Below are 72089 nucleotides of genomic sequence, written 5' to 3'. Positions count from 1 at the left end.
ACACTAACATATGTGAGAGATGCAATTATACAGCCAAACTAGAGGCTAAGGTCTCTCCACCCAAGACTGTAACAGACAGTCATGAGGAGAAGGTTAACACTTGCACCACACCTCCAGCCTTACGTAGACCTACTAAACCAGCACTGGCAAAAAATACACATAAATACACAAAAGCATACTCATAGGCTCTAAATAAAAACCTGCAAACGCATCAGAGAGCTCCAAAGTAGACACCCACAAAACCTGCACCTCCCGTCACAAACCAGACAGCACATAAAACACAAAAGCAATGTGCCGCACAATCACAGCCCTTAAGGCGAAATAACATACCTAACGCTCTAGTAATAGGTGACTCAATAGTCAGGCACACTGACGCCCCACTCACTAGGCTAGACAAGGAGAAGGTTACTGTTAGCTGCCTATCGGGAGCCAGAATCTGCCACATAACACAAGCACTCAGGTCACTCCAGAACAAGTACAAATATGACTCTGTCATTGTTCATGTTGGTGTGAATGACCTGAGATGTACCGCTCTGGACTACATGAAAAGAGACATGGAAGAACTCTCTGATCATGTAGCCCAGGTGGGTATGACCCTGACCCTGAGTAGCATCCTGCTATCACCAAGAATGATACCTCAGTATAAAGAAAAAATGATCAATTTCAATAATTGGCTAAGCTTCTGGTGTCATTCAAAGGGGATCCAGAGTCTGTCAGCCTGGGAAGACATGCTCGACAAGCCGCTTTGCTTCACAAGAGATGGCTTGCACCTGTCACCCCTTGGCTTTTGAATACTGGCCAAGGCTCTTGCTGCCCCCCATAGTGCGTTTTTTAAGCAAGGCTCAAAATTCAAACCTACCACCGTAAACAGCACAAGTAAAAAAATGAGGGTTATGCTACTCAACGCCAGGAGTTTGAATCTCAAAATGCATGCACTCGAAGCACTCCTAAGTATGGAGAACGTTGACATCTGTGCAGTAACTGAAACCTGGTTCAAGGCTTCAGAGGGCACTCTAGCACTATTGGGCTACAACTCATACCACACATTTCAGCCACAGAACACGGACCGAAACACAAAAGGAGGGGGTGTATCCATATTCATCAAGGATACTCACACCTCCAGGTTAGTGGCGCAGCATGATACCTCTGAGATCATCCATATGCAACTAACATCGGGCAAGTATGCAATGCAAATTGTGGCCTGCTACAGATCACCCTCCATGACTCAGGACCACCACTCTGCCTTTCTGGAGACACTGGTAAACATGAAGGTCCTACCGAACACTCTGATATTGAGCGATTTCAACTACCCTACCATTAACTGGGAAAACGACTTGACTACAAACTCCCAGGCTCAGCGCTTCCTGGAATTTATCAACTCAAATGCCCTGGATCAGCTGGTAAACTCCCCTACCAGAGGCCGCAACATATTGGACCTGGTCATCACCAACATGGGCGACAGGTGTTCCATACCGGAGGTCAAGCCGTCACTGGTTAGATCAGACCATCGACTAATCACCCTGGATGTCCACACCCCACCACCACCCCCAACCAAGGAAACCACAGTGAAAAACTTTTCTAAAGCAAACTTCACCTTATTTATGGCAGAGGTGGTAAGTTTCACAGCCCCACGCTAAAGGATAACACTGCCCAAGATGCAGAATCCTTTACAATTACACTCTATGAGCACCTACAAGGATGCATGGATCGTGCCATCACTAGCAAGACCAAGACTCACTCCCTTAAGAGAAGGAAACCAGTCTGCTGGACCCCTGCCATAAACAAACCCCAAAAAGGAAAAACATCCCTGATCAGTATCAGTAAGAAACTAAGGTCCCTCATAAAATCTTCCAAGGCTAACTTCGAAAGAAAAATAGCCAAGGATTCGAAAGATAACCACAAAGCCTTCTTTAGCTATGTCAAGAATCTAAGTGGCAACTCCCAGATATGCTCTGAGCTAGTGCAAAATAGCACAAAATATACTGAACCTACTGATATTGCCAACATCCTGGCAGATAGATACAGTGCAAACTTCTCCTGTCTCTCACCTTCAAAAGGGCCCACAACAATACCGGAAAAGTGTAGTGTCCCAGAAATCACAGAAGCACAAGTGAAAACAGCCCTTTCAAAAGCCAAAAACACAGCATCAATGGGGCCAGATGGTGTCCCAGGCTTTGTCTTGCACAAACTACAGTAAGAACTAAACCCCCATCTAAACACACTGTTCAACCTCAGCCTCTCCACAGGCTATGTGCCCATAGCAATGGTTATTCCGCTTCACAACTGACCCTGCTAACTATTGCCCCATAACCCTGACTAGCTTGGTCTGCAAGGCTATGGAGCGCATCATCACGGAACTCATTAACAAAGACATTGGGAACCTCCAAACACTTGAACTGGCTCAGTTCGACTTTGTTAAGGGCAGATCATGCCTACTAAACCTGGTTGACTTCTTCGAGACAGTCACCAAGGCCGTAGATGAGGGAAAGGTGGTTCACACAGCCTACCTTGATCTCCCCAAGGCATTCAATACCATTCCTCACTCGGATATTATAGAAAAACTCACCAGCCTGAACATAAACCCCTACGTCACAAGATGGGTTACCAACTGGCTTACAGACAGAACTCACACGGTAAGAATAGCGGGCTCCAGATCTGACTCTAAACCATTCACAAGTGGTGTCCCGCAAGGCTCGGTTCTGGGACCCCTACTGTTTGGCATATATTTCTCAGAAGTACAGGCAAACACAGGAGGGCTATGGCTAACCAAGTTCGCCGATGACTGCAAACTGGGAGCCATAATTGACTCTCCGGCTGACATGGACATCCTTCAAAAAGGCCTTACTGAGACAGACACCTGGTGTCAAAGTCATGGCCTCAAGTTAAATGCCAAAAAATACATCGTCATCCCGTATGGAAAAAACAAAACACCCACGAATTACCACATAGACAGCAGCCCCCTTAATACAGAAGAGGTAATAAGAGATCTGGGGACCCAGTTAGACTGTAATCTCTCCTTTGACAATCATATTGCCAAAGTAGTAAGAAAATCCTTCTATGTGGCCCATCTAATTACTAAGGGGTTCGAATCTAGAAATAAAGAGGTTATAGTGCCCCTCTACTTTTCACTCATCAGACCCATCATATCATAGAGTACAATGCCCCATTTGGGATGTACCAAACAAGACACTTCCAACAGCTGAAAAGACAACAAAAGCACCTCACCAAGAGGATTACTGGCCTCAAACATATGTCCTATGCAGCCCGACTGAAAAAACTCTGGCTGTACTCAGTGGCATATCGCTTACTCAGAGGTGATCTCTGCCTGACTTACAAAGCCATGTCCAACTCAGAATTGATGGACATGCTCCACCTAAAGAAATCCAAGTCACTGCGAGCCACGCGCTCTAGTGAGCGAAACCTTGCCACAACAATAAATAGAACATGCTGGAGGGATAGATTCCTGTCACAGAGACTCCCCATGCTTTGGAACAAAATTCCTAACTACATTAGCCGGAGCCACTCACTAACACTCTTCAAGAGAAGCCTTGACGAGTGGATGTGTAACAGAAAATACACCCCTGGGATCTCTTCATTGGCTCTGCTTGACAGAGGCTCAGTTAATTAATCAATGGGGCAGCGAAAGCTGACACACTCTGGCTAGGCTTAAAAATGCCCTCAGGCAGATAGTTAGTATCTACTTATGAACCTATATATCCCCCTGTTAATATGGTTCCTTGGTGTAGGGAGGATACTGTACACCACAGTTGGTCTGTACAACTTTTCCTCCAATAGGCTCGATCGAGATTCTTTGCTGCTTCCCACAACTCCATTTCAGGATGAATTTGAGGTAGAAACACTCAACTTGTGTTTGGAAGGAACCACACAGAAACATAGGGAGATCATGCAAACATCATTCTGACGTTGATTGAATGTCAGAATCTAACCTTGTGCCCTGTGTATGGGAGGCAAAGACCTTAACTACTATGGCAACTAGTCTCTTAAGAATACATTTTTGTTTTTAAGTGGTGTGCTTTCTCATTATCATCATCTTCTTTCAGCTGTTCCCATTAGGGGTTGCCACAGCAGATCATCTGTTTCCATTTCTTCCTGTCCTCTGCATCTTGCTCTGTCACACCAACCGCCTTCATGTCCTCTCTCACCACATCCATAAACCTCATCTTAGGCTTTCCACTTTTCCTCTTACCTGGCAGCTCCATCCTTAGCATCCTTTTCCCAATATACCCAGCATCCCTCCTCAGCACATGTCCAAACCAACACAATCTCGCCTCTCTTGCTTTGTCTCCAAACTGTCCAATCTGAGCTGACCCTCTAATATACTTATTCCTAATCCTGTCCATCCTAGTCACACCCAGTGCAAATCTTAACATCTTTAACTCTGCCACATCCAGCTCTGGCTCCTGCCTTTTCATCAATGCTACCGTCTCCAGCCCATATAACATAGCTGGTCTCACTACCCTCTTGTAGACCTTCCCTTTCACTCCTACTGGTACCCGTCTGTCACAAATCACTCCTGACACTCTTCTCCACCCATTCCACCCTTGTCTACCAAATGTGACACACACACACACACACACACACACACACACACACACACACACACACACACACACACACAAACACACAATATAAACAAACACAGAGAGACTTGGGTGAGTGTGAGGTCATTTTCATGTCATTGAACAGATTAAGTAAGAAGAAAAACAAATCATTAGACAAGACTCAAGGACATTTCTAACTGAAGAAAACAAACAGAGATATACTTTTATTATACCTGAACTGAGAATGGATATTAGAAGGGCTAGAAAACTGAGAATTAAAGGTAGCTAAGCATACTTCAGAAGACACTTCACAAAGACTTCAAAAGACTGTAGCAAAAGACTAGATTCAGACCTAATAAATCTAGCTTTGCTTATATAACTTGAGCACTAATCCAGGCCATCTTTTTCTGGAGAAGGTTCCCCTGCACCCTAGTGGCAGGAGTGTGCAGTTAGAACTTGTCTGATCAAAGACTGCTGGAACTGGGCTCAGGTTTTAGCTTTTTATTGGTTTAATTGGTTAATTTGTTTAAATCACCTTGCTCATTTGCTAGTGTTATATAAAAAAGAAATACACTTTATGCATCGCCACTAAGCTAGGGTTAGAATATTCCCGGCACCATAATGTCTGCTCTTTAAATTTTCCCTTAGAACTAGCCATTTTTTTTAGTTTTAGCACTCAAATCTCTTTCTTTTAGCTCAGCACTTGTTCAGAACTCATTGTAAGCACTAAATAATCTACAAATTACTACAGCACTCAATTTTCTTCACTTGTCTAGAGGAAAACAGTTTTTAGTACTTAATAAATAAGCACCTATCCAGGCTTGTCTATGGGTCAGCAGCAGTTGCTTCATGTACACCGAGAACCCTCTCCTCCTACCACCCAACACTACAACTTGTGAGAGATGCACTTATAAAGCCAAACTGGAAGCAAAGCTGTCTTCACCCAAGACTGGTCTAGACAGTCAAGAGGAGAGGGTAAACACCTGCACCACACTGCACTCATCACATAATCCGTCAAAACCTACACCACCAAAACACACACATAGAAACACAAAACACACACTTACATTCATGGAGACTCTCAATAAAAATCTTCCCAAGCAGCAGAGACCTCCAAAGCAGAAATACAAGCAACTTCCACCCTGCAACACAACCCAAAGGACACATAACCCACAAACTCAGTGTGCCACCCAACCACAGCCCATAAGGCATAACCATAACAACATACCCAACACTCTAGTCATAGGTGACTCTATAGTCAGGCCCACTGATGTTCCATTCACCAGGCTAAACAAGGAGAAAGTTACTGTCAGCTGCCTGTCGGGTGCCAGGATCTGCCACATAATGCATGAACTCAGGGCTCACCACAACAAGTACAAATATGACTCTGTCATTGTTCATGTTGGTGTGAATGACCTGAGACATACCACCCTGGATTACCTGAAAAGAGACACTGAGGAGCTCTCCAATCTTGTAGCATAGGCAGGTATGACCCTAGCCCTGAGAAGCATCCTGCCATCACCTAGAATGATACCACAGTACAAGGACAAAATGATTGACTTCAACAATTGTTTAAGCTTCTGGTATCATTCTAAGGGGATCCAGTATCTGTCTCCCTGGGATGACATGATCGACAGACCATGATGCTTTGCCAGAGATGGCCTGCACCTGTCACCCTTGGGATTCTGGATACTGGCTTGCCACCCCTATAGTGCCTTTTTAGACAATGTTCAAATGACAAATTTACCACTGTAACAAATACAAGCAAGCAAAATTTGAGGATAATGCTACTCATTGCTAGAAGTCTAAACCTCAAAATGCACTCACTTGAGGCACTCCTTAAAATGGAGAACACTGACATCTGTGCAGTGACAGAGACCTGGTTCAAGGATCCAAAGAGCACCCATGCATTACCAGGCTATAATTCATACCACACCTTTCGGCCACCTAACCTGGACTGAAACACTAAAGGCAGAGGTGTGTCCATATTCATTAAGGATATCTACACCTCCAGGCTAGTTGCTCAGCATAATGCATCTGAGATTATCCAGTGCAACTAACTCTGGGCAAGACCACAATCCATATTGTAGTTTGCTACAGATCCCCCACTATGCCCCAGGATTCCCACTCATTTCTTGATACACTGGAAAATATTAGGGTACAACCAAACACCCTAATAATGGGTGATTTCAACTACTCCACCATTAACTGGGAAAACTACTCATGTACCAACTCTTTTGCTGAACGTTTTCTGGAATTCATAAATTTCAACGCCTTGGATCAACTTATCCACACCCCCACCAGGGGCAGCAATATCCTAGATCTGGTCATTGCCAACATGGGCGACTGGTGTTCCACACCGGAGGCCAATTACTTGTTGGTCAGATCCGACCAGAAGATAATCACCCTTGACATCCATATCCCGCCCCCACCCCTCATTAGGGAAGCCACCGTAAAAAATTTCTCCAAAGCCAACTTCATGCTTCTTAAGACAGAAGTGGCAAACTTCTCGATACCCATGCAGATGGACAATAGAGGTACAACTGCTGAATTTTACACAAATGCACTTTATAACCACTTACACAAATGCATGGATTGTGCTATCCCTAACAGAACTGAGATGTTATCCTCCAAAAAAAGGAAGCCAATCTGGTGGTCCCCTGCCATAAACAAACTCTACAAAAGAAGAAATAAACTGCTGCAAAATAGTGTAAAATCCCATGATTGGAGGAACTCCCTGGTCAGCCTCAGTAAGAAGCTGAGATCCCTCATAAACTCCTCCAAAGTTAGTTACGAAAAAAACAAAATTTCCTCTGTTTCTAAAGACAACCACAAAGCATTCTATAGCTATGTCAAGAATCTCAATGGCAACACTCAGATTTGCTCTGAGTTACAGCACAATGGCACTAAATATACAGAACCAACTGATATTGCCAACATCCTGGCAGATAGATTCAGTGCTAACTTTACCTCCCTCTCACCCCCTAAAGGGCCCATCTCTATACCGGAAGAATGCAAAGTTCCTGTAATCACAGCTGCACAGGTAAAAAACACACTCTCCAAAGCCAAGAACCCAGTATCCATGGGACCTGACAACATCCCTGGCTGCATTCTACGCGAAGTACAGAATGATCTGGCACCCCACCTAAGTACCATGTTCAATCATAGCTTCACCTCAGGCTTTGTGCCCACTGAATGGTGCACAGTGACAGTTATCCCACTCCACAAATGGGGATCCACCACGGACCCTGGGAACTACTGCCCCATTAGCCTGGTGAGCCTGGTCTGTAACAAACTTATAAACAAAGACATTGGTAATCTCCAAACTCTGGACTCCACCCAGTTCAGGTTTGTAAAGGGCAGATCATGTCTCCTAAACCTGATAGACTTCTTTGAATCAGTCAAAGCCTTAGATGAGGGTAAGGTGGTTCACACAGCCTATCTAGATCTCGCCAAGGCTTTCAACACCATCCCCCACTCTGGAATTATAGATAAACTCACTAAACTAGGTAAAAATCCCAATGTCACAAGATGGGTTGCCAACTGGCTCACTGACAGAACCCACACTGTGAAAGTAGCAGACTCCAAATCCGACTTCAGACCAGTGAAAAGTGGAGTACCACAGGGTTCAGTCCTGGGTGCTCTCCTGTTTGGTATCTACTTCTCTGAAGTACAGGCTAACACAGAAGAACTTTGGCTAATGAAGTTTGCAGATGACTGCAAACTAGGAGCCATAATTGAAACTCCTAATGATGTGGACATCCTACAAAAGGGCCTCACTGAGACAGATGCCTGGTGTCAAAGCCATGGCCTCAAGCTCAATGCCAAAAAGTGCATTGTCATCCCTTTTGGTAAAAACTCTTTATCCATGAACTACCACATAGGCGGAAGTCTACTTAACACCGAAAGTGTGATGAGACCTTGGGACACAGGTGGACAGTAGTCTCTCCTTTGATAATCACATCACTACAGTAGTCAGGAAATCCTTCTACATGGCACACCTCATCACAAATGGTTTCTCATCCAGGAAAAAAGAGATCATTGTTCCCCTCTACTCATCACTCATTAGACCTATTATAGAGTACAATGCCCCTTTTGGTATGTACCTCACAAGACATTTACAACAAATGGAAAGGTCACAGAAATACCTCACAAAGAGGATTACTGGCCTCAAACAGATGCCCTATGCAGACTGTCTCAAGAAACTTCAGCTTTACTCTATCACTTATTGTCTACTCAGAGGCAATCTCTGCCTAACATACAAAGCTATGTCAAACCCAGTGCTGTTAAACATACTCCACTTAAAGAAATCCCAATCCCTCTGAGCTACTCTAGGGACCTAAACCTTGTCACCACAATAAACAGAACATGCCGGAGGGATAGATTTCTGTCCCAGAGACTTCCCATACTCTGGAATAAACTACCTATCTATATCAAACAAAGCTCCTCATTAGCACTCTTCAAGAAAAATCTTGATGATTGGATGGGAAATAGGAAACTTACCCTGGGAATCACTTCTGTGGCTCTGCTCAACAGGGGCACAGGAAAATAATTTTCTTGGGTGGCAAAAGCCAGGGTACCTTTTTGGCTAGCCTTATATAGGCCCTAGGGCCAATAGCCTAGTACCTACCTATGAACCTATGAAAAGGCTAAAATCATCTCTAACAAAAAAAAAAAAAAAAAAAAAATGAATAAACATTTTGTGGCAATCAAACCTAATTATTTTGTTACAGTGATTGTCCAACAATAACAGAAAAAAAATGTATTGCCATGGTTCTCAATGTTATTAGGGCAGATGTGGCTGCTGAAAAGGCTGGGCTTAATGCATAGCTTCTGTAACAAATATCTTATAAAGTGATACCATGTTTAACTTAATTCAACATAATTTGATATTAAGGTATGTATATGATTTATGCAGAAAACTGTTGTACCAGTCCCAAAGACAGTAAACGCCACAATATCTGAAAACTGTAGTCTCATTACTTTGAATTTTTTAATAGGGAACTTGTTTGAGAAGAAACAATTTAGCAACATTTCTTTAGACAACATCATAATATAAATCACCATGATTTTTCAGTGGTCGCTCTTCTCTGACAAACTTATTAAACTTCTATTTGAACTTGATAGTCACATTGGCGTTAGGATTATCAGGTGATAATATATATTTAGACGTCACCAAATCCTTTCACTTGGTACCTCTTAAGTTCATAGGTTCATAGGTAAGTACTAGGCTATCTGCCTGAGGGCATCTGTAAGCCTAGCCAGAATGAGTTGGCTTTTGCCGCCCCCTTAGATTAGTTCCCTGTGCCTCTGTCCAGCAGAGCCATTAGTTCTCTGTGCCTCTGTCCAGCAGAGTCACTGCAGTGATCCCTGAGGTAAATTTTCTGTTTCCCATCCACTCGTCAAGATCTCTCTTGAAGAGTGTTAGTGAGGGCCTCTGCCTAATGTAGATTGGAATCCTGTTCCAAAGCATGGGGAGTCTCTGGGACAGGAATCTATCCCTCCAGCACGTCCTATTTATCGTTGTGGTGAGGTTTAGATCCCTAGAGTGCGTGGCTCTGGGGATTTTTTTTTTTTAGGTGGAGCATGTCCATCAATTATGGGTTGGACATGGCCTTGTATGTTAGGCAGAGATCACCTCTGATTATGCAACCGAGTACAGCTGGAGTTTCTTCAGTCGGGCTGCATAGGGCATCTGTTTGAGGCCAGTAATCCTCTTGGTGAGGTACTTCTGTGGTCTTTCCAGCTGTTGCAGGTGTCTTGTAAGGTACTTCACAAATGAGGCATTGTACTCTTTGATGGGTCTGATGAGTGATGAGTAGAGGGGCACAATAACTTCTTTTGTTCAAGATGCAAACCCTTTTGTGATTAGGTGGGCTACATAGAAGGATTTTCTAACCACCTTGGCAATATGATTATCAAAGGAGAGATTACTATCTACTTGGGTCCCAAGATCCCTTATTACATTTTATGTATTTAGGGGACTACCACGAATGTGGTAGTTCACGGGTACTTTGTTTTTTCCAAAGGGGATGGCCATGCAGTTTTTGGCATTTAGCATGAGGCCATGGTTTTGACACCAGGTATCCATCTCAGTGAGACCCTGCTGGAGGATGTCTGTATCAGCTGGAGAGTCAATTATGGCCCCCAGTTTGCAGTCGTCTGCAAACTTGGTCAGCCATAGTCCTCCTGTGCTTGCCTGTACCTCTGAGACGTATATACCATTTTTTCTTTATACTGTGTCATCATTCTTTGTGAGGGAAGGATGCTACTCAGGGTCAGGGTCATATCGGACTGGGCTACGTGATCCGAGAGCTCTTCCATGTCTCTTTTCATGTAGACCAGGGAGGTACGTCTCAGGTCATTCACACCAACATGGACAATGACAGAGTCATATTTGTACTTGTTCTGGAGCGACCTAATTGCTTGTGTTATGTGGCAGATCCTGGCACCCGACAGGCAGCTAACAATAACCTTCTCCTTATTCAGCCTAGTGAGTGGGACATCAGTGTGCCTGACTATAGAGTCGCCTATTACTAGTGTGTTGGGTATGTTATTTTGCCTTAAGGGCTGTGATTGAGTGGTACACTGATTATGTGTTTCATGGTTTGTGATGGGGTATGGAGGTTGCTTGGGTGTCTGCTTTGGAGGTCTCTGTTGCTTTTGCAGATTTTTATTTAGAGCCTCCGAGTATGTTTTTTGTGTATTTACATGTGTTTTTTGCCTGTTGCTGGTTTAATGGGTCTATGTGAGACTGGTGGTGTGATGCCAGTATTTCCCTTCTCCACTTGATTGTCTGATCCAGTCTTGGGTTGAGAGGGCTTAATGTCCAGTTTGGCTCTATAATTGCATCTCTCGCATACATTAGTGTTTGGTGGTAGGAGGAGAGGGTTGTTTGTGTACATAAGGCAGTTTCAACATTGCCTCAAAATGTCCAGATTCACCAGTTGGACTGGAGAGTATACCTGAAACTGCCCTTTGGACATGCCTGAATAGGTAAAGTGAGCTGTTTTACTGATTGGCTGGTAGGGACGAATAGAGAGCCTTGTCCTTCTGGACAGTATAGGTGGGTATAGTGCTAGGGTTAATTAGTGCTTGCTATGAGTTTTGAGCAAGTGCTGGGCTGTAAAATGAATGGTTTGAGTGCTTAAGTTGAAAGTTTGTCTACTCCCAAGGGAAAAATTAAAGAGTAGACTTCGTGGAGCTGGGAATAATTTAAACCTAGCTAACCAGCGCTGCCCGGCACGCAAAACCATGCAAATGCATTTTTATAGCAGGGAAATGAAAGAGATAGAAATTAGCCCAAACTGGCCAATAAACTACTAACTTCAGGGCTGAAACCACTCCTCCAGGGACAGATAGGCTGCTCAAAGCTACCCTCTCTCACAGGTGAACAAAGAAACTTCCTTCTGTTCAAGTAAGGTATAGGCAATAGTCACTGTGTAACAATGAAGAAAATCACAGAGGAAACGCAATGCAGACTCCAAAAGCTCGTTTATTGCAGCACAAACTTCCAAGTTAATATACAAACAAGAATCTTCGATGTATGACAAGATGTTCTAAACTTTAAAAACTAAAAAGTAATATCTAGTTTAGCACTTTCACCAACAGGATGTTGGCTTCTTCAGAACTAGTTGTTCTTGTTATTCAAAGGTTTAAATAACTTTTTTGGTGCCATATTCTGACTGACGTTCTTAAAGTGATATCTACTATAATTTGTTTATAAACACTTTTTATGTGTGTTTCTTGCCTAAAACTAATTTGTATAAAATTGTGCATCTATTAACAATATCAAATGTACAATACAAAAATATGTATGTATTTAAAAAAACAATTAAAATACAATAGCATGATGTTAAAATGTGTACTAAAAATATATATCTCTATAAATGCCTATTAAATACTATAAATTCCATATCCAAATATGCAACTTTTGTTCATGTTCTAATGATGTTACATCTCTGATCTAATTATAAACATTAGCCACCATGTCTTTATTCAGTACTTCTACTGTTCTAATTTCTGAATACCCCACTACTAAGTTCTCAGTTTCTTATCATTCTTTTCAATAAAATAGGTTTTATTGATATGTTATCATTTAGTCCTGGTGTGTTGGAAGCATCTGTGAATAATTGCCACCAAACTTCCCTGTAGCTCAATATTTCTCTTCTATTACCCCCCTTAGGATTGTATTTTATGTGTTCCAAAATAGTGAATCTAAATTTGTGTTCTGCCCTGTCTTTTTAATATGTCTATATAATGCATTATTTTCATCCATTCTCTTGATACTATATAAATGATTGTATATTCTCTTCTTGAAAGGTCTTTCCGTTTTACCTATGTAGTATCCGGGGCATATGTCACATTTTGCCATATAGACAACAACATTGGTATTACAATTGCCAGGTTTGAATCTCATTTTGGTCTTATTAATATTATCCAATACTAGCTCCCCTTCCTCCATAATATATGCACACTGATTACAGTTACCACATTTTTATAGGTTCATAGGTTCATAGGTTGGTACTGGGCTATCTGCCCGAAGGCATATATTAGCCAAGCCACATTGTGCGGTATTCACCGCCCCTTTGGTAGTTCCCTAGACCCTTGTACTAGCAGCTAGTACCCTTGGCCCCTATCTAGTAGTGCTGTGATCCCCGGTGTGAACTTTCTGTTACCCATCCACTCATCAAGGTTCCTCTTGAAGAGTGATAGTGAGGGGCTCTGTCTTATGTTGATCGGGGCCCTGTTCCATAGTAAGGGAAGTCTCTGCGAAGGGAATCTATCCTTCCAGCATGTTCTATTCATTGTTGTGTTGAGGTTTATATCCCTAGATCGTGTGGCTTGAGTAGATTTGGTTTTGCTAAGATGGAGCATGTTCAACAATTCTGAGTTGGACATGGCTCTGTACGTTAGACAGAGATCGCCTCTGAGAAAGCGGTATGTAACAGAGAACAGTCTTAGCTTTTTCAATTGTGCTGCATAGGGCAACTGTTGAGGCCAGTATTCCTCTTGGTTAGGTACCTTTGTGGTTCTCTCTAGCTGCTGGAGATGTCTAGCCATGTACATTCCAATTGGTGCATTGTACTCAATAATGGGTCTGATGAGGGAAGAGTAGAGGGGCACCATTACATCCTTAAATCTTGATGCAAACCCTTTCGTGATCAGATGGGTCACATAGAAGGATTTTCTAACCACTTTGGCAACATGGTTATCAAAGGAAAGCTGACTATCTACTTGGGTCCCTGGATCCTTTATTTCGCCTTCAGATTTCAGGGGATTACCTCCTATGTTGTAGTTTGCGGGTACTCTGTTTTTTCCAAAGGGGATTACTACTCATTTTTTTGCATTTAGCTTGAGACCATGGCTTTGACACCATGCATCAGTCTCATTTAGGCTCTTCTGGAGGATCACCATGTCAGCCGGATACTCTATTATAGCACCCAGTTTGCAGTCATCTGCAAACTTAGTCAGCCACAGCCCTTCCGTGCTTGCCTGTACTTCTGAGAAGTATATGCCAAACAGGAGGGGCCCCAGGACAGAGCCCTGAGGCACACCACTCATTACTGGTCTGGATTCGGACATAGATCCCACTACTCTTACTTTATGGGATCTGTCTGAGAGCCAGTTTGCGATCCATCTTATGACGTAAGGGTTTATGCCCAGGCTGGTGAGCTTATCAATAATACCTGAATGGGGAATGGTGTCAAATGCTTTAGCAAGGTCAAGGTAAGCCGTGTGCACTTCCTTTCCCTTATCTATAGCCTGAGTAACTGTCTCAAAGAAATCCACCAGGTTCAGGAGGCATGATCTGCCCTTGATGAAGCCGAACTGTGTGGGGTCCAGCGACTGGAGGTTCCCAATCTCTCCATTTATGAGTTCCATAATGATTCGCTCCATAGCCTTACAGATCAGACTGGTCAGGCTTATTGTTCCCAGGGTCAGTTGTAGCCCCACCCTTGTGTAGCGGGACCACCATTGCCATGCGCCATTCTATGGCACATATCCTGTGGAGAGGCTGAGACTGAACAGGGTATTAAGATGCGGGGTGAATTCCTTTTGGAGCTCGCGTATGACACAGCCTGCGACACCCTGGTCCCATGGAGGCAGTGTTTTTAGCTTTAGATAGAGCCTTGTTAACCAAAGTATCAGTAATAATTGGACTTACACAATCCCCTAGAATGGTAATAGGCCCTGTAGGTGGTGGTGGTGGTGGGTGGGGGATTTGCACTGAACCTGTCAGCCAAGATGTTGGCAATGTCAGAAGGGTCAGTGTATTTTGTTCCATTTTGTACTAGCTCAGAACAGACCTGAGCGTTGCCATTTAGGTTTTTGATGTAACCATAGAAGGCCTTATAGTTATCCTTGGCATCCTTGGCAACTTTCTTTTCAAAATTAGCTTTAGTTGACTTGATGAGGGCCCTCAATTTCTTACTAATGCTGATCAGGGATGATTTTTCTACTTGAGAGTTGGCCTTTTTTTGTATACGTCTCCTCCTTTTATTGTAAAGTTTGCTTATGGCCGGGGTCCACCAGACTGGTTTCTTCTTGCTTGAGGAAGGAGTCTTGGTTTTATTTGGGATAGCATGGTCCATGCAATCCTGAAGATGCATATAGAGTGCCTTGGTGTAGGATTCTGCATCCTGGATATCATTATCCTTCTGCAAGGGAAAAGTGAAGCTTTCCACTTCGGATGCAAGTAGTTTGAAGTTTGCTTTGAAAAGGTTTTTGACTATGGTTTCTTTGATTGGGGGAGGTGGAGGAGTAAGGATGTCCAGGGTTATCAGTTTGTGGTCGGATCTGACCAAGAAGGGGGTGATAACGGGTGTGGTACAATGGGCGCCCATATTTGTGATAATTAAATCCAATATGTTGTCCCTTCTAGTGGGGGGAACATACTAGTTGTTCAAGGGCATTTGAATTTATAAATTCTATGATTCGCATAGGAGCATAGGAGTTGGAACATTGGTAGTTCACCCAGTCTATACCAGGGTAGTTGAAATCACCCAAGATTATGGTGTTGGGTAGGACCTTTATATTTTCCAATGTCTCAAGGAATGCAGAGTGAGCATCTTGGGACTTGGTGGGCGATCTATAACCGGCTATGACTTGAAATCTGGTTTTGCCTGCTGATAGTTGCGCATGGATGATCTCTGGGGCATCATGCTGCGCTACTAACCTGGAGATATGGGTATCCTTGATGAACATGGATACACCTCCGCCCTTTGTACTGTGATCCAGTAACTAAGGCCGGATGGTATGATATGAATTGTAACCTGGCAGTGTTGGGGTGCTCTCTTGAGCCTTGAACCAGGTTTCCGTCACTGCACAAACATCGATTTTCTCCATGCTGAGGAGAGCCTCGAGTGTGTGCATTTTGAGGTTGAGACTTCTGGCATTGAGTAGCATTACCCTTAGTTTTTGGTTACCTGTGCTGGTTACGGTGGTTGGTTTGTCCTTTGAGCCTTGCCTAAAAAAGGCACTATGGGGACGGTAAAAGCCTTGGCCAGTATTCGAAAACCGAGGGGTGACAGGTGCAACCCATCTCTGGCAAAACAGTGAGGCTTGTCTATCATGTTATCCCAGGCAGACAGACACTGGATCCCCTTAGAATGACACCAGAAGCTTAGCCAATTGTTGATCATTTTGTCTTTGTATTGTGGTATCATTCTAGGTGAAGGTAGTATGCTACTCAAGGTCAGGGTCATACCAGCTTGGTCTACATGATCAGAGAGCCCCTCGATGTCTCTTTTCATGTAGTCCAGGGAGGTATGTCTTAGATCATTCACACCAACATGTACAATGACAGCATCATACTTGTACTTGTTCTGGAGTGACCTAAGTGCCTGTGTTATGTGGCGGATCTGAGCACCCGAGAGGCAGCTGACAGTAACCTTCTCCTTGTTCAGCCTGGTGAGTGGAACATCCGTGTGCCTTACTATAGAGTCTCCTATTGCTAGCATGTTAGGTATGGTGTTTTGCCTTAAGGGCTGTTGTGAGGCACACTGCTGAGGTGAATTATGTGTTTTCTGGCTTGTGTTTGGGGGTGCAGGTTGCTTGCTTGTCTGCTTTGGAGGGCACTGTTTCTTTTTCAAATTGGTGCCTAGTGCCTCCGAATATGTTTTTGTGTATTTATGCATATGTTTTGCCAGTGCTTGTTTTGTAGATTTATGTGTGACAGGTGCTGTGATGCAAGTGTGTCCCTTATCCTCTTGACTGTCTGTTACAGTCATGGGTTGAGAGTGCTTAGCCTCCAGTCTGGCTGTGTATTTGCATCTCTCACAAGTGTTTGTGTCTAGAGGTAAGAGGAGAGGGTTGTCTGTATACATGAGGCAGTTGTGACACTGCTTCAGGATGCCCAATTCCACCAGATGAACTGGAGAGTACACCTGAAGCTGACCTCTGGACATGCTTTAAAGAGTAAATTGAACTAAAGTCCTGCAGACGATCGAGGGTCTTATGCTATATTATAATAGTGCTGTCTAGGAAATTTGGAGAATAATAGTGCTGTTTAGGAGATTAGGACAAGTGTTGATTTCTGTTTTGCAAGTGCGGCAATAAGTGCAGCTGATCTGAAGCACTTGAGTTGAGGCTTGCCTAGTTCTAAGGGAAAATTTACAGCGCAGACTTTGTGGGGCCAGGAATAGTATAGCCCAGCTAACCGACGCTGCCCGACGCTGGTCTGTGTGCAAGACCATGTAAAAAGAGAGTTGCAGGGTTTTTCCTCTAGATAAGTGAGGAAAGTGAGTACAAGAACTGTTTTTCTCTACGAAAGTGAGAAAAGTAAGTGCAAAAACTGTTTTCCTCTAGGTAATGAGGAAGATAGAGTGCTATAGTAATTAGTAGCTTATTTATTTTATTATTTTGGTAGGCTTATGCTGTTTTTCCATATAATCACTAGTTTTGGCCATACCACTGTTCTCTAACATTCTTTTTAAATTACTTGCCATTTTATAAACAAAAAATGGTCTTTCTCCTATATATCCAATTAAATTGTCGTCTACCATAAACATTTTCCAATGTATTTCCATTATACGTTTAATTTGATGTACATAGGGACTATATGCTAACACACATGCTCTTTGATATTTCCCTGTACTCCCAGTTCTAGTGATGTTATTCTCCATTTTTCGGAATTTATTACTCCCTAATAATGGTGTATATTTTTTTCCCCATTGTTCAACAACATGCTGTTGAACGTCGTCCATTATTTTCTTGTCATATCCTCTTTCTACAAATAATTGAGTCACGTATTCCATTTCTTTTTTCATATCTTCATACCTTGATGTCATATTGGCTACCCTTATACACTGCCCTTTGTAGATGCTATATAGTAATTTTCTCGGATGTGTTAAAAGTGTTTATAAACAAATTATAGTAGTTATCACTTTAAGAAGGGCAGTCAGAATATGGCGCCAAAAAAGTTATTTAAACCTTTGAATAACATGAACAACTAGTTCTGAAGAAGCCAACATCCTGTTGGTGAAAGCGCTAAACTAGTTATTACTTTTTAGTTTTTAAAGTTTAGAACATCTTGTCATACATCGAAGATTCTTGTTGGTATATTAACTTGGATGTTTGTGCTGCAATAAATGAGCTTTTGGAGTCTGCATTGCGTTTCCTCTGTGTTTTTCTTCGTTGTTACACAGAGACGATAGCGCAGTAGTTGGACTCAATGATACCATTATTCAGTAGTGGACCATGGAGGAACAAGCAGTACAGTCTCCAGCTAAAACTTTCCCTGAGAAAGCTGAATTGGAAAGTATTCGAACAGAAGTATCGGCACTCAAGGAAGATGTTAATAAACTCTTGCAGCTTTTTACCACTTTAATTTCTACCAATTCACCAGCGGAGAACGGAAAACAAACTTTCCGTAATGACCAGTTACCCACCAACTTGATGACACCGTTTAAAAGATTATCTCATGGAAATCTAAGAGATAATGATCAGTCGAAAAGTGTATTCACCAGCACGGAGGGGGAGCAAAGCAACGCGAGGAAAAATCCAATGGCGGTCTCTGCAGATCCACTCCAGTGCAAATAGAAAGGCAATTTGCAACATAGCGATGCATCAACATGTTCAGAGATACCTAATGGACTAGCAAGACAGGACATAAGAGTTGATAGGAACTATGACATCGACTTATTGGAGACACCATTTCCAAGCCAGTGTATAGGGAGAGTTTGAAATTGAACTCCACGGGGTTTACGTTTGATTTCTCATTATACGATTATGATGGGGAAGAAGAAGCCCATCGCATAGGAACTAAACCAAAAAGAAGCATTCCTGAGAGGACATAGTCTAATATAGTGGGGAAGATCACTAATAAATCTAAAGGTACTGTACCCACACAACCTTTACTTAATACATCAATTGATAAAAAGAGACAGGAAAAGACAGCAGTTAACAACGAAAAGTTACAAACTTTTTTTGCCCACAACTGTGATTTCGACAACTATAATAATAAGAAAAACCCAAGTAACAATACATCATATAATAAATGCACTATGAGGGATAGCATTCATATGTTGGGGAAAAAATTGAGCATTATGAATAGCATAAAGATGGACAACGCTTATCTACACAAGTGTCTGACATTGGAAATAGTCCCAATTGGGCTACATTCTTTTTAAACAGCCCATGGGATTAGAAATTATAAATTGTAATAGAAATGAATTTAAACACCTGTTTAATGATTTTGGTTATAGGTACATGAAGTTAATAATTGTCCGTTAATAAGATGTCCGTTGCTTATTTTAAAACTGTCTCGCTATGTTAAACTCATTTAACATAGCGAGACACTAAAAAAAAGCAACGGAGATCTTGCTTTCTCCGTTGCTTTTGCCCACAGCTCTGATGTAATGCGCAGGCGTGCAGTACATCAGAGCTGCCGCGGATGCCAGACATCTGCGGAAGGGCAGCAAACAGGCATTATACTATGCCATTATTTAAGAAAAGTAATAGTTTCTTTTCTTAAATAATGTCATGGTATAATAGCAATAACCCACTTCTGGGTGTGGGTAATGCTAAATTTACCCACGGTTGGCTTTGTTTGGTCCCTCGGGCTTAGCCTCGGGACCAAACCACGCCAACCGTGGGTAAATTTAGCATTACCCACACCCAGGCGTGGGTTATTGCTATATATTAGCAACTCTAGTTGGTATTCCAAAGATACATAAAAGCATCATGTACCCCCCCCCTTTTAGACCTATTGTCTCTGGTAGCCAAGCTAAAACATTTCCATTAGTAGTAGCTATAGATTTGTGGTTAAAAGACACTTATAAAAACATCCCTCACCTTATAAAAGACTCCTGGGATTTTTTAGGGAATTTCCCCACAAATTAACATTGTAACAAGTTCATATATGTGACTATTGACGTTATTGATCTATTTACATGTATTCTTAAACAACTAGGACTAGAATTGTTTTGTAACAGCATAAAGAAATATACAAACTTAGATTGGGATAAAATCTGTTTGAAAATGGACTGCATATCCATGGTCCTCTAACATAACTACATCTATTATGAAGGAGAGTATTATAAACAAAACATAGGTGTAGCAATGGGTTCAGCGTGTGCTCCAATATTTGCAAATTTAGTCATGCTGTACTGGAAGGAAACAATGATATTTCCTAATGAAATGTTTAAACAAGTGAGACATTACACACGCTTTTTGGATGATATATATATATATATATATATATATATACGTTATGGGAAGGTAGTGAGGAAGAACTAAATACATTTATATCCTTCATTAATACTAGTAGCAAATTCTTGAAATTCACTTATTCTACTAGTAAAACAGGAATAGCATACTTAGATGCATTTATTTCACATGACAGTGAAGGATTTAAGTCAAAGATATTTAGGAAAAGTACTTTTTCTAATGACTATCTACAATATATGAGCAATCATCCGAGAAAATTACTATATAACATCTACAAAGGGCAGTGTATAAGGGTAGCCCTTATGACATCAAGGTATGAAGATATGAAAAAAGAAATGGAATACGTGACTCAATTATTTGTAGAAAGAGGATATGACAAGAAAATGATGGACGACGTTCAACAGCATGTTGTTGAACAATGGGGAAAAAAATATACACCATTATTAGGGAGTTATAAATTCCGAAAAATGGAGAATAACATCACTAGAACCGGGAGTACAGGGAAATATCAAAGAGCATGTGTGTTAGAATATAGTCCCTATGTAGAGCAAATTAAACGTATAATGGAAATACATTGGAAAATGTTTATGGTAGACGTCAATTTAATTGGATATATAGGAGAAAGACCATTTTTTGTTTATAAAATGGCAAGTAATTTAAAACGAATGTTAGAGAATAGTGGTACAGCCAAAGCTAGTGATTATATGGAAAAACAGCATAAGCCTACCAAAAAATGTGGTAACTGTAATCAGTGCGCATATATTATGGAGGAAGGGGAGCTAGTATTGGATAATATTAATAAGACCAAAATGAGATTCAAACCTGGCAATTGTAATACCAATTTTGTTGTCTATATGGCAAAATGTGACATATGCCCCGGATACTACATAGGTAAAACGGAAAGACGTTTCAAGAAGAGAATATACGATCATTTATATAGCATCAAGAGAATGGACGAAAATAATGCATTATATAGACATATTAAAAAGACAGGGGCAGAACACAAATTTAAATTTGCTATTTTGGAACACATAAAATACAATCCTAAGGGGGGGGTAATAGAAGAGAGATATTGAGCTACAGGGAAGTTTGGTGGCAATTATTCACAGATGCTTCCAACACACCAGGACTAAATGATAACATATCAATAAAACCTATTTTATTGAAAAGAATGATAAGAAACTGATAACTTAGTAGTGGGGTATTCAGAAATTAGAACAGTAGAAGTACTGAATAAAGACATGGTGGCTAATGTTTATAATTAGATCAGAGATGTAACATCATTAGAACATGAACAAAAGTTGCATATTTGGATATGGAATTTATAGTATTTAATAGGCATTTATAGAGATATATATTTTTAGTACACATTTTAACATCATGCTATTGTATTTTAATTGTTTTTTTAAATACATACATATTTTTGTATTGTACATTTGATATTGTTAATAGATGCACAATTTTATACAAATTAGTTTTAGGCAAGAAACACACATAAAAAGTGTTTATAAACAAATTATAGCAGATATCACTTTAAGAACGTCAGTCAGAATATGGCACCAAAAAAGTTATTTAAACCTTTGAATAACAAGAACAACTAGTTCTGAAGAAGCCAACATCCTGTTGGTGAAAGTGCTAAACTAGATATTACTTTTTAGTTTTTAAAGTTTAGAACATCTTGTCATACATCGAAGATTCTTGTTTGTATATTAACTTGGAAGTTTGTGCTGCAATAAACGAGCTTTTGGAGTCTGCATTGCGTTTCCTCTGTGATTTTCTTCGTTGTTACACAGTGATGATAGTGCAGTAGTTGGACTCAACGATACTATTATTCAGTAAGTTATAGGCAAGACAGAAAGTTATAGGCAAGACAGAAACTATTGTTCAAAGACATGCATCTGGAGCATTTCTCCCCGGGCCTCCGCTGAAAACAGGCTCTGAGGAACCTAGTCAGACTTTCCCGGTCAACAAATGATAAATAAAAAATAAAATAAATTGTAACACAGCCCTGAATTCAGCAATAACCTGAAAATTGGACTATACTAGTTCAGAAAGGTGGGAAACAAGTATATATATATATATATATTTGTTTTGTTTTTTTCAGAAAATAAAGCAGATCCAATAAAAAAAAAAACTCTTTAAATGCATAGAAATGGCTATCACACTTTAGTGTGTAGGCTACAACAGTTAAACAGATTATTTAAACACAAAAATGACTTAGTTCAAGTGCAGGCAGCAAATAACTACAATATGTAGCAGAAACAAGCTTTTTAAATCACAGAAACGCTAAAAAATTGGCATTTTAGGAGGAATTAGTTAAAGACAGCAAGAAAGTGCAGAGAAATGATATTTAATCACTCCAAAGTCTCTCTTTTGTCTCTCTGCCACTGTAGAACTCTGCAGGACAACTGGCAAGCACTTTCTGAGCTGAATATAAGCACAAACAACCGCACAAATGCGGTTTTTATAGCAAGGAAATGAAAGAGATAGAAATTAGCCCAAAATGGCCAATAAACTACTAACTTCTGGGATACAGCAAACAAGGCGCTCAAATTTCAGAAAGAAACAGTTCAAAGAAGCAGGCACAATAAGCCTTTAACCAGAAATTCCTAGCTCAGAAGGGCAGAATCTAGCCTCTCCTCCCACAAGAGTGCAGACCACAAACATTCTTAATGTAAAATAACTGGCCTGAAGCCCAAGTGCTTAAACCAGAACTAATGTGAAATATTAGCAGTGGGCAGCTATCCCCAAGATTGTTCAATCTCTGAGTTAGTAAATATAATCAGCAGGGGATGAGTAGTGATGTGGAGAGAGTTTTTATTTTATTGTATTTTTTATTTAAGTTTTGCATGCAAGATTTTTGCTCAGAGTAGTTGATGGTTGCAAAGTCAGCTTTTTCCAGTCAGTTTTGTAAATGTCAGTCTTCAGGCGTTTCATTTAATTTCAGTACACTTATATTTATCTATATCTCTCCATATCTATCTCTTTATATATATATAAGTTGTGTGTCTTTTTTTACTACACTTGGCTTACAGTTATAAACAGCGTTACACTGCTACTTATGATGATAGTAGGTAATATCTATAAATGAGAAAACAACATGCAGAATACCTCACACCTTCATATGGAATGTAAGTATATGCATAACGCACAGTAAATATATTTCTTAAATAAAGTTGCCTTAAGGATGGGCTGATTATCAGCTCTAAGCACCCATCCCAGCCAGAAGCACTGACCAAGATAATCATTTCTGTAGAGGAGAGGTGTGAACAAATGCTGAACTTTTTTGTACCTTATCAGGTAGCATGCAACCTTGTGATCATGTTGATCAGGTTTGGCAGGCAGCTTGGTTAGAGCTCTCTTCTTCCAGGTGCAAAAATGTTTGTGTCTAGTTTCTCCAAGCTACATTATTATTGGCTTGGTATATTAAAGTGAATAAGTTTACCCTAACCTCGGAAGTTCTGAGTACAATATTGTTGCTGGGTTTAGTTTTCATTACAGCACAAGGAGACACCAGGTAAGCATTCATACTGATTACTATCATGGCAAATGAAAATTAAGTACGGAAGAAGTAATTAGAGATTTGGGGACCGACGTAGATAGTAATCTCTCCTTTGATAATCACGTTGCCAAAGTGGTTAGAAAGACCTTCTATATAGCCCACCTTATCACGAAAGGGTTCGCATCTAGATCAAGAGAGGTCATTGTGCCCGTCTACTCGTCACTCATCAGGCCCATAATTGAATACAATGCCCCTTTTGGGATGTACCTTACCCGACACCTGCAGCAACTGGAGAGAACCCAAAAGTACCTCACCAAGAGGATCATGGACTACAAACAGATGTCCTATGCAGCTCGACTAAAGAAACTCCAGCTCTACTCAGTTGCTTACCGCCTACTCAGAGGCGATCTATGCCTGACGTACAAAGCCATGTCAAACCCAGAATTAATGGACATGCTCCACCTCAAAAAATCCAAGTCCCTTAGAGCTACACGCTCCAGGGACCTAAACCTCAGCACAAAAATAAGTAGGACATACTGGAGGGACAGATTAATTTCCCAAAGGCCCCCCTCACTCTGGAATAGAATCCCAATTCATGTTAGACATAGCCCCTCGCTGACCCTCTTCAAGCGAAATTTGGACGCGTGGATGGGAAATCGCAAATTCACCCCTGGGATCTCTCCTGTGTCCCTGCTAGACAGAGGCACAATAAACTAATCTTAAAAGGGTACCTTCTGTGACCTACTTTACAGAGGCACAGTAGGTTAATCTAATAGGGAGGCGGAAGCCAAATACACTCTGGCTAGGCTTATAAATGCCCTAGGGCAGATAGCCTAGTATCTACCTATGAACCTATGAACCTATGAAACCCTGCTCTCATGGTTAGCTTTATGAGTTCTTTAAAGCTGCAGTGCTCCTTACACTGACTGCCCCAACACAAGGCATCATGGTACTGCAGTGATGCCAGTATTCTGCCCAAAGGGTGGCCTATGCATTGCCCAAAGTGGGGTATGTAATATATTTGTGAAGGTCCTTCTCCATCATGCTACAGGGTGTTCAGTTTGTGTCTGAAATATTAAAATATTCATTTTCTGTAAAAATCATTGTTTTAAATTTTAAAGTGAAATTCAGGTATCTCTTTGTAATCAGCTAGTGCACAATGACCATCTACAGCACCAGTCACTGTTGTTTTAATAAGGTCAATGTTATTGAATAAGTTTATTTTTCATGCAGGAACTGTGGATATTCGAGTAACTCCTGAGGGTGTGATTCCATTTGGAAGTGAAGTGACAATTGAGTGCAGCAGCAGTATCTATGTGCTCCAGGGATGTAAGTTACATAAAAAGGGGAACAGCGCACTACAAATGTCGAACTCTTCCAGTAAGCCTGGGTTCCGGTATGTCATTAAGAAAGCTGCTGCGCAGGATGATGGGTTCTACCGATGTGAGTGCTACTATTTAGCAGATGACAGTTTTGTGAGTCGCACTCATCCTTTAATCCTAAATGGTAAGTGAAAAACACAGCTTTCAATGTAAGGAAGTGTTTTATCTTAATAACAGTATCCTCTTCATCATAATCATGCCATAGCTACATTAACTAGTAAACAAAGCATCCTGAAACAAGAGAGATGCATTAAGTGACAAAAATTGTGAGTCTAAAAGTCACTGTGCATTCCATAGGCCATGAAGTAAGCTTCACCATAAAGGAGTAGTGATTAATCCATGACTAAGCTAAAGAAACAAAGATTTGTTTTCTAACCACAGGATTTATCCCTACATCCAAAAACAGAATAATATTTTGTATCATTTAATCAGACCATGGCTTTTATGCACATCTGAAAACAGGTAGTTATTGTTTTCAGAATCTAAATAGATAAAAAATAAAAAAATAGTTTTGCGTGCACAATATGACAAAAACTGCCTGGCAGTTAGTGCAACGGGTTAAGTCTGTGAGCCATAACTTCTGTGGTACAGGTTTAACTCCATCAGCTTGCATTTATCTATGTCACCTTGATCAAGTAACCTATTCAAATATCACTCTCAGGCTGCCCCTGAAAAGGTACTGTGTATCCAGTAGGCCTACCTAGTTAATAAATTGATATCATTATTAAAATAAGAAATACAGTAAGAAAATTAAGTTTTATTTTTAGAACATCACAGTGAAGTTTTTCACCTTACAGCACAAACATTCTGGCTGTTAATTACATGTTCTCATATTAAGTAAGTTTGTGAATTGCTCAGAGCAATATTTTATAATAGTATAAACAATTTATACATCTATTCATCAATACGTGCAAACTCATTTAAATCTTAATGTGAACTACCACAAATCTGTTATGAAAATACTTCCCGGTCATTTACTACTTCTAGAAGTCAATTTATGTTTTAAAAGAAAACATAAATTTAGTACATATGGACCTTTCTTTAAAAAAAGTTTGTCTTTTAGATTCATTACACAAAATGTTCTGTGTCTCAGTCACAATCTACTTCACTTTTATAGACAGTAGTTAGGATTCGGAAACACTGCATAACAAAGGTGTTCCACTAAGATATATTATACTACCAAAAGCAAAGCTGCAGTTTAATGACAGAATGGAAATGGAAGTAAGAGTATCACTGTGCATGTCTCGAGGCTGCAGACCATGCATAACTGAAAAGCACAGTGAAACACAGAACAATGTGCTGTGCATCAGATCTGCCTCGTGCAGTGTGCAGTGCAATGGACCTGTCCCACAATATGTGCAGTGCAATAGATGTGCCTCGCACAAAGAAAAATTCACCAGACCTGCCTTACACAGTGTGCAGTGCAACAACCATGCCTCATACAATGTGCAGTGCACCAAACCGGTCTCACACAACATGCAGTGCAGCTGACCTGTATAGTACACTGAAAGTGTTGCAGGCAATGTTGAGTGTACTGAACCTTTTGTATACAATGTGCATTGTACTGGATCTGCCTCACACTAAGTTAAGTGCACCAAACCTGCATCACACATTATGCAGTGCACTGGACCTGTCTCATATACTGTGCAGTATATAGTACCAGACCTGCCTCATACAATGTGCAGTGCACCAAACCTGCCTCACACAATGTGCAGTGCACCATACTCCATACTTGCCCCACTTAAAAAAAAAAGACAGCATTGATGCCCCATCCATGCAGCTGCATATACTGACATTACACTCACACTAAAAACATTTACAAAGCAATAACAGTTCCTAACTACCGACACTGCAATCTTGCGCGTCAGGCCACATGTGTATCCCTGTGTAGGTGAGAATGAAGCAGCAATTCCAGGGTAGAACAACACAAGGTATGCCCCATACCAACAACACCCTACTGTGGCAAAATGGCATGATGCCTCTGAAAGTTCATTCAAGATACATAAACAGTGAAAGCCATGCATGCAGCCATAATACCCATAGTCAAGCACATGGTAGTTCATGCAAAACAGCACCCATAACTCTCTATGCTTATAACACAATAGTGCAACACACCCTAGGCTTCAACACCCAAAGACCCGAAATTAAGATATAATATTGTCATATCTTGGGCATAATTGCCTAGCTGAAAAGTATGGTGTAAAAGACATTGGTGCTACCAGTACTGCTGTATGGTACAGAAAACTGGGTAGTAAAGGCAGAGCAGATGAGGAAGCTAGAGGTAATGGAAATGGAGTTCTTGAGAAGGGTGGTGGGATGCACTTTGTGGGACAGATGAAGAAATGAGGACATAAGAGCAGAAGCCAAAGTAGCTCCAATTGTAGAAAAGATCAAAGAGAACAGATTACAGTGGTCCTGGCACATGTGTAGAAAAGCAGAAGACAACCTGGTGAAGAACATTTGGAACAGACAGGCGGAAGGTAAGAGGAAACAAGGACATCCAGCAAAGAGGTGGATGGACTGTGTGAGAGAAGATCTGCAGCAGTCAGGCATGAATGTCAAAGAAGGCAGGAGTGTGGCATTGAATCAAGAGAGATGGGTACATTTAACGTGATACCCCGACCCTATGTAGAAAATGGGAAAAAGGGGGTTGATGATGATGATGACGATTGTGATGATGATGATGATGATGATGAATTGGCTAGGCTTGTAAAGGCTCTTGTGCCATTAGCCTAGTAATCACCTATGAACGTATGTACCTAAACAAGGATAAAACACACGCCACAGTATCATATCAAAATATTTAATGTCAACAAAATATTTCTCAAATAATGAAGTTTATTTATTTATTTATTTTTATTTATTTAAATTTGTTGACCGGGAGTGTCCGACTGGACGTAGGTCCATTTTCAGTGGAGGCCCAGGGAGAGAAGCAACACAGTTAAAATAAACAGACAGTATTTACATTGGATTACATAGTGATTAACAATTTACATAGCAATTACTTACAACATATTTACAGATGAAGAACATAGTACATCAGTAGACAACTAGAATCTTTATCTGTGAAGTTAAAGTAATAAACTCAAAATCACATATCCAGTAAGACATAAAACCATATTTTGTAGCATTGAATAATCCTGCAGAAATGAAAAGAAGTTCCAGTAGCCCATTACCATCCTTGATTGTTCAGTATGAAATCCACATCTGACACCATAGCCAGAGCCACTGCAGATGAAGGCCAGCCTTCTGCAGCCACCTTTGAGAAGCATCCAGTGATGCAGCCCGACTTCAAGTCACAGGCTGCAAGCATAGTGCATGCAGGGTGCAAGTCACAGGCCGCAAGCATAGTGTGTGCAGAGTGCAAGTTACAGGCCACAAGCATAGTGCATGCAGGGTGCATGCCACAGTCTGGAAGCATAGTGTGTGCAGAGTGCATGTCACAGTCTGGAAGCATAGTGTGTGCATGGTGCAAGTCACATGCTGGAAGCATAGTGTGCGCATGGTGCATGTCACAGACTGGAAGCATGGTGTGTGCAGGGTGCATGTCACAGACTGGAAGCATAGTGTGTGCAGGGTGCATGTCACAGTCTACAAGCATAGTGTATGCAGGGTGCATGTCACAGACTGGAAGCATAGTGTGTGCAGGGTGCATGTCACAGACTGGAAGCATAGTGTGTGCAGGGTGTATGTCACAGACTGGAAGCATAGTGTGTGCAGGGTGCATGTCACAGTCTGGAAGCATAGTGTGTGCAGGGTGTATGTCACAGACTGGAAGCATAGTGTGTGCAGGGTGCATGTCACAGACTGGAAGCATAGTGTGTGCAGGGTGTATGTCACAGACTGGAAGCATAGTGTGTGCAGGGTGCATGTCACAGACTGGAAGCATAGTGTGTGCAGGGTGCATGTCACAGACTGGAAGCATAGTGTGTGCAGGGTGCATGTCACAGACTGGAAGCATAGTGTGTGCAGGGTGCATGTCACAGTCTGGAAGCATAGTGTGTGCAGGGTGAACAGTGGAGAAGGAGAAGGAGAAGGAGAGCAGCACAGGATGTCTATAACTAGGTGCATAAATACCTGCCATTGACAGTATTCCCCCTTTGTAAGACAATGTGCCACTCAACATACACTTTGGAATTTTTAATATTTCTTCATAGCAGACACAGAGGACTGCTAACAGGACTCCTCAGTGCTACTAGATGTATTGGAATCATCTGGAACCAAAATAGTGCATAACACATTTTTCTGACCATGGCTGATGTGAGTCCCCCCCTGCCAGCACAGACTGCTTCATGTCTGTTGTCAATGTGGGCTCATCATAAACCTTGAAGAAGATGGCCAAATCCTTCTCATCACTGTAGCCATAATGATGTAAGTCACAGTGGATATTAGCAATATTTTTCTTAATGCATCCTGCTCTTATTACAAGGGCGGCACTATGTTCTCCTCAGCTGCTTCTACCTCATGTTACACTAAGCACTTCCTGTTGGGCTGTGACAAGAGACTACTCTTTGTGGTAATCACTAGTTGTTTATGTTGCTCTCTAAAACAAATCTTATCACCAACATATGTGATGCATAGGTTCCACTTCTAACCATTGAAATTTCAAAACATCGAACTTCTGATCGTCAAGACCAGGACATCGAATTTTGAAACATTGAGCCAAAAAAAGAAAAATACATTTTAACAATGGTATATAGGAGGGCTTTGACCCCTGCACCCCCATGTGGGGGACTGCACCCTGCACACCTCCCTACTTTAATATTCCAACTCCGAGACCGCACTACAGTGGAGTAAAGGGAATTCTCCCATTTAACGCTATATGCAGAAGCACTAAACGGGAGATTTTCCATATCCTATCTGTAGTGCCATCACACAGATGGCACATAGACACACACAGTATGCAGGGAACCTTGGTGACCTGCAAAAACACAGACATTCACCCACCTACACTTACTTTTTCTTCCCCTTCAAACCTTCAATGTTTTAAAACTCGATGTTCTGGTCTCAATGATCTGAACTTCGATGTTTTAAATGCTCGATGGTTTGAAGGGGAACCGATGCATAAGGTCAACTGACATTTAAACATTTTGTGCAGCAACCATAAGAAAGACATTTTGCAGAACAGGATATAAAGCAGGTGCCTAACAAATAGGCTAAATTCACAGCACACTGCAGTGTGTGACATGGCTACATATCACCAATGAAAGGAAACTATGATAGACGTGAAGGGGCACATCTATGGATGGGTAGTTCATAATGTGAAAGCTCACAAATCATGCTGATGCGCATGCATTAAATGGCAACAGATCATGGGAATGTGTATAGGCCATGTCATATCACACACTAATACACATAAACAGCCTGACACAAATAGGGCCACTTTGCACAGCTGCAGAATGCACTCACAGTACTGATGATCTGTCATGTAACAGAACATATAAACATGTACCAACGTACGTGTAACGTTACATACACATAACAACCTACAACTGCATGTTTATCAAACGCATAGCTTTCACACAATAATTGGTCACAACAAACAGGGAAATAATCAGAGCACAAACCAGCAGAAAATATTGGCAGCAGCTAGTCAGGAAAGAAAATAGATATCCATCTGTGAACACATTCCACATGCAGTGGGGTACAGTTATAACATGTCAGTCATAAGGGTCAACATGCTAGCCATGGGAGTAACCTTCAGCACAGACACTGAAGGCTATGAAGGATGAGTGCTATGATCTGCTTCATTTGCCTCTTGTGTGACCTTCAGTAAGGCACTTAAGCAGAGAATGCTTTAGGCTTTAGGGAATATGGGTTAAGCTCTTTAATGGGCACATGGACTGCACGTCCAAGTAACTATGTATGAACCTATTAACCAACATGTAATGAAGTATCTCTGATGTAAGGGCAAGCCATGACATAACATAACATAACATAACATAACATAACATAACATAACATAACATAACATAACATATAACATAACATAACATAACACAAACTCCCTATGATAACTGAGAGCACCTGAATGAATGGATGTGTACATAAAGCCACTGCTAGTCTGTAATGGAATAAATGTATATAACATAATGTGATGTAATGCAACATAACGCAACATAATATAACATAATACAAATTCCCTATAATAACTGACAACACATGGGTGTATATGTACAAATAGCACTGCTCGCCTGAAATGGTATATATGTATATACAGGGTGAAGCATTTCCCTATGATAACCAACAGCACATGAATGGATGTGTACATATAGCCACTGCTCACCTGTAATGGTATATATGCATATAATATAATGTAACATAACATAACATAACATAAATTCCCTATAACTGACAACACATGAATGGATGTGTACATATAGCACTGCTCACCTGTAATGGCATATATGTATATACAGAGTAAAGCATTTCCCTATGATAACTGACAACACATGAATGGATGTATATATATAGCACTGCTAGCCTGTAATGCTATATAATTTGTATATATAGAGTGAAGCATTTCCCTATGATAACCAACAACACATGAATGGATATGTACATATAGCCACTGCTTGCCTGTAATGGTATATATAATGTAACATAACGTAACATAACATAAATTCCCTATAACTGACAACACATGAATGGATGTGTACATATAGCACTGCTCGCCTGTAATGGCATATATGTATATACAGAGTGAATCATTTCCCTATGAGATAACCAACAACACATGACTGCATGTGTACATAAAGCCACTGCTAGCCTGTAATGGTATATATGTATATAACATAACGTAATGTAACGTAACATAACATAACTTAAATTCCCTATGATAACCGACAACACATGAATGGATGTGTACATACAGCTACCACTCATCTCTAATGGTATATATATATATATATATATATATATATATATATATATATATATATATATATATATCTATCTATATATAAAAACATAACTTAACATGATGTAACGTAACATAGCATAACCTATCATAACATAACATAAATTCCTTATGATAACCGACAACGCATACATGGATGTGTACATACAGCACTGCTAGCCTGTAATTGTATATATGTATATACAGAGTGAAGCATTCCCCTATGATAACCGACAGCACATGAATGTATGTGCACATACAGCGACTGCTAGCCTGTAATGGTATATATGTATGTACAGAGTGAAGCACTTCCCTATGATAACCAACAACATGTGAATGGATGTGTACATATAGCACTTCTAGCCTGTAATGGGATATACTTTATTTATTTATTTATTTATTTTACATTTGTTGACCAGGATAGTCCGACTGGATATATGTCCATTTTCAGTGGAGGCCCGGGGAGAAAAGCTCCAAGATAATAGGTTCATGGGCTGGTACTAGGCTATTGGCCCTAGGGCCTATACAAGCCAAGCTATAACAATTCCCTGGATATTTCTTCCCACAATATTTACTTCCCTGGACCCCTGTCTAGAAGGGTGACTGACATGATCCCCGGGGTGAATTTCCTATCTCCCATCCAATCATCAAGGTTCCTTTTGAAGAGGGCGAAGAAGGTGCTCTGCTTGACATATATGGGCAGTCTTTTCCAAAGTATGGAGAGTCTCTGGGTCAGGAACCTATCCCTCTAGCATGTTTTGTTCATTGTGATGACAAGGTTTAGATCCCTGGAGCGTGTGGCTCTGAGGGATTGTGATTTCTTTAAGTGGAGCATGTCCAACGGCTCAGGGTTTGACATGGCCTTGTATGTTAAGCAGATATCGCCTCAGAGTAGACGATATGCCACAGAGTATAGATGGAGTTTTTTTAGATGGTCAGCATATGGCATCTGCTTTAGGCCTGTGAATCTTTTAGTGAGGTATTTCTGCGGCCTTTCCAGCTGTTGCAGATGTCTTGTGAGGTACATACCAAATGGGGCATTATACTCTATAATGGGTCTAATGAAGGATGAGTACAGTGGGACAATGACCTCCTTTTTTCTGGATGAAAAGCCCTTAGTGATGAGGTGTGCCACATAGAAGGATTTCCCAACTGTTCTAGCAATGTGGTTATCGAAGGTGAGACCACTGTTCACCTGTGTACCTAAGTCTCTCATCACACTTTCAATGTTTAGTGTACTGCCACCTATGTGGTAATTCATGGTTACATGTTTTTTTTCCAAAGGGGATAACTATACATTTCTTGGCATTAAGCTTGAGCCCATGGCTCTGGCACCAAGCATCTGTTTCTGTAAGGCCCTTTTGTAGAATATCCACATCATTTGGGGATTCCATAATGGCTCCCAGTTTGCAATCATCTGTGAACTTTGTTAGCCAGAGTCCCTTAGTGTTGGCCTGTACTTCAGAGAAGTAGATGCCAAACAAGACAGGTCCCAGGACTGAACCCTGAGGTACTCCACTTGTCACTTGTCTGGAGCTGGATATGGAGTCGGCTACTTTTATAGTCTGGGTTCTGTCAGTAAGCCAGTTGGCAACCCATCGAGTGACATAGGGATTTATGCCCAACTTAGTAAGTTTATCTATGATTCCAGAGTGGGGGATTGTGTCAAAGGCCTTGGTGTGGTCCAGATAGGCTGTGTGGACAACCTTACCATTGTCCACAGCTCTGGAGACTGATTTGAAGAAGTCAGTCAGGTTCAGGAGACAAGGTAAGCCCTTCATGAACCCAAACTGGGTGGGGTCCACTGTTTGAAGGTTGCCAATGTCTTTGTTTATAAGTTCCATGATAATGCGTTCCATGCCCTTGCAGCTCAGGCTTGTGAGACTGATGGTACGGTAGTTCCCACGAGCCAAGGTGGATCACCCCTTGTGGAGTGGGATAGCTGTAGCTATGAGCCACTCAATAGGCACAAAGCCTGAGGTGACGCTATGATTAAACATGACACTTAGTTGAGGTGCCAGTTCATTTTGTAGTTCATGTAGTACACAGCCCGGGATGTCATCTGGTCCCATGGATGCTGTATTCTTAGCTTTGGAGAGTGCAGTTTCTACCTGTGTGGCCGTGATTACCGGAATTTGGCAATCTTTTGGTATTGAGATGGGCCCTTTAGGGGGTGAGAGGGGGGTGAAGTTGGAACTAAATCGATCTGCTAGGATATTGTCAATATCCTTGGGATCACTATATTTAATGCCATTCTATTGTAGTTCAGAGCATATATGAGCATTGCCATTTAGATTATTGACATAACTATAGAATGCCTTGTGGTTGTCTTTGGAATCTTTGGCAATTTTATTTTTGTAACTAGCTTTTGAGGATTTTATGAGGGATCTCAGCTTCTTACTGAGGCTGGTAAGGGAGTTTTTTGCATCCTGGTATTTTTCTCTTTTCTGCAAAAGTTTCTTCCTTCTGTTGTATAGTTTGTTTATAGTAGGGGACCACCAGATTTGCTTACTTTTTTGGAGGAGAGCATCTTGGTTCTATTTGGGATGGCACGATTCATGCATGAGTGGATGTGCTCATACAGTGCCTTAATGTAGGATTCAGCAGTCAAACTTTCAGATCCTGTCTGTATGGGTGTCATGAAGTGTGTATCACTTCTGACTTGAGTAGCATGAATTTGGCTTTGGAGAAGTTTTTTACGGAGGTTTCCTTACTGGGGGGTGGGGGTGGGATGTGGATGTCAAGGGTGATTTGCTTATGCTCAGACCTGATTAATGAGGGGGTGACCACTGGTGTGGAGCATCTATCGCCCATGTTGGTAATGACAAAGTCTAGGATATTGGAGCCTTTGGTGGGACAATAAATTAGTTGATCCAGGGCATTGGAATTTATGAATCCCAAGAACCATTGGGGAAAGGTATTGGTACCCGAGTAGTTTTCCCAGTTAATGGCAGGGTAGTTGAAATCACCCAGTATTAGGGTGTTTGGTTGTATCTTAATATTTTCCAGTATTTTTAGAAAGGTGTAGTGAGAATCTAGGGGCATGGTGGGGGATCTGTAGCAAGCTACAGTTTGGATTGCAGTCTTACCTAATGTTAGTTGCACCTGGAGAATTTCAGATGCATTTTGTTGGGCAACCAGCCTGGAGATGTGAATATCCTTGGTGAATATGGACACTCCTCCACCTTTAGTGTTTTGGTCTTGGTTTGGTAGCCTAAAAGTGTGGTAAGCATTGTAGCCTGGTATTTCAGGGGTACTCTCTGGAGCCTTGAACCAGGTCTCAGTTACTGCACAGATATCAATGTTCGCCATTTTTAGGAGTGCCTCGAGGGAGTGCATTTTGAGGTTGAGACTTCTAGCATTGAGTAGCATTACCTTCAGAATTTGCATGCTTGTATTGGTTATGGTGGTGGTTTTGTCCTTTGAACCTTGCTTAAAAAAGGTACTATAGGGGTGGCAAGAGCTTTATCCAGTAACCTGAATCCCAATGATGACAGGTGCAGACCATCTCTGGCAAAGCATCGTGGTTTGTTGATCATGTCTTCCCAGGCAGGCAGTTACTGGATCCCCTTTGAATGACACCAGAAGCTTAGCCAATTGTTAAAGTCAATCATTTTGCCCTTATACTGTGGTATCATTCTGGGCCAAGGCAGGATGTTATTCAGGGCTAGGGTCATACCTCCCTGGGTCACATGATCTGATAGCTCTTCCATGTCTCTTTTCATGTAGTCCAGGGAGGTACGTCTCAAGTCATTCACTCCAACATGGACAATAACAGAGTCGTATTTGTACTAGTTGTGGAGTGACTTGAGTGCATGTGTTATGTGGCAGATCCTGGCACCCGACAGACAGCTGACTGTAATTTTCTCCTTTTTCAGCCTGGCGAGTGGGACATCAGTGTGCCTGACTATAGAGTCACATATGACTAAAGTGTTGGGTATATTGTACTGCCTTAGGGGCTGTTGTTGAGTGGCACACTGGTGTGGTCAGCTATGTGTCACTTTGGTTGTGACTGGTGTTTGTTTGCGTTTCAGCTTTGGAGGTCCTTGTTGCTTGGGCAGGTTAGTGTTAAGGCCCTCTGCATATGTGGGTTATGTGTGGGTGTTGATGGTGTGGGTTTTGAAGGTCTATGTGTTGCTTGAAGTGTAGTGCAGGTGTTAACCTTTTTCTCTTGATTGTCTAGCACAATCTTGGCTGGAGAGAGCTTTGCTTCCAGTTTGGCTATGTAAGTGCATCTCTCGCAGGTTGTAGTGTTGGATGGTAGGAGTAGAGGGTTGTCTGTGTACGTGAGGCAGTTGCCGCATTGCCCCAGTATGCCCAGAGTCACCAGTTGGACAGGAGAAATAACCAGAAGCTGACCCTTGGACATGCCTGTTTAGGTGCTTTTTTTGTAAAGTACAAGACCTGTTTTCCCTTACCTTTGCAAGGTACTTTGCAATTATAGGCTATTTAGTGCTTACAATTAATTTCTCCTTATTGACAAGGAGAGTTGAGTGCTTGTATCAGTTTCAGGCTTCCTAGTGCTTTCCAGCAGGTTCTAGAGCAAGTGCTAGTCACAGGGGTTCAGATTTTAGTACTACTACTGAGAAACCAGCTAGTTTTTATGGAAAATTTGAAGAGCAGACTTTCTGGCACCTGGAATAGTTTAACCGTAGTCCCGCAGTACTGCACAATGCGAAAAGTGTGCAAACACACGTGTTTTTAAGCCAGAAAGTTGAAAGGGATAGAAATCAGCCTAAAAACGCTAATAAAATTACAATTTCAGAGCTGAAAACCACTCCTCTAGTGTTAGATAGGCAGTACAATGCTCACCACTCCCACTGGTAAGCATTAGGACTTCCCTCTACCACAGCAAGGTCTGGATAGCTCTGAACACAGAAAATAAAGTCCTGAGACAAGGAAAGCCTGGGATCTGGACTCTATTGGCTAGGAAAGGTGGGAAACGAGCAAACAAGATTTTTTTTTTTTTTTTTTGTTAAAAAAGGCTAAACAATGCAATAATACAGTAAATAAACACAGAAAAGGCTAACAAACTTGAGTGTGTAGTACTAAACAGTAAATGCAATTAAAACTCTACAAAATTAGCAATTTAAAACATTTTAAATGAAGCAAGGCAAGTGCACAACTGAAAAAAATCTTTAAGAGGCAGTAATACAGTAGAATAAGTAGCTAGTCTACATATACAGAGAAGTCTATATATAGAGAAAAGCAGCTAAAGCACACTTAACTCAGATGCAGTGCAACCTGGAGCACTTGAGTTGTAGCAATATTAAGGCAAATACAGTTTTAATCTTCTTCTTCTAGTTTTTTTGTGATTAGGGGTCGCCACAGCAGATCATCTGTCCACTCATGATTGGCTGTGGAGTTTTACGGTGTCGAGTTGCCAGCCTTCCACCCAACCTTCCACAGAAGGCACACACATGCACACACTCACACCTAGGGCCAATTTAGAGTGTCCAATCCCCCTACTGCATGTCTTTGGGATGTGGGAGGAAACCAGAGCACCCGGAGGAAACCCACGTGACCACAGGAAGGACATGCAGACTCCGCACAGAAGGCACCCAAGCCAAGAATCGAACCAGAGAACCTCTTGCTGTGAGGGGACAACCCTAACCGCTGCACCACCATGGCTGTCCTAAATACAGTTTTAATAAATGCACTAAAATATACTCTATTTCCGAAATGTTTCAGAAGCATAGTCAGAACACAAGGAGATTCAGGCAATTTTTTTTTTTTAAAGAAAGGAAGAAAGGAGGAACAGAAGGCGTTCTCAGATGTTCTGTCTGTATTAGGTAGAATGAGCTAATGACAATATACTGGGAGGAGTGTCCCAGATCAAATTTACAGTAGGGGTGTGCAACTGCAAAGTAAACACTACAGAAATCTTTATGACAGCAGTGAGCCACAAAATGAAATTTTTTAAACAGATAAAGGAGCAAGAAGATACTACAGAATGCTTTTAACTGCAAACAAATCAGTTACCCATGCAGATTCATTAATAGCAATAAAATACAGTAAAATGTATGCAGCAGGCAATAAAAAGTGCTATATATAAATTGCTAGAAGCAATAACCAGTATAAAAAACAGGATACTTATTTATATATCTCAGATCAGAGTTGTAGCCAGTGCCCCTCCTCCACGCTGCTCAGTGTGTATTGACAGAAATCCTCTCAATGTTAGGGCTTAAATACCAGAAGATATAACCTTAGACAACTTTTTTTTTAAAAAAAGCACAAAAGAACCAGCCCCCATTAGCCAGAAGCCAATCAACACAATCCTGCCACAAAGGTAAAGAAAGGCTTCTGCTAATTCAAGATGGCCTGTTCATGTGCTTAGAACAATCACTGCAAAAACAAACAGGCCCAGAGCCACAAATCTGAACTGGACAATACTAAAGCTATTAGCCTACACTCCTTTAGGCAGTAAACACTACAGAAATCTTTATGACAGCTGTGAGCAACAATACTAAAGCTATTAGCCTACACTCCTTTAGGCAGTAAACACTACAAAAATCGTTATGACAGCTGTGAGCCAAAAATGATTTATTTAAACAGATAAAGGAGTAAGGAGACTCTACAGAATGCATTTAACTGCAAACAAATCAGTTACCCATGCAGATTCATTAATAGCAAGAAAATACAGTAAAAAGTATGCAGCAGGCAATAAAAAGTGCTATATATAAATTGCTAGAAGCAATAATCAGTATAAAAAACAGGATACTTATTCATATATCTCAGATGAGAGTTGTAGTCAATGCCCCTCCTCCAATCTGCTCAGTGTGTATAGACAGGAATCCTCTCAAAGTTAGGGCTTAAATACCAGAAGATACAACCTTAGACAACTTTTGTTTTAAAAAAAGCACAAAATAACCACCCCCACTAGCCTGAAGCCAATCAACACAATCCTGCCACGAAGGTAAATAAAGGCTTCTTCTAATTCAAGATAGCCTGTTCATATGCTCAGAACAATCACTTCAAAACCAAACAGGGCCAGAGCCAGCAAATCTGAACTGGGATAATACTAAAGCTATTAGCCTAAACTCTTTTAGGCAGTAAACACTACAGAAATTTTTATGACAGCTGTGAGCAACAAAATGAAAGTTTTTTAAACAGATAAAGGAGCAAGGAGACTCTACAGAATGCTTTTAACTGCAAACAAATCAGCCATGCAGATTCGTTAATAGCAATAAAATACAGTAAAATGTATGCAGCAGGCAATAAAAAGTGATATATATAAATTGCTAGAAGCAATAACCAGTATAAAAAACAGGATACTTATTTATATATCTCAGATCAGAGTTGTAGTCAGTGCCCCTCCTCCACTCTGCTCAGTGTAATAATACACATTGAACATTTAGTAAATGCTAGTTTCAAGCAGATTACAGTCATAAGCAATACCAGCATTTAGCATATATTGTACTAACTTATTATAAAACACTTTACAAAACATAACATTATTTTCAATGTTATATATACATAACATTACATTCATATTTAAGACACATTGAGCAGCAGTTATATAATTGACCCTTCCTGAAATGATGTCGTAAAAAAAGTTAGAAGTAGTTTAAGGTAAGTCACCTAAGTAATAGAGAGGTTACTAGTCAGGGTTAGTGCAAGGACATAACCAATGAGTTTTGAAGTATTTCTTGAGTTTGTTTTTGAATCGAGTTAGTGAGGGTTCTAGGGTCAAGTCAGCTGGAAGTCTGTTCCATGTTTTTCCATCATCGTTGGCAGAGAGTCCCTAGCTGAGTAGCTGGATTTGTATGTTTGAACTAGGAGTCTAGTGGATGATCGCAGTGGCTGAGTTTTGGTGTAGGGGCTGATAATATTTTTTAGTGCAGGTGTATTTTCTGGTTGGTAAAGGACTTTATGTGCCACCATTAGCTGGTTAAACTGCAGTAGGCTAGGCAGTTCAAGCCATCCTAGGTGATTTAGTTTGAGACAGTGGTGTGTCCGGTAGACTGTGCCAGTAACAAATCTGGCAATGTGGTTATATCAGGATGATAGTTTATTAAGATCTGTTTTGTTTAAGTTGGAGAATCGATGTGAGGAGTAGAGAAGAGTTGATTGTAGATGGGAATGGGCAATTGCAGTTCTAGCAAGTGGGGTAAGGAAAGGTTTGATTCTGTAAAGAAAGCCAAGTTTTTTATTAATGGTTTTGATAGTTTGATTGATATGCACATCAAACTTCAGGTTATCAACTATGACACCCAGTAGTTTAGTTTGGGCTTCTGGGGAGATGGTAGTGCCATTGTTAGCGGTTATGTTGAAGGATGGCAGGGGGGTCCTGCATTTGGGATAGAAGTAGAGCAGCTTAGTTTTCTTGGGGTATAGGATTAGATGTTGATTGGAGAGCCAATTTTCCACTGTATTGTAGGTATTTTGGGTTGATGTGAATAAAGTAGCTGGTGAGGTGTGAGAACAAATCAAGGTGGAGTTATCCACATATTGAATGCAGGTAGCATCTGGGATGACTGAATAAAGGTAATTGATAAAGATGGAGAAAAGAAGGGGTCCTAGTATCGAGCCCTGGGGGACTCCTAATGTGATGGGTAGGGGAGATGATAGCTTGTCCTGCCCTAGGACTGCCTGTTGCCTGCCCTGCAGGTAGGATTGAAACCACTGGAGTGCATGGTTGTTTAAGGAGAAGGCCTGCAAGGTATTTATAAGCATTTTGTGGTCAACCATGTCAAAAACCTTGGATAGATCTAGAAAAAGTGCTGATAATAGTTTGTTATGCTTACGGTTGTGGTTAATGACATTAGAGAAAGAGAAGAGGGCAGAAGTAGTACTGTGGTGTGGCTTAAAGCCATGCTGAAAGGTGGACACCAGCTTGTTCTGTGTGAGGTTGTGCATGAGCTGCATGTGTACACACTTCTCCATAATTTTAGCTAGAGGTGACAGAATAGCTATGGGTCTAAAGTTTGACAATTCAGGGGAACTGCCTCCTTTATGGAGAGGTATGACATGGGAGATTGTCCATATAGAGGGTTCAGTAACTTTATATATAGCTCTGTCAATCAAGATTGAGATGGGGGTATGCTATGGTGTCAGCAGCCTTTTGTAGATAGTCTGCTGGGTGGAGGTTGGCAGCCAAGGTGGTGGGTCTTAGTTTCAGTAGGGCATGAATAAGTTGAGTAGGAACAGGTTGGAAGGTAAAGTATGTTTGGGTACTGGGTGTGGCTGCATTAGAATTAGAGCCATTGGTAGAGTTGGCTGGCTAGAGGCTGGATAGCCTCCGTGAAGAAGCTGTTGAAGTTATTAGCAATGTCTACTGGGGATTTTTGTTGGGAAGCTGGGGGGGGGTAGAGTGGTGGTTTGGCCTGGGTGGAGTAGTTTTATTCCTGCCCAGAACTCTTGAGGTTTGTTTTGGTGTTTTTGCAATAGATAGTAGTAGTAGTAGTAGTTATTTTTGTCTAAGGTTATGGATTGTTTGGTGTCATTCCTTAGCGGTCTGAATCTTAGTTGATCAATTGGGGCTTTTGTTTTTTGGTAGGTGGCCCATGCTTTGTTTCTGAGTGAAATTATGGTTTTGGTATCTTTAGAAAGTCATGGTGCAATGTTAACTTTGGTTCTAATAGACTGGATGGGCACATGGGATTTAAGAATAGCAAAGAATTTGGTGTTAAAATATACTACTGCTTCATCTAGGGGAAGACTTTTTAGTACTGACCAGTTGCATGCCTTAAGTTCATTTTGAAACTTGGTGAGAATAAAATTCTTGTTGTTTCTTAATGTTCTATAGGTGGGTTGGTAGGAGCAGGCTACTTTGAGCTTGATTACATAGGTGAGACAGTGGTAACTTTGGTCATCAGGCAAAGTGCCTGATTTATAGGATTGAAGATGGGTGTTAAACGAGTATCCAGTCTAGGGTACTTTCCTTTTTATTGGGTTTTCCTGTCCTGGTGGGAGAGGTTATGATTTGAGTAAATCCATAGAGGTTTATGTAGATTGTGGGGGTTTCACAAGAGCAAGTGTTCCAGTCAACGTTGAAATCCCCAAGAACAATTGTTTCTTGGGGGTAGTTATTGGATAACCAATATAAGAAGTCTTCTAAGGTTTCTGTGTTCCTCCCTGGGGGAATGTAGACAGACAATGTTTACATTTTTGTTTTTATTAATTTGTAGTTTTGAGATAAGAATTTCAGCATTATTAAACTGGGGTGGTTGTCTGGTGTCTATGCTGACAGATAGGGTAGACTTGTAAAGTATGGCTACCCCCTCCACCCTTTCTGGTGGTATGGTCTAGTTGAAACATATTGTACCCTGCTGGCAGACTCTCATGGTCCTTGGTGGCAGGCTTTAGCCACATTTCTGTTAGGCATAATATATATGGGGAATGAACAGCTAAGATGGCATGCAGGTGCTGAGTTTTGTTATTTGTGCTCCTAATGTTTAGATGGCAGGCCAGCAGTGAGTCAGAAGGTCTATTTGTTGGAGCTATAGTGTTGGGGGTATAGTAGGGGGCTTAGGGTCAACAGGTGGGGATGGACCACGGTTTGAGTGGATGTCGCCATCCTTTGTGAGGTTGTAGTGTACCCTGAGTATGGGTTTTAAGATTTTGAATAAAGTTTTGTAATAGTGTCTAGTTTTAGAACTAATGTAACTTGGACTAGTAAGATGGTAGTATTTAGGGGTTAAGGAGGTAAGCATGAGGGAGGTCAGAAGGGTGCATTATTATCTGTTGTAGATGGGATGGATGTTTGGAATTTAGGGTAGTGGAAACCTGGGTGGCCCTGACATTCGTAGGTGGATAGGAGATATGGGATGGGTAACAGGGTTAGAAGTAGAGTTATTAAGACTATTGTGGGTGATAGCATACCTACTGAATGAGACTTGAAACTTAGGCAAAAGGAATAGTAGAGTTGGAGGACTGGTGGTAACAGGTTGAGGGTGGTGCTGCTGAGTGACAAGTTGTTACTGATTGGTTTAAAAAAGTGGGTTGTGGTCTAGTAACAATAAATGTAGCAGCACCAGGGGTGGGAGAGATTTGGGGGCAGAGTAGGGTACGAAGTGAGCCCGAGCAAAGCGAGCGCAAGCAGAGCACGGATGAACCAATGCCTGTGCTAAGTTGTAGCAGTTTAACCTGTTGGAGGAAAGGGGGGGGGAGAGAAGGTGGTAGGAGTGATTAGAGGAATACCTGGATTGACTCAAGATACCGCACCAGAGGTAAGTTGAATGTAAGGGCCTAAAATCTGCACTCAGTACTTCAGTGTTACTTGCACTCAGCACTTTAATTTTACTTATATATGTATAAATACTTATATATGTATATACAGAGTGAAGCATTTCCCTATGATAACAGACACATGAATGGATGTGTACATATAGCCACTGCTCGCCTGTAATTCTATATATGTGTGTATATATATATATATATATATATATATATATATATATATATATATATATACAGAGAGTGAACCATTTCCCTATGATAAATGACAACACATGAATGGATGTGTACATATAGCCACTGCTTGCCTGTAATGGTACACAATGCAGCCTTCCCCACATCACCAGCACTCCACCTAATACATGCACTCGGAGTCTTTACCATCTCCTGTAAGCACCTTGGAAATAACTGAATTGTTGGTACTGCCTCTCTGCATTCCCCACTGGCAGGCCTATACCCTGGCAGCCCCAGTATCTAGCTGCAGTTCAGACAATGCATATTGCCAATGCCTTGTGTCTTGATAGCACTATATGTGCTATGAAGTGATGATGCAGTACATAGGAAGCAGGACAAACAGTTGTTGGGAATAATGTGACATCCTACAAACTGCTCAGTCCAAGACTCCTTGTGTGTGGCAGCACATCTGTAGTCTGCAGTGCTCACAGGCTCTGCAAGGTCTGACTCATAAAAAGATTCAGATGATAGTTCCATGATTGCAGATTTGGAATTGTTGGTTTGCTATGTTAATAAAGGGACCAGGTTCTGCTGCAGTTCCCAGTGGGCATGGCTCAGCAGTGTCAGTCTGTTAGGGGTGGGCTGCTCATGGATGCAGAAGTAGATGTGTATGTAGTGTGCACTACTTTCCATTCCTTTGTAAAATATAATGTGCCACATGATGCCAGACAAAGTCGTGATGATGATATTGTTGCTCAGTTATTTCATAAGTTTGGGTTTGGCATTGTCCTTCATTGGGAATGGGATTTTTTGTTTTAACAGTTTGTGTTTAGCTTATCTTGAGGTTTGTGTTGCTCAGTTATGTTATACTGAGCAGCTCATCACCCGTTCAAGGATATCAGGTACCAGCCTGTAGTTGCTGGGGTGTACATCTATAACTGTACATCCAAAATCACTGTCCTCACTCCACAGTGTATTCTGTGAGTCACATATTTGTTTATCAGGGATTATGCTGTGAATATCTGCTTGCATACCTACTGCATACCTGGACACCTTCAGGTATGTAGTAGTACATGCTGATTCTCCATAGTGCAGAGGTCTGCATGAATTACTCAAGGCTATGGTAGGAGATTTGGAATACGTACTGCTGACTTTATGCAGTTATGGACACTGACTCTAACTTTTTAAAGAATTATAATAGGTTCATAGATTTAGTACTAAGCTAACTGCCCTTGTGAACCATTTTAAGTCTAGCCAATTGTCTCTTGTGAGACTCAAACCCTGTACCTTGTGCTTGCAAGCCAAACACCTTAACCATTAGACCACCCTCCCAACTGTATGACTGCAAGCCGTTAAGTTTGCAAGTATGTAGACATCTTAGAAAGTGTCTGGAATTTATTTATCCCTTTGACAATGTGGGTAGAACATTGACCCATATGGAAACTTCTCGGTCTCAGCAAGGACAAAAAAGCAGAAACAAACAAAAAAAGAAAACAATGAAAATGACATTTTTACACTTACAATACAAATTGTATATAAACAATGCATGGTCATGGGAAGAATTATCATGCAAATCATCAGTAATGACACAAATTGTATATTAACAATGCATGGTCATGGGAAGAATCATCATGAAAATCATCAGTAATGACACAGGAAACCTCCAGACATGACCTAACCCAGTTTGGTTTCTTCAAGGGCAGTCATGCCTACTCAACCTGGTGAACTTCTTTGAGAAGGTCACTAAAGCAATGGATGAGGGCAAAATGGTTTACACTGTCTACATTGACCTGGTCAAGGCATTTGACACAATATCCCACTCTGGCATTGTTGACAAACTCAGGAAGCTATGTACAAACCCTTATGTCACCAGCAGGCTGACAGCTAGGACCTAGAAAGTTAGAATTGTGGAGTCTACCTTTTCAAAGAGGCCAGTCACAAGTGGAGTTCCTCAGGGATTGGTCTTGAGACAACTCCTTTTTGGTATTTACTTCTCTGAAGTCAAGGACAATGTCACTGACCTCTGGATAACTAAATTTACAGATGATTGCAAATTAGGAGCTGTGAATGAATGCCCCACTGCCACAGAAGTTCTCCAGGAAGGGCTGACACTAGCAAACAGCTGGTGTCAGAATCATGGAATAAAACTAAATGACAAGAAATGTCCAATAGTATCCTTCGGGAAGTTACCCACCCCACTAACTATCATATTGACAATACACCCCCTAAGAGTTGCCCCAGTAGTCAGGGACTTGTGGACACACATGGACAGATCTAGCCTTTGACCATCATGTGTCTACAGTAGTGAGGAAATCATTCTATGTTATCCAACGTATAAACAAAGGTATGTCATCTAGGCCTAAGGAAGTAATTGTTCCTTTGTATTTGGCATTCATCAGACTATCATTGAATACAATGCCGCCTTTAGTATATGTACCTAACCAGGCATATCCAACAGTGGAATGTCCTCAAAGGTTCCTCACTAAAAAGAATACATGGCATAAGAAACATGTCCTATGCAGATGTCCTCATGGACCTACCCCTCTAATTTGTTTCCTACAGGCTGTTGAGGGAAAATCTGTGCCTGGCATACAAGTCATTGTCAGACCCCACCCTGATGGACCTCCTGCATATAAACAAAACAAACACGACTTTGTCACTGGAGAGACAGGCATATATCCCTGATGCTACCACTTCTCTGGAAAGGCTGCCCATCCTTGTGAAGCATAGTTCCTTCCTAGCTCAATTCAAGTGTAACTTGGACACATGGATAGGGAACAGGAAATTCATCCCTGGTTTAGCATTAAAGTTGAATGCTTGAGGTTTCAACCAGATCAATGGGTCACTGATTGACTGGAGAAAATCCAGCATATTTTTTTCTCAATTACATATTTCCCAACCAAGGGAAATGGGGTGAAAACATCCTCATTGACCATTCTGTGATTATCATTACTAAGGGCACAGGCAGCCTGTAAATGGTTCACCTCTCAGGCCCCTGCTTGAAAATGTTTCACTTTCCAAACCCCTGATTTGGGATGCATGGCCAGGCTTAAAAAGGACCTTGTGGTCATTAGCCTAGTAAACACCAACATACCTTTGAAACTATAATTAATACTATAATGCTGGCATCATGAGTAAGTCATTGGAATATGTACAATATTTACAAAAGTCAGTGTTTAAAGGCTAGACAGTGGGTGGGGGTGAAGAGATAGCAAACTGTTAAAATGGTTACTACCAAGAGAAAGAAATGAAGGATCAGAGGGGTGAAAAGTAGAGGAATATGATTGCAAGAATAAAATGGGTGGGTTAAAGGCTTAAGGAGTAACATTTTGTGAAGGAATAGGGGAGGGGTGGATTTCAGTACTGTTTTGGGTAGTCAAAGAAGCAAGTCATTTTTTTCTAAAAGATACTGACCACCTTTTAATGTATGATGCAAAGGCATTGCAAATCACAGAAGTTTCATATTTTCATATTTTAAGGTCACATAAATACCAATCAGTAAAAACTAAATGAAAAATCCAGCCAAGCTGGAACTTCCAATGAGTGACCTCTCAAACCTCTTGAATCAGTGGCATGTGAGATATATGCCAATTAGCTGAAACACCTAGTGTTCATAAGGGTTATTTGCATATATCCCATGTGCCTCTGATTCAAGAGGTTTGAGAGGTCACTCATTGGAAGTTCCAGCTTGGCTGGAGTTTTCATTTAGTTTTTACTGACTGTTTTTTCAGTGTGACCTTTTCACTCATTATTTTAGTTTGTTATTTAGGAAATTTTGCAGTCACCCTAATGATAAAGGACATCAGCTGGGTATAACAGTCCTATGTTTCTTATGCTTAGTCACACACTTTGCTTATGCTGTGCTGCTGAGATTATAGCAAGGTTGAAGTAGTGGGGTTTGGCTTTATTCGACTAATGTTGTTTAGTAAAATGATGAAACAAGTCATGTGCATTCAGAATTGCCATTTAGCTGAAACACCTGGTGTTCATAAGGGTTATTTGCATATATCCCCCATGCTTCTTATTCAAGAGGTTTGAGAAGTCACTCATTGGAAGTTCCAACTTGGCTGGAATTTTCATTTAGTTTTTACTCATTGGTTTTTCAGTGTGATCTTCTCACTCATTATTTTAGAAGGTCACATAAAGAAGTAATCCTTATATTAAAGTTGAATGCTTGAGGTTTCAATCAGATCAATTGGTGACTGGCTGAATGGAGAAAATCCAGCATATTTTTTTCTCAATTGCATATTTCTCAACAAAAGGAAATGGGGTGAAAGCATCCTCATTGACCATTCTGTGGTTATCATTACTAATCCAATAATCTACTGACTAGATTCACTAAAACTTTTTTTCTATACATGCAGATTGCGTAGAGAAACCAGAAATACATTGGGATGAAAATGAGAATAACCTTATATGTGGAAGTGAAAACAACCGCTACCAATACTTGCTGTGTATTCTGTATCAAAATGGCCAATACATGCGAGAGTCTCCTGAACAGTATTCTGGGAGACCTACTGAGAGATTTGTCTTACCTCTCCCTGAGATGCCTGCTGGGATTGAGCTCAGCTGCATATGCTATACAGCTGAACCATCAAGATGGACTCACATTAATACTATTATTACTAGAGGAGGACAAAGTAAGTAGCATCTTACTGGGATATGCAATTGGTCACTAATAGCTATGTCACTGATTTGTATTGAAACTGATATTTTACTAGCAGTGTCAATATCTCTAAAGTAAATATACTTCACAAAAATAACTAACAAACAGCTGTAAAACTGTATGGGACACCCCACTGCCAGGGGTAAGCACACAATATAAAACAGAAAATGGTACAACATAAAAAAGTATTTTTTCTCCTGGAGCATCCAAATTAATGGACATCTCCTACCTTACTATAAAGAAAATAGTCAAATTCATGTCTGCTCACTCAAGTAATTTGCAGATGTGGTAATATAACTAAAACATTGTATTCATTCATTTGTTTATTTATTTATTTACACGTGTTACCGGGTAAATGTCCAATTGGACTGAAAACCCATTTTCAGCAGAGACCAGGAGAGAAAAGCTCCATACATATGAAAAAATAATAGGTTTACAAAGTATTATAGTGTTTTACAACTTATAGATAAGATGCATAATAAAAGTTACACAAAGCAAATAAGTTACAAATAGTTATACAAGGTAAATACAGCAACAAGAAAAAACAGAAGGTACAAGAAATAATGGAGTAAGCAACTAACAAATTATGACTGTGCACTGAAATACATTAATATGGCAGATAGATATAACAACTATAAGACTGGCTAGAGCAAATGCTGGGATATGAAGCCGTGCACCTGGAGTATATTTAAAGGCTGGTAGGTGAGACAATTGAGAGCAATAAAATATAATCAGGAGTCTGAAGTAGTGGAGAAGTAGGATTCCTAGTCAGGATTAGAGCATGGATAGAGCCAGTGGTTGGTGAGGTATTCTCTCAGACTTTGCTTGAATGTGGAGGTGTTATTAAGTTTAAGAATATGCTGGGACAACTGGTTCCAAGACCTGGAAATTTTGTTAGAGTACAGTGAGTTGCCAAAACTGTTTGCAGATTTGGTTACTTTTAACAGGTTTATCAGATGTTTGAAGGTCTCTGAGGTTAGTATTAGTTTGAATTAAGTCTTTTAGAGCTGGGCAGGAATCAAGTTTGTTTAAAATGTTGTGTGCAAAGGTGAGTTGGCTTAGTTGTAGCAAACTGAGTAGTTCAATCCAGTTGAGCTTTTTTAGGGCTAGGCAGTGGTGCTCCCTATAGGGTAAGTTGACCGCAAATTTGGCTATTTTATTATAGCATGTCTCTAGTTGGCTGAGTTCAGCCTTTTGTAAATTAGTAAAGATTTGTGATGAGTACAGGAGAATGGAGAGAATAAATGAACTGGCTGAGGCTACTCTGGAGGCATTTATGAGAAAGGATTTGACTCTATAGAGTTGACTTAATTTTATGTGAACTTTTTTTATAGTTATTGCTATCAAGTTCGGCCTCAGGTCAAGTGTTGCCCTAGGGCTCCACAATGGCCCACACACCACCTGGTGCCCCCATCCTGGTCTATTTACACCATCCAGTTTAGTGGAAAAGCACTCCTGCTAGAGTGGTGCCTTAGGCGTCCGCCTAGTTGGCCTATGCCTAAGACTGGCGATGATTGCTATGTGTTTGTCAAGTTTTTGGTTGATTGTCTAATGTGACACCAAGGAGTATGGTGTGATCTACAGGTGTGATAGCAGTCTAGTTGGAGGAATAGGTGGTAAATGAAGGGTACATAGAGGCTGACCTATTTTTCGTGAATACCATGAGCTTTGTTCTTTTTTTGTTTGTTTTTTTTTGGATTGAGAATGAGTTCATTCTCTGCTAGGTAGGTTTCCTTGTCAAGCAGTGATTTTTTTTTGTTTTTGTGGAGTTTGAGGGAGGTGGGAGCTGAGCAGATGACTGAGGTGTCATCTGCATATTGGATTATGTAGCAGGCTTGGTAGCAGTGTGCAGGTTATTAGTAAATATGGGGAAAAGAAGGGGGCCTAAAATAGAACCTTGTGGTACACCTACTAAGATAGGGAGGAGCAGGGAGAGGTTATTGGCCCATTTGGTGGCCTGTTGTCTGTTGGACAGGTAACTATGAAACCAGTGAAGGGATGTGGAACTCAGGTTATATGCAGCAAGTGTATTGAGGAGTTTTTGGTGGGAAATGGTGTCAAAGGCTCTTGACATGTCAAGAAAGACTAAAGAGACAAAAAGGCCTTTGTTTTTAAGGAGTGTCACAGTGTCAGTGAAACTAATCAAGACGGTACTGGTACTATGCTTGGGCCAGAATCTGTGTTGCATTTTGGAAACCATGTTGTTATTAGTAAGTAATCAATGAGTTGATGGTGGATGCAATTTTGGCTAGGGAAGAGAGAAGAGCAATGGGGTGATAGTTGGAGAGGTCGGTAGATTGGCCAATTTTGTGGAGTGGTATGATGTGAGAAATTTTCCAGATATAGTGGATGTAGCTCTCAGATATGGAGAAATTAATGAGTATGGAAACAGGATAGCAGATAGATGAAGAAGAAGCTAATTTTTAAATTAATTTGGCAGAAGGTCCGCAGCAGGAGATGAGGGTCTAAGCTTGGTGAGAAGCATTTTGATGAAGCTAGCTTGGACAGGTAGAAATGTGAAAGGGTTTGGGGAATTACTGGGATTAGGTATCGTTAGAGGTTCAATTGGCTTATTTTGCAAGAGGGATTCTATAGAGTTGCTGAAATGTAAGTCACTCCGGAGCAGCTCTTTTGAGTGTGCACCTTTAACCCCTAGTGGGCGTGGCTTAAGCCTTTAAAAACTAAGTTATCACCTTACAGTTCTAGAAAACTCTCATTGAAAGAGGTCAAATATCAATAGAGTTGTGTTTGCCATCACATATGGTTCAAGACAAAATATCCTGGTACCTTGTAAGTAACATGGTTTTGGAATTATTAATGAAAATATGAACAATCAATATTTGACACCTAGAGGAGCAGTAGGGGTTAACTGCAGAAGACACCTGGAGGAGCACTCGGCTGTAATGAGTTAAATTGTGTGGCTAGGCTATCTGAAGCATTACAGGTGCTAGGCGTGGGGTGGAAGGTTTGCCAGGTTTCAGGAGTCACTTATCTGTGAATTTATTTCTGCTGAATATCTGAGCTGTTTGGTTGGCTGCTATATACCTGCATCAACTGTATTACAAGCTGCACTAAGTACAAACTTGCAGTGTTAAAGATAGTCCTGCATTTTATTTTTATGTTTATTTATTTGTTTCATTGAATATCATGTTAAAGATAGTTCTTCATTTTAATTTTCTATTTATTTATTTGTTTTACTGAATATTGTGGTCTCAGTCTCTCTGCAGTTAGTGGGGGTTATTGTTTTTACTTCACTGATACTCAGTGTTGAACTCTTAGCCTAGAGGGTTTCTTTGTGCTTATAAGTGTTAGTCACTTATCTGTGAATTTATTTCTGATGAATATCTAAGCTGTTTGGCTGGCTGCTATATACCTACAGCAACTGTATTCCAAGCTGAGCTAAGTACAAACTTGCAGTGTTAAAGATAGTACTGCATTTTATTTTTTCTGTTTATTTATTTGTTTCATTGAATATTGTGTTAAAGATAGTACTGCATTTTATTTTTTTGTTTATTTATTTATTTCACTGAATATTGTGGTCTCTCTGTCTCTCTGTAGCTAGTTTCAAGCCCTCCCTCCCTGTTCTTGTTGTGGTATTAATCTTGGTGGCTTTGGAATTGCCCACTCCTCTTGTAAATTTGTGTAAGAACACTCCTCCTGGGTCCATCTCATTTGCTCACTCAACCGAGCACAGTGAAATCATATTTTGATTTCAGACACTCCTACCAGTCCCATCTGTTCAACTCTTTCCAAGCTCTATCCCAGTCTAGTCTCATTAGGTCATTCTACCTAATACAGAGAGAACATTTGAGAAGGCCAACACACTTAGGTTCTTAACCTTGAATGATCTTCTGTTTCTCCTTTCTCCCTTTCCATTTTACTAAAAAACTTTGCTTGAATCTCCTTGTGTTATGACTGAGTGTGCTTCTTAGCTGATAAGTATATTTTTGGCACTTTTTAACTATTAAGAGTTGAATAAAAGAATAATTGAATTAATTTCAGAATACAGTTTGAATAAATTGCATTTACTTAAACTGTATTTGCTTTAATACTGCTACACACTGAAGTGTGCTAACTTGCACTGCATTTGAATTGTTTTTAGTGCTGTTTTAGCTGCTTTTCTGTAAAAAAAAATCTAAGCTTATGTCCTGCCTTTCCTGTAACTAGTCTAGTCCAGATACAGATTTGCTGTATCCAGGACTGTTTGTAAGCTTCTGAGCCCCCAAGCCTTTCTGTGTTGAGGGAAGCCTTCTAGCTTATCAGTGGGAGTGGTAAGCACTATGTAGCCTATCTACCACAAGAGGATTGGTTTCTGGCCCAGAAATTGAGGTTTCTTGGCTGTTTGGGCAGTTTTTTTCCATCTCTTTCAACTTTCTGGTTTAAAAGACTGCATTTGCACTTGTTTCCCACCTTTCCTATAACAAGTCTAGTCCAGATACATATTTGCTGCATCCAGGACTGTTTGTAAGTTTCTGAGAGGTGTCAAAGTCTGCTCTTCAATTTTTACCTTACATCTATTAGTTCTCTCCTCTCCTGCACTTTTACTGGCTTATTAGTCTAGCACTTTACCATACCAGGCTTCTTGTAGCAAATATTGTAGCACACAAAAGTGCTACCAGCACTAAACGTTCTACAAGGAAAAAGCTCCAGTACTTATTATTAATACCCACCCCTACAGGCATGTCTAAAGGTCAGTATCCTGTGCTTTCTCCTACTAACCTAGTGAACCTGGCATCCTAAGGCAATGTAGCAACTTCCTTATGTACACCGATAACCCTCTTCTCTTACCTCCCAACACTCAGACTTGTGAGAGATGCACTTATATATCCAAATTGGAAGCCACACACTCTCCAGCCAAGATCAGAATAGCTGGTCAAGAGGAGAAGGTCAACACTTGCACCACACCACATGGAACACATAGCCCTCCAGGACACACACCAGCACTGCCTTCATATAAAAACACAAACTACACACCCACCTTCGTGGAGACTCTCAATAAAAATCTACCCAAACAGCAGAGAGCTCCAAGGCAGAATGCACTTGATCACCATAACACAACACTAATCATGAGACACATAACTCTCCTAAACAGTGTACCACTCAAACAAAGCCCCTAAGGCAAAACAGCATGCCCAGCACACTAGTCATAGGTGACTCGATAGTGAGGCACACTGATGTCCCACTCACTAGGTTGAATAAGGAGAAAGTAACAGCTTCCTGTCAGGTGCCAGGAGCTGCCACATAATGCACGCACTCAGGTCCCTCAACAACAGGTACAAATATGACTCTGTCATTGTACATGTGGGTGTGAATAACCTGAGACATACCTCCCTGGACTACGTGAAAATAGACATGGAGGAGCTCTCGGATTATGTAGCACAGGCGGATATGACCCTAGCCCTGATCAGCTTCCTACCATCACCCAGAATGATACCACAGTATAAGCAGAAAATGATTGATTTCAAGAATTGGGTAAGTTTCTGGTGTCATTCTAAGGGGATCCAGTATCTGTCTGCATGGGATGACATGATTGACAGACCTTGATGCTTTGCCAGAGATGACCTGCATCTGTCACCCCTGGGCTTCCAGATACTGGCCAAGGCTCTTGCCACCCCTATAGTGCATTTTATAGGCGGTATTCCAAAGACCAAATTACCACCATAACAGCTACAAACAAATGCAATCTGAGGATCATGCTGCTCAATGCTAGAAGTCTAAATCTCAAAATGCACTTGCGCGAAACACTCCTTAAAATGGAGAACATTGACATTTATGCTGTAACAGAGACCTGGTTCAAGGCAGCAGAAAGCCCTCCTGCACTACCAGGCTATAATTCATTCCACACCTTTCAGCCCCAGAACTTGGACAGAAGCTCCAAAGGTGGTGGTGTTTCCATATTCATAAAGGATGCACACTCCTCCAGACTAGTAGCCCAACATAACCCATCAGAGATACTTCAGGTGCAGCTAACCTTGGGTAAGACAGTGATTCAGGTCGGAGCCTGTTATAGGTCCCCAACAATGTCCCAAGACTCACACTCCATGTTCCTAAGCACCCTGGAGAATATTAGGGTCCAACTTAGCACTCTCATACTGGGCGACTTCAACTACCCCTCCATTAATTGGGAAAACTACTCATGTACCAATACACTTTGCCAACATTTCCTGGAATTCATTAATTCCAATCCTCTGGACCAGCTCGTTCTTATCCCTACTAAAGGTAGCAACATCCTTGACCTGGTCATTACCAACATGGGTGACCATTGCTCTACACCAGTAGTCAACTCCTACCTGGTTAGATCTAGCCACAAGCTAATCACCTTGGAAATTCACCCCCTCCCACCCCCCACACCCCCGTCGCAAAAGTAACCACCATGAAAAAGTTGCTCGGGTTCTTAAAAACAGAGGTGACTAACTTCATGGCACCCATGGCAAATGGAGAATAGTTGCATGACTGCTAAATCATACACCAATGCACTGCACGAACATGTACACAAATCCATGGATCTCGCCATACCCAATAGAACCAAGACACTCTTCTCCAAAGAAAGGAATTCAATCTGGTGGTCCCCTGCCATAAACAAACTCTACAACAGAAGGAAGAAACTGCTACAATCATCTCTCACCACAAAGGAGGAGCGACTACAGACCCTGAGAATCATCGCCCCATTAGCTTGACAAGTCTAATATGCAAAGCTATGGAACGCATTATCATGGACCTAATAAATAAGGATATAGGGAATCTCCAAACTCTGGATCCCACGCAGTTTGGTTTTGTGAAGGGTAGATCATGCCTGCTTAACTTGATCGACTTCTTTGAGTCAGTCACCAGAGCTGTGGATGAAGGCAAGGTGGTTCATACAGCCTACCTTGATCTGGCCAAGACCTTTGATACCATTCCCCACTCAGGAATCATAGAAAAACTCACCTAGCTAGGCATCAACCCCTATATCACTAGGTGGGTTGCAAACTGGCTCACAGGTAGAACCCACAGTGTGAAAGTAGCTGACTCCAAGTTGGACTGCTGACCAGTCATGAATGGAATCCCACAGGGATCAGTCCTGGGTGTTCTCCTGCTTGGTATCTACTTCTCAGAAGTCCAGGCCAACACAAAGGGACTCTGGCTGACAACGTTCGCAGATGATTGAAAGTTGGGAGCCATTATTAACTCTCCAAGTGATGCTGACATCCTACAGAAAGGCCTCACTGACACCAACGACTGGTGTCAAAACCATAGCCTTTAGCTCAGTGCCAAAAAATGTGTCATCATCCCCTTTAGGAAAAACCCAGTTCTCATGAATTACCACATCGATGGTAGTCCACTGAACACAGACGTTTTTATAAGAGATCTGGGAACACAGGTTGACAGACACCTCTCTTTTGACCACCACATTGCCACTGTGGTCAGAAAGTCCTTCTATTTGGCGCATCTTATTACTAAGAGTTTTGCATCTAGGAAGAAAGAGGTCATTGTCTCCCTCTACTCTTCCCTCATTAGGCCAGTCATCGAGTACAATGTCCCATTTGGCATGTACTTCACTAGATACCATCAACAACTGGAGAGGCCACAAAAGAACCTCACAAAGAGGATCCTAGGCCTTAAACACTTGTCCTATAGGGAAAGACTCAAAAAACTCCAACTATTCTCTGTCTCTTATTGCCTACTTAGAGTCAATCTCTGCTTGACTTACAAAGCCATGTCTAACCCAGCTCTGTTAGAAATGCTACATCTAAAAAAATTCCAATCCCTCCATCACATGCTCCAGAGACCTCAAACTCATTACCACAATCAACAGAATGTGCTGGAGGGACAGGTTCATAACCCAGAGACTGCCCGTGCTGTGGAATAGACTTTGCATATATGTCAAACAGAGCACCTCACTGGCCCTCTTCAAAAGAAATCTTGATGACTAGATGGGAAATATAAAATTCACTCCAGGATCACTCCAGTGGCTCTACTCGACAGAGGCACTGGGAACTAAGGTTGGGTGGCACAATGCCAGGGTAATCCCATGGGCTAGGCTTGTAAAGGCTCCAGGGCCATTAGCCTAGCACACACCTATGAACCTCTTAATGCTTTGCCAGAATTGTTTGTGATTATGTATGTTTTCTTGGGGTCTACTTTAATTAAACGAAAGTGGAATCCGTCAAATACGAATCCGTCGACACGTAAACAGCGAAACGTGGAAACGTCGAACGCACTAAATAGCAAAATTGGAAATGTCAAATTTTCATAGTTGGCCCATCTGCGGTATAGCTCCATAAGGTAAGTGTGCAATAGTTATGGACCTTAGGGTTAGGGAGGGGTTAACAGTAGATCATAGATAGTTGTGTATGTGGGGTTTAATGTAGGGTTACAAGTGGGGTTTTGGTGCTTTAATTTAGGGTTAATAGTGAGGCTTTGGTTAGGGTATGTATGTGTTTTTTGTTGTTTTGTTTGCATAGGTAGTATGTTACGGGCGGTGGGGTTGGCTGACTATTGCGGTTTCGATGTTTAAATTTCGCGGTTTTGCATGTTCGACATCATCGCATTTTGCTGTTTATGTGTCGATGGATTTGTATTCGACGGATTCCGTTTTCGTTTAATTAAAGTAGACCCATTTTCTTGTTGGGCTTTTAGGAAGTAAGACTTTTTGTCAAGACTAATCTGTTTTTTGGCTTGGTTCCAAAGTTGTTTGCATGCAAGGAAGTATGATGTGTTTTTAGTTACATGGTAGGGACCACATTTTGTCACATTGTTTTAGTATGGTTTTGGTGTCAGACGTTATCCAGGGTGCTTTTTTAGATTTGGTGTGAATTTTTTAAAGGGACCAATTGTTAAGTATATTCAAAAAAGCATTGTTAAAATATTGGACTGCTAAGTTGAGTTGGAGTGTTTTTAAGGGGTTCCAGTCATACTGCTTGAGAAGGGTATTAAATAATGAAGGAGTAAAGTTTTTCATGTTGTGGATGAGTTTGAAGGTAATATTGCTAGGGCTGCGAATTTTTTTTTCTGAGGATAAAAGTAGGTGTATGATCACTGCGTGTGTCAGGCAGGCAGCTGACTGTATGAGAAGAGATAGTTTTATTGATAAGAATCCAGTCGAGGATGGATTGCTTGTTAGAGCATTTATCAGTACCAGTTGGAGATTGAATCATGTGGATGAAATTATAAAGGTTGATAAAGTTAGAGGGGCTATCAGATGAGCATGTATGCCAATCAAGATTGAAATCACCTAGGACAATGGTTTCTTGGGTGAAGTTAGTAGATATCCAGAACAGGAGGTTTTCTATTATTGTTAGATTGTTGCCAGGGTAGTAGGTTGCTATGATGGCTAGGGTTTTGTGGGAGTTAACTATGAGGCGTGCTACTATTGGTTCAATGTTAGGGAGTTTTGGGAGGGAGCAGTTTATTTGTTCCAGTTTAAGGGTGTCTTTGAAAAAGATGGCAACCCCTCCACCACATTTCACTATTCTGTCATGACGAATGATGCTGTAGCCAGTGGGCAAGATCTTTTGGTCATTAATATATGGCTTGAGCCAGGTTTCAGTTATGATGGCAATAACAGGGGAGTATAAAGCAATGGCAGCATGGAAGTCATGAAGTTTATTGAGAATGCTTCTTATATTAAAGTTGATTAAGTGTAGATCAGAATTGTTTGATTTGGTATATGGTGACTGCTAGGGTTGATGTTGAGTGCTGGGGAATGTGTGGAGAACGTGGGGTGAGAGAGCCATGGGTGGGATGGATGTCTTCTCACAATTTGATATTAGGTAGTGAGTGAAGCAGAAGATATGATAGTTTAACAAGAAGCCAAGTATTTGAAGGAGGGGGACGCAGGTGAGTGGATGGGGATGTACTTGAAGGTTTTGAGTAGTGAACAATGTACTTTGAAAAGGTGAGGGCAAATAGAAACACTGAGTTGAGGCAGTAATGAGTTAGGAGGCAGGGGAAGTGTTGGTTAGTGGTGGTGAGTTATGGTGAGGGAAGAAAAAGAGGTTGAATATGCAAGTAGTAGAATATATATTAGGGAAGACCAAGGGAATAAAGAGTATGTGGTAGCCTTAGTAGACTACAAGAAAGTAAAAGTAAAACATGATTCACCAAGTCATATTTTATTGAATTTAGTTAATGAAAACTGAGTAAACATAGAACTTCTATGATCGGATCATATTTTTCATTATGAAGATCATGTAATATTTAGACAGTAACTTACAGTAATCCGCAAGTGCTGGCTGGTCCATTAGTGACCGAATGACTGACCTTGACCTGTTCTGTGCTGTATTTCCTTTCAACAGCCTGGTTTTTGGCAGGCATACACCATACACATCACAGTGTAGATGTTTTAAAAAATATTTAGTTTTTGCAATAAAATGTGTATGGAATCACTGTTTTTATTTGCATATTTAACATGATTTATTGTTATTTAGGTTGTCAGATGGTTGTCTTTTAAGAATGTCTTGGTGGATAAATGTTTGATCTGCTTATGCCTATAGTTCCTAGGATTGGGGGATTATACTTGTAGATGACTATATTCAAGACACTGGTATACCATCTCAATAATCTATCCCTGTTCTGCATCTTAATAATGTGGTTACTGATAGACATAAGAGCCAGTGGTTGACCATCATAGTGGATTTGTTTAATCTGGGATGCACTTGTCCTTAGATGTAAACTGCAGTGAACCTAAAAATATTCATGTCATTAATATATGCATATGAGCAGCTTGTACTGGGTATTTCCTCAAGTTCATGGACAGCAGGCATATCGTGCTAAGTTTGCATGCACAAAACATGCCAGCAATAAGGAACCACTGTTACTAGAAAAGGATAATTGGGAACACACAAAGACTGACCAGTGCCCTCTGACTGTGGGGGTTGATCTTATATACCGACTGCAGACCCTGATCATGACCCCTATCTGATGTTCCCCTGGGTTTCTGAGAAGAGTTATAGACACACATAAGGATTGGTACAACCAGTAGTGGAGGGTGTGTTTGGCACCTGCTGGTGCACTACATTTGAATGGAACCTCCGGATGTGAGATGCACTAGCTGGTGCACTACGTTTGAATGGAACCTCCGGATGTGAGAGGCATTTGAATGGAACCTCCGGATGTGAGATACGTTTGAATGGAACCTCCAGATGTGAGATGCACTACTCATTCAAAGAGTAACAAAGGATGTTCCCTCTGGAGGGTTTTACCTGCTTGGTTGTTTGCTTTTCTGTCCTGGTTCCAAGTGTTTTTTCTCCTGGGGATAGCTTTTGGAGCACTGGGTGTTTGATGTTAAGTTTCATAGATGTCTCAATTTTGTCTTCTCTGATGTAGCCTTTCAATGATATTTTGAAGTAGACCTTTGTGTGTGTGTGTGTGTGTGTGTGTGTATGTGTGTGTATATATATATATATATATATATATATATATATATATATATATATATAGATATATAGATATGTATATATATACATATAAAGACACACACACACACACACACACACACACACACACACACACACACACACACACACACACACACACACACACACACACACACACACATGTATAGGCTTATAGGATCATAGGAGATTACTAGGCTATCGACCCAGAGGTCATTTTAAGGCTAGTGCAATACAATAAAAATGCTAGTCAGTGCCCAAGATTGCATTTTATGATGACTGCCCATCCAGGAGTGTTGTGGGCACTATCCCTGGTAAGAATTTACAGTGCCCCATCCACTTGTCCAGGTTAATCTTGAACAGAGTCATAGAGGTGCTCTGTTTCACATGAATGTGTAGCCTGTCCCAAAGATAAGGCAGTCGCTGGCAGATAAATCTGTCCCTCCAGCTTGTCATATTTAAGCTTGTCCTATTTAAGTCGCAGGCCATATTTAGTTCCCTGGAATTTGTAGCCCTAGTCTCTTTTTATTTATGGATATGCAGCAAGTCCATTAGGTTTTAGTATGGATTGCATTGTAGGCCAAGCGTACTTCTCCCCTAAGAAGTCTATATGATACAGAGTATAGTGACAGGGACTTTAGTTGGTCTGTGTAAGCCACATGCTGGAACCCCTTTATCTTCTTTGTTAGAAACCTCTGAGGTCTCACCAGTTGCTGCAGGTGCTTTGTGCAGCACATGCCGAGCAGGGAGTTATGCTCAATTATGGGTCGGATATGAGCCCAGTATAGAGGGGATGTAACCTCTTTTACTCTCGAGGTGATGCCTTTACTAATCAAGTGTGCTATGTAGAAAGCCTTCCTTACTACAGTAGGCCAGTACAACTGGTCAAAGTTAAGGTCGCAGTCAGCTTGTGATCCCAGGTTCCTTACTACTTTGTGGTTACTTAGGGTATTGTTGTTGATTTGATAGTGTAAAGGGACACTGTTTGTGCCAAAGGGAATGATGATGCATTTCTGTGCATTCAGTTTGAGACCGTGACTAATACACCAGTCGTTGGTCTGAGTGAAACCCTCCTGGAGTATACTGACATAATTTGGGGATTCAGTGATTCCACCTAGTTTGCAGTCCTCTGCAAACTTGGTTAGCCACAACCCCTTAGTTTTGACCTGAACTTCTGAGCAGTATATATACCAAATATTAGGGTACCCAGCACTGACCTATGTGGTACCCTGCTGGTAATTTTGATAGTATGTGCACAGTTTGTGAGCCATTTGGCAACTCATCTTACAAAAAAACGGGGTTGCATTCAGTTTCCTAAGTCTATTGGTAATGCCTGAATGTGGGATTGTGACAAAAGCCTTTGCCAGTCGAGGAATGGAATGTGCACAGATTTGCTCCTATCAATGGCCCTGGTCACATTTTCAAAGAAATCCACATTTAACAGGCAGGATTTTCTCTTGACAAAGCCGAATTGGGTTGGATCCAGGATTTGGAGGTCAGCTATGTTTTTCTTTATGAGGTCCATAATGATATGTTCCACGGTCTTACAGATGAGGCTGGTCAGGCTTATGGGTCAGTAATTCCCTGGGTCTGATGCTAGGCTACCTTTTGTGGAGGGGAATAACTGTTGATGTTCTCCATTGCACAGGAACAAAGCCTGTGGGTAGGCTATGATTAAAAATGGTACTTATCGGTGATGCTAGTTCATGTTTTAGCCTGTTTAGAAGACAGCCTGTAATGTTGTCTGGTCTCATAGAGGCTGTGATTTTTGCCTTGGAAAAAGCTTTGAGGACCTGATTTTCAGATATGAAGGGTGAGGGGGTAGGTTTGTGATAAGTTAGGAGGGGATAATGGACTGAGATTTTTGCCAAACCTATCCACTAACAGGTTTGCTATCTCTGTGGGGTCAGTGTGTGTGATACTGTTGGTCACTATTTCTGCACATGCTTGGGTCCTACCTTTTAGGCTACATATGTAGCTGCAAAAGGCCTTATGGTTATCCTTGGCTGTACTTGCTAAGTTTCTGTCAAAGGCGCCCTTCGAGGAATTGACAAGTTGTTTTTGCCTGTTGAGGTTGAGGAGAGGTTTTTCCACTGTTGCAGCCTTCCCTTTGTTTTCTTGGACAGCAACCTTTTTGCATTTATTGTAAAGTTTTTTGATGCTGGATATCCCCCATTGCAGCTTGCTTTTACTTGTGGTTTGGCTTTAATTCTTTCTGGTACAGCTGAGTTTATACACTTATGCAAAGGATTGTATTGTACCATGATATACATACTGCTATAGACTATTTGCTCATGTATTACTCTAAATAGTGATTGATTTGCTGGACTTAATTGTGGGCTGGTTATAGTGAAACACAACTGTTACTATCTTATTTGTGTGTGTTATATGGGGCAGAGTTAACCCCAACTGTTATTGCTTTATTTGACATAGTTCTTGTCTAATTGTAAACTTATAGGACACATGCTGCTTGCTGCTTTCTGTTGCTCCTGCTGCTTCAACATATCTTTTGTCTTCACTTTCAACATTTACTACATGTTTTTATTCTTTATTTCCTATAACTTACAGCTCAATAGTCCCCTGTAATGCCAGCGTCACCACACTGAACATAACCATGGACTCATCAAAAAAGGCAGCCAACTTCCTGCAATAATGAAATGTATGTCTATTTTCTTGTATGCCAGCATTCCTTACCTTGTGCTGTACTGCTAGCTAAAATAGGGCACATTCAAATCTGGATTGACTCTACTCTTTCCCCTTTCCTCAGCTTACTACTGTAAAAGGTTTAGCCTGTATTTAAAGCTAACTATAGTTAATCTGTAGTCATATGTTAAACCTTTCCAAACCAGTAACACTGGTTAGCAAGGCTAGCTGCAATACATAGTGCTTTTTTACACAACAGTACTTTTTCTCCCTAGATTTAAGGCCAACTCAGGAATACCTGCATTGTATTCTACTAATATTGTCTTCTATACTCCCTCCTTATCTGCGTACTGTTGAGCCATCCCAGTCCTAAGAGGGTCTCACTGATTGATTTTCTTAGTCGATTGCAAGCTGCTACTCCAGCTCAACCTGCTCCGTTCACCATCGCTATGCTCAGGCTCACTTCACTCCCCTACCTTACCCTCATTTCTACCCACCCCCACCTAAACTAGATTTATATACCCTAACCACTCCCACTTCAGCGTATGACTAATTAGAACCTCCTCCCATACCTCCTCCCAACCTTCTCTCAGAAATAATTAAACCTACCACTCTGTAAATTACCCACAACTCTCTGATGGTTCACTTCCCACTTACTCTTCTCTCTATGCTACATAGCCCCTTTATACTATCACCCAATTATTTCTTACCTTACTCCATCTACCACCATAACAAACACCACAACAACATTCTCCTCTTCCATTACACTCAAACTCTTCCTCTTCCCATCTCTATCCACACTCTGCCTGTATCCTTTTCAACCAACATATTTCCACACCTACACAATTGCAAACCTTATATTACAAACACTCCCTCTACAGATAGCACACTTCCGTCAATATCTTCTACACACCCATACCTTAACATCCTGCGCAAATTACAAATTACCATATTAGCAACCCTAGCAGCACTACCTCACATTACCACTTATCATGCACACCTCATGGATCCAGTCCCATACCATACCGCTTCCACCATTCCTATTAAGAAAGATACATCATTTACTTTTCTCATCCAACCATCTAGCATTCATACACAATGCTCTCATCATACCACATCACCTATCAAAGCATTCAATTAACCCATTAAACTATCCAAAAAATATGACAAATACTTTACTAAATTCCTAAAAACTGTGGCAGAAATAATAGCTAGGTTGTCTCTCTGTGGGGATATATACCCCAACCATGGGCCATCCATTTCTAATAACACTAAACTTACCAATAACCACTCCCATACCATATTCACAATTCCTAGAAAAGCCACCAATATATTACTACTAAATATTAATATTCATAAGTATCCTCAATAAAATACACAAATTTCATGCCACTTTCTCAATATACTCCCCAGATATAGTCCTGTTAACAGAAACATGGCTAAAACCTTACACCAGTAACAACAAAATCCTAATTCCAGACTACAATATACTATGTAACAACTGCAAAACCAAAAAGAGTGGTGGCATCGCAATAATATTTAAAAATCACTTTACAGTTGAAACGTTGGAATTCCCCTGCCCTGCCTTTGGCAATTTTGAACTTATCATTTCTAGACTTAAACTTAACTCCACAAAAGTCATTAATATAATCGGATGCTACATTCTACCCAGTAATAATATAACAAGCCTTGAGAACTTACTTAACTGTGCCTCTGAAACACTCAGGAAACTATTATTACTGGTAACTTTAACATAGATTGGCAAACATAATTCAGGGAATCTCACAAATTACATCAACCTCCATGGGTTCTCTCAAACCATTAAAACACCCACAAGAACTGATAAATCAAGCAATAGACAGTCAATCCTTGACTGGATTTTGATAAATAGACCAACCCATACCTATTACTATGGCTGCCTTCCAAACAGCTTGAGTGACCACCTACCATCATTCTTGATAAAACAACGCTCAGCCCTTGCTAAACCCACCTCATACAAGCGAATAAGAAATAAAGGAAACTTTAATACCACTACTTTTGTATCAGCCCTGAAAAAATGTAACTGGAAGCCTCTCAAGTTACTCAGCATTGAGGATGCTGTTAAATATTTCACTTCCACCTTTCTAAACATCCTTGACTCCTGCGCACCCCCCTCCCAGGAACCATCAGAATTAAATTCACCTATGCTCCTTGACTGAATAAAGAGATAGATCCCTCCTAAAAACTAGAGATAAGCTTGGGCCAAATGGCAAAAAAAAAAAATAGATCCCAAGTTCAAAAATAATGTATCTAGAACTAAGAAACAAAACTAAAAAATGGTGAGGCAAGATAAAATAAACTATTACCATAACATACAAAACTAAATACCAAAATAACCCTCACAAGTTCTGGACAGCCATCAATAACATTCTCATTCCAGGTAAATCTACTACTCCCATGCCAACTTCTGAAAATAGTGCTGAAAATATAGCCACCCAATTCAATACATTTTTCACAGATTCCATCTTAGCACTAAGTCACACTTCTCATAAGTATCTACCATATCAGCCACTGCTTCTAATACTGAAAATGCTACTGGTTCTAATATTGAAAATGCTTATCACTTACGTGTATCCATAGATACCATTAAAAAATTGCTAAAAAATTTAAAGCCAACCACTTTAACCACAGATAGCTTCCTTCAAAATTTCTGAAAATTTTGCTGACGTAATAGCTTACCCAATTGCAATGCTCATTAACCAGTCCATATCTGAAAATCTAGTTCCAGACATCTGGAAATTCTCCCACATTATACCTCTCCATAAAAGAGGCAATTCTATAGAAATGACTATCACCCTACTGCTATACTTACCCCTCTATCTAAAATCCTAGAGAGGTGTATACACATACAAGTCATGGACTACCTCAACACAAACAAACTTCTGACAGACACACAACATGGGTCTTGAACTTCTCATAGGACCACCACTACTTTTATGCCATTCACCCATGCAATAAATAATCATAGAAATAATGGGCAATATGTATCTACAGTTTTTCTGGACCTTCCAGTGCCTTTGATATGGTGAAGCACAGCAAACGTATTACTGCTCTGTCAAAAGTAAATTTTAGTAACAACACCTTAAGCTGGTTCCAAAGCTACCTATCAGGCCATCCTAGAGAGGTGTATACTGAATCACTTATTCTTCTACCAGCACCTGCAGGACTGCCCAAGCAAGGCAACCCAAGCCTTTCAAAAACAGACTGCATGACTAGGCCAGCCCCCCAATCCAAAGACAAACAAAGACAAACAAACTTCCTTACAACATGATAGAGAAGCTACTACAAGATAGTAACAAGACCTTAAAAGGTAAGACAATAAGTAAAACTAAGATAAAAAATAAAATACAAGGCATCAAATCAGAGAAAAAAAATTGTAGCTAAAAAAAAATCATAAAAATCACCTTCATTAGGGCCTTCTTTAAAAGACTAGGAAACTCCTAGAGAGGCCTCCCAGATCTGCAAAATGATGTGAAGATTAATGATCCCACAGACATTGCCACAGACACTATTGGATGGTTCAGTGCAAACAGGTTCAGTGCAAGGACCCAAAAGGAGAGATATTCATGTGCCAAACCCAAACCAAGAGAGCCAATCTACAGAACCGCTTGCAGCCCTTAACTCATCCCAGCGCCCAATGAGAACATCCTGCTGTGTGCTCCAACACAGCATGTGTGCTCTGATTAACTCAATGCACAGTGCTGGGACAGATGTTTAATCAAAGTCTTACCTCTCTAGGACTGACAATGCAGACTGCAAGTGCCACTGCAAACGCCTAAGGAGTTCCTCCACCGACACCCCTCCATACGAATTCTGTACCACGATAGCTTGACAAGCCTTATCTGCAGAGGAAGCCCCTTAGAGGATCATAATATACTCATAAAGGGAATTTGATTTGCATGGATCCAACCAGATTCTTTGACTGCATTTGCAGATCAATTTGCCATCATGCCTTTTTTTACTCAAACACTTTTCGAAACAGTCACCAAAGCCAACAGGGAGGGAAAGGCAGTCCATACAGCCTAGGAAAGGCTAACCATACAGATCATAAAATCCCCCACCTATCATCATTGAAAATTCATCAGCTTAAATGTTAACCCATACATCGGTTGGATGGGCTGCAAGTTGGCTGAGTGACAGAACCCACACAGGTCCACTGGGTCAGCGCCCAAAGCCTGTCACAAGTGGTGTCCCACAGGGTGGGGTCCCTGGCCCACTCTTGTTTTGCATCTACTTTTCCGAAGTACAACAAAACACAGGAGGGTTATGAGGAGGGTTGTGGAGCGATGAAGACTGCAGATGACGTAGAAAAAACATCTATAGTAGAAACACAGATATCACAGATATCCAGAAACGATAACTGGTGCCAGAGCCAGAGCCATGGTTTAAATGCCAAAAAATGCATAGTCATACGCCAAAAAAAACAAAGCCATCCCTCCTTCGAAAAACAAGGTTAACCACTGAGCACAGAAGAAGTAACCACTGGTGGGGACCCAAGTTATCATAGACTGGGTCGATAGGTTGATGTATGTAGCTAAAGTAGGGAAGAGACCTTCTACATTGCCCACCTTATCATGAAGATTATCTCATCTCATTGAGATGATTATAGTCTCCTTTTTACCTCATCCATCTCTCCTCCATCATTTGAATGAGACCAACCCCATTCGTGGAATGTATCTGACTTGCAGCTTGACCCGACAGGAGAAAAGCAACTCACCAAAAAAAGTCAAAGGATAAAAAAATCTATCCTAAAATCTATCGCTCCTAAAACTCGACTGAAAGAACTCCAGCTCTATTCAGTCTTGCTCGCTTGCGTGACCTTGCCTAACATACAAGGCCAAGGGCCATGTCAAATTTGATGAATATGCTTCACTCACCTCAAAAGATCCATCAGAGCCAGAGAGGGGGATGAGACTTAAACTCCGATACGGCTATTAGGAGGTGCTGGAGGGATAGATTTCATCACCAAAGACCCTATGCTGTGGAACAAAATCCTTGTTCAAAGAGAGACTTGACCATGGATGGATGGAGATCGTGATATACCCTAGGATACCTCAGTGTCTGCCTGTCGACAGAGGCACAGCAAAATAATGGGTATAGTTCCCCATACCTTGTAAATGCCCTCGGGCAGATAGCCTAGTATGAACCTATGAACCTATGAACCTAAGCAGGTGGTTCAATGGCAAAAGGAACTCTCCTCTCTACTCCACATCTCATTAGGGGTTCCTTAAGGCTCCATCCTTGGCTCCTTACTATTCTCCATTTTCACAAATAATCTTCATACTTCTACACAACATGCCTCAATTATCCAATATGCAGATGATTCCACATTAATCTGTGCAGCACCTTCACTCCATGAACTCCAGTCTTTAACCCAAGATTCCTTCCTATCTGTTGAGAAATGGCTCACAGACTCACAGCTAATACTGAACCGTAACAAAACACAACTCATGGCCAACAGATTCAGTGTCAATGTTACCCCTCCCCCCCACCCCAAGGGCCCTATTACAATACCAGAAGAAAGCCTGGTACCCACCATTTCTACAGCACAGGTAAAAGCTGCATTGTCCAAAGCCAAGAATACAGCATCCATGAGACCTACTAATATCCCTGGCTGCATCCTACATGAGCTACAAAATGAACTGCCACCACATCTGTCTGCCCTGCTCAATCACAGCCTTACCTCAGGCTATGTCCCTAATGAATGGTGCATTGTTACAATCATCCCACTCCATAAAGGGGAGCAACTACAGACCCTGGGAACTATCGCCCCATTAGCCTGATGAGTCTGGTATACAAAGCTATGGAGTGCAAGATCATGGACCTGCTTAACAAAAATATAGGAAATCTCCAAACTCTTGGCCCCACACAGTTTGGCTTTGTCAAGGGGAGATCCTGCCTGCTGAAACTGGTTGACTTCTTTGAAGCAGTCACCAAGGCTGTGGATGAGGGTAAGACAGTGCATACTGTCTAACTTGACCTGGCCAAGGCCTTTGATACCAATCTTCACTCAAGTATCATTGATAAACTCAGCAAACTAGGCATCAATCCTTACATCACTAGGTGGGTTGCAAATTGGCTCACAGACAGGACCCACAGAATGAAAGTTGCAGATTCCAACTCAGGCTATCAACCAGTCACGAGTGGAGTCTCACAGGGCTCGGTCCTGGGCCCTCTCCTGTTTGGCATCTACTTCTCAGAAGTCCAGGTGAACACAGAAGGACTCTGGCTGACTAAGTTTGCTGATGAGTGCAAGCTAAGAGTCATTATCAGCTCCCCAAGTGATGCAGACATCCTACAAAATGGCCTCTAAGAGACCAATAACTGGTGTCAGAACCATGGTCTGAAGCTTAACGCCAAAAAATGCATTATCATCCCCTTTGGAAAAAAAAAACTCAGTTCCCATGAATTACCATGTTGATGGGAACCCACTGAACACTGAAAGGACCATAACAGATCTGGACACCCAGGTCGACAGCCACATCACCTTTGACCACAACATCACCAGTGTGGTCAGAAAATCCTTCTACATAGCACACTCCATGGAACCTTTTGTGCTGGAAACATTGTTCTCTGGTGTTTGCATAACACATACCTGAGCTACATGCTCAATTTGCCTTATCTCTAGGAAAGCAATACAGCCTAGAATTTAAACATGTTGCTTTTTTGTTATGCTGTATCTTAAAGTCTTTAACAGCTTATGTTGCTCATGTTTCTGTAACACTGTGTCTCAAAGAATTTGATAGCCATTGCAATATATCAGTAACATTATCATAGCTGCTTAAATGCTTGGTAGGAATGGTCTGTCTAAATGTACTGGTGATTCTGTCTGTTTTAGATAAGGCAAGTTTGAATTTCTAGGCTGCAGGATGCTGATATTTAACTGTCCAATACAGCCATTACCAATCTTGAGCACTCCTACTCCTGTTATGGTAAGGGCCTCCGCACTACATGCTATACTGATAGAGTGATACTGGCTTTTTAAATGGTCACTGATGTTTGTGTGCCACTACATAACTGCTTACCATGGCTGCTTGTCCAAGCTACTATTGTTTGCTACAATATTAGCTCCTGTATTCAAGGGCTAACTAAATTGATACCTAGGCTGCTAACACTTGCTATTGTATTCATGTTTGGATACTGTTTCATCTTCTATAGCATAAGCTGTATCTAAGCTTGCATGTTATTACTGTTAATTCTACTACATAATGCCTGTGTTACATGCCGAACGGTATGCTCTCTAGGCACTAAATTAATGTCCATTCTCCTGCATTATTTTAGTGTATTGTAGCAAATCACCAATATTACTCAGTATAATCCAGACATTTCAAGTTATTCTAGTAGGCGTTCCAACAAAGTTTTTATAGCTTAAGTTATTCTGTTTAATTATATATGTCTGTCTTACTGTTATTCCTTGGTCTATAGGAGCAGTCAAAATTTACAAAGCATGTTAAGGGTTTTTACTGTGTAATTTACATTAAAGAACAATGGCGATTCTCCTGTTTTTGACTGCATACTATGCCTACCCCTCCTAAAGTACCTCCACTTTTTCTCACATATATCTTCTCCCTCAGTGCTACTAGTCCCTGTGTATCAAACTGCAATTTGTGTTCCTCTCTTTTTTCACACTTTCCCTCTCATCTTATTGGGTGCCCCATCTCAGAAGGCTCACCCTCACTTAACCTGAGTGAAAATAAAAGTGCACCTACGTGATTTGTTTACTCAAGCTCCATCTTCCTGATTTTTCTCAAACACGTGTATGTACCTCAGGAACGTTTTGTCTAACCTAGACTTAAATGGTTTCTTTTAACTAATTTCTGTACTGTAACTGTGGCATTAGCAAACCTAGTGGCAAGCACAGCTTACTGGATTGCCCCCTCCCAGTCCTACCCATTTCTAAACTCACAGCCTAATCTTAATATTAGGGAATTACTTTCTTTTTACCCATGGTTTACTTAGCTCTTAGTTTAATTACTTCAGATTGCCAAGCTCTCCAAATCTGGAAATAACCCTGCTTTTTGTCGTGCTAAAAAAAACTACCTCTATTTTACAGTTAGTTTAGATTGTTTTTGTAGTACAGGAGTTTTACCTTTCTCGGTGCAGCTCCGCTCTGTTTGCTCTTGCTTTGCTCAGGCTCACACCGCTACCCTACTCTACCCCCATGCCCACCCACCCACCCCAATATCATTTCATTTATACTTATTATTAGCTCCACCCTTCAATTCTCTTCCAATAGGCCTTTTCCCAACCCCAAACCTCAAACAATAAATTTCCCCTATTAACCAATTCCCTTCATAAAAACCTCCCATCTCCCGCAATCCTCTACCATCCCATTCCACTCCTCCCACACATACCTATACTTTTTCTCCTCATCTGGTCCTGCCCAATAGCAATCAAGTATTTCAAACTTTTCCCCTCCACCACTTTTTTCTCCTTATCATACTTACTCCTCCATCTACTATCCTACTAAACATATGCATTTTCTATATCTACATACCACCTTACTAATTCTTTACCTATCTTTACCTCCTTGAGAAACCTCTAATTAATCCCTACATCTACTCTACTTCATTTATATACATCATAAACAGCTATACACCTACTGCTAAAGTTTTACCCCACCTCTTTATGTCTACTCTTCTTTCTTTACTACAATTCTTCTCCCTATCTCTTCTGTTTCTTCCCACTCTACCACTATGCCTCTTCACACTATTACAATAATTCTAACTTTATCCTTTCATCTCTCTCTACTCTTCCATCTAACATTGCATGACACAAATCCCATACTGCTTAAACTTAACTTCTACCTACACACAAACTCTTTCTAGTTATTCCTCAATAGACTCAACCATACTTTCTACAGACACATTTCTACTAGCCAAAGTAAACATCTTCCAACAACAGAAATTCTACCATAACTATCCCAAACATTATTACTGCCAGAAAACCAAAATACAGTCACACCACTCCACTCAAAACACCCTTTCTAACTTAATAAAATGTGGGGATATACACCCAAATCCAGGGCCTCTTTCCAAAATGCAAAACCAACCAAATCCCACAAAATCTCTAAACTTTACTACCATCAATATACAAAGCATTAGAAACAAAATTCCCCATCTCCATATATGGCTACACCTAAACAGACCTGATTTCACAGCTATGACAGAGACTTGGCTGAAGCCATGCATTAATAATACAGAATTCTTACCCCCAACTATTCATGCCTTAAAATGACAGACCACGCAAAAAGGGCGGAGGCATTGTCTTAATATACCCAAGTAGCTATACCACAGTTTCCTACTCAAAACCCATACCACATTTCTCCCCTGCTGAACTCTTAGTTACAATATTAAAACTAAATACTCACAAAACCCTATGCATCATAGTTTTATACATTCCCCCAGGCGATAACATTCCCATTCTAGAAGAGATTCTAGCCTGGTCATCCAAACATATTAAAAATGAAACTATCATACTAGGGGATGTAAATATAAATTGTTCAAATATCACCAATCAAAACCTCCAAACAAATATCAACCTATACAACTACACCCAACTAGTTTCTGATAAAACCAGGCCCAACAATCAAATGAAACAAGGGTCAGCCTTAGATTGGATCCTTGTGTCTTACCCAAATAAAATCTCCACTTTTGGAACTTTACCAAAACTATCAGTGACCACCTACCAGCCTTCGCCATCCGGAAAACTACTACAACGACCAGTAATCATCACTTAAAACTAATAAGAGACCTGTCCAATTTCTCTCCAGAACCTCTAAATGAAATCTTATCTCATACTAACTGGACTCCATTACATAACATTTCCCTACATGAAGCAGTTGAATTATTCAATTTAACATTTCTCAAAATCCTAGATGAGGTAGCACCACCCAGAATAAAGAGCGTTAAGACTAACCATGCAACTTGGCTCACAAAACCCACAAAGCAAATCATGTCCTCTAGAGATAAAGCTTGGAGAACATGGCAAAAACACAA

This window comes from Protopterus annectens, chromosome 1.part1, assembly GCF_019279795.1.
Source record: "Protopterus annectens isolate FY-2018-M chromosome 1.part1, PAN1.0, whole genome shotgun sequence".
Lineage (NCBI taxonomy): Eukaryota > Metazoa > Chordata > Ceratodontiformes > Protopteridae > Protopterus > Protopterus annectens.
The sequence above is the reverse complement of the archived record's forward strand: the minus strand, read 5'-3'. Positions refer to the sequence as shown.